Raw genomic sequence first — 72,089 nt, 5'->3', positions numbered from 1 at the left:
GCCCTGCCAGACAAGCAGGAAAAAACTCTGAGTTTGTTTTGGTTTTTCTTTTTTTGTGGTTGCTTAAAAATTAACATCCCTGTTTCAGCCTTTCAAGGTTGCTCCCTGTCTCTCTCACTCTTGCTCTCTCTCTCTGTCTCTCTCTCCCCTGCTCTGTCTCTGAATTAGGTGTCACTTCAATCATTTGTCATAATTTGGGCGGATTCATTTTATCAGCCATGATTTTTTCTTGGCGCGTTTGTTTTGAGGGGCCAGAAGATGGATGGCACAAGCAAATAAAGCGAAGAGCTGCGGATTTTCCCGCATGGGCATGGTGTCGGTGAGTAGCACAGGGCCTATCCCACAGGTCACCTGTGCAGTCTCATTCACCACAGCCCTGGAAACCCGACACGTATATGTATGTGTCTGTGTGTCTGCTTGCTTGTGTGTGTGTGTGCCGTGGGTTCATCAGCTCAGCAAGGCATTTGATGACACACACAAACAAGCTGACCTGCAGTCCACATGTCTGATGAGACCGATGACTGAGCTGTGAGGTAACAATGAACCCAGAGTTGTTCTCATGATCAGGCCCCTTCACTTAAAAAGTTCCTTCATTGCATAGCTTGTAAAGTGTCACACATCTACAGACAAATGCTTGGCACATTTTTATCTGATGGATGTACTATGTTTTCATACAGCAAAGTAATGTAGTATGTCTGCAGAGTTTTTTATTTAACTTTTTTGGAGGATGAATTGACAATGAAATACTGACACACAACATGCAGACATTCTTAGTTTCCCTTGTAGCTCATTTCTGGAGTTCAGCATATTCTAATGAAAGGAGAGACAGAAACTGCATTCCGTTCACTGCACTCTTACCAAAACTTTTAGTGCTCATGCTATACGAACACCAGTAGGTGTGTCTGTCATTGGGAGAAATACAATATGGGCCTGGCCAAAGGCCACTGTTATCATTTTACAAGCTCAGTGGGTCACTTATTACCACTGTAGGATTACAATCTGGTCAGGCCCCACCCATTGGCGCCAAACAGGTGTGCATCCGAAATGTGATTGGACAAAAGAATGCTCAACTGCACACTGACTGGCTCTAACCTGATCCCACCATTGATCTATGACATAAAGGCATACTATCAATGACATTTTCAATCATGTTTTTCAGCTATGGTCGCTGCCCTCCCAAAAGTAACTGGAGAGATTAACATTCACTTTGCAAAAGCTGAATAACAGTGTCGAGATTATATCATTCGATTTACCAAGACAACACCACACCCTGCTGTGTGTGCACTTACTTTCTGCACTGCTTAAAGTATGTTGAAACAACCTGAAGTTGAAACTTGTGCTGAGACATAAAAGAAAAATCTGCTGTTTTTTTTGCTGTTTTTGTTTTTTGTTTCTTCAGCATTTGTTTTTTTTTTTGTTTTGTTTTGTTTTTTTTTTCTTACAGCAGTTTTTGGAGCTTTGTGGGGTGACAGTTGTAAGACTCCTGAATTTAGGGGACACAGAAACACATAGAAGATAGAAGAAACAAACATAGAAGAACACCAGCACCTAAAAACAAGATGCAGACAAACACCTTTTAGAAAAGGGTTCCCCAGTTGATGATAGACTAGTGTACAGTTACTTTAAAAGTTCAGCTGTAATAACTGTCTTCATACAAACTAACAAACCTCTACTAAGAAAGTGCACAGAGTATGTTATTATATTGTAAACTGCTTTTCACACTAATCTGGTTCCATTCAATTTTTGTCATAGCAAATAAAAATGTTGACTAATTTGCCAATCATAGAATGTAAAAGATCATAACAAATAAAACTTATTTGCAATCAAAGCAGATAAAAATGTGTGACAGTGTGATCATGATATGCAACCACAGTATCAATAGCCAATATTACCCAGTAAATATAAAAATAGTGCACTCTGAAAAATGTATTGAAACAAGCAACACAAATGGTTCCCCAAGAAGCAACTACACAATTCCATTGTAAAGTAATGTGTTATGTGAATACAGTTTCAGTTTTCATTCATGTTTTTTCCACTGTGATATCAGTGTTTGACGGGGGGGGGGGGGGGGGCAGTGCCCAATGGTTGACATATATACAGTTTGTGTCACACCTATCCCTTTATATTTATATTTATATTTATATTTATATTTAGCACCATATTTCCTTTCCTTACCAAAGTAAACCACATCAATTGATCGCTACTTATCGAGAACAAGAGATTAACCTCTTAGATTCCGTTTTGGAGGTCATCGTGACTAGCTTTGCATTAGGTTATGTACGATAAATTCACAGTTGTTAAACTGAAAAGTCTGTGCATACATCAAAGCTTCACGTATGGAAATGCCCTTGCGTGAATATGTGCTTGATTGGTATTTGATTACCCGACAATAAGCCGTACCCTTTCGCACTGAGAGATGGAATCTCATCCCATCGGCTAAATTACATGAATAAATATTTTTTTTAAAGGGGGGGATCCTTTGTAAATTGCATGACCATCATCAGAATGCCGATCAAACGCAAGCGCATGCATTTTTCCTTTGCATGACAAGAAAGGGCAATACAAAAATAAACTTTCACGCATGCGATAATGGGGTTGCGGTTCTTTTCCACATTGGTTTTCTATTGACTCCGTGGGATATCGGGGGTTATATAAAGAAATAAGTAATTGCTTTCATTAATCACTTGTTAAAATTAGTTTGGGTTGGTCGACAGGGTTTATATACAGGTTGAACGCGAGCCGTCAGCCAATGAGGTTCAGCGCATGTTTGCATTTGAGTGCAGGCGCGTGGCTCACGCCTGCAAGAGAAACTTAAGACGTGTGTGGGGCACTCAGTAAAGGAGACGGACTCGATACACTTATCTGTAAACCAATAAAAACTACTTCGAGCTTCACAATGATGATTGAACGATATTGACTTTGTTTTATTTTTAACGTTTGATAAAAGGCTGTACTGTAATTTTTGGAAAATGTGTTGGAATCGGAGCATAAATGTGTAGTGTAATCGTGCGAATACTGCAAATGAATTATACAAGTAAAATATCATCTGTCAACAAGGCCACGGTCGTCATAAGAGTTGTTCTTTCAACGGGGGGATTAAACTGGAACCTGCAGCAAGAAAACAGCTTTAGCAGTTATTTGAGCAAAGTAATTTATTCTATTGTAATCCTTTAAATGGTGCTAGTCGTAAAGTAATCTACACCTCTTATGCATGGGTCATCAGTCGCTGAATGTGTCTCTTAAAAGTGAAATCGCAAAGTGCGTATTTTTCTGCCCGGACATCATGAATGTGAGGTCTTGGCTTTTTGTTTTCTATTCGCAAAGCTAAAGCTGCAGGTGAAATTCAATTCTTTTTTCTTTTCTGCATGCTTCGTTTAGCACCCATGTTTATTTACAATAAAGCGGAGCGAATAATACGTATAATGAGGCGCAAAGACGCTTACAATAGTCGTCACAATGGGGTGCTGTGGTCCCCATTTCGATGGAGGCAGCCCATTTGATTGGGGTACGTGTCTGAGCTGAAAAACGCAGTTGGGATGCAAGTTATCACGGGCTGTATTTTCGATTGATCTTAATCGAGCAACAGGAATCGTAACCTGCTGCATTGTCTATCTGATTCGTTCGAAATGCACTTTATAGCACCCTTGAATGCCCCCCGCCCATTTTTTAAATTATTGGGTAAAGAGGACAAAAAGAAACAATGCGTTGCCTGAAAAGTAATATTAATCTCCTTGTGCACAATGCAGCCGAAGTGGGAGCACGGCGCACGTCTTTTAATGGATGGCACAGCTGCCCCGTTTTAAATCTTCTCGTCTGTGTGAAAATGTCGATAAATGCATTACTTACTTTAGAAAGGACATCAGACATTACTGAATTACATTCAGCCTGTAACAGATATACCTGTGTGTTGAGCTTATGTCTCTTTCACAGTGTAGCCCTGTTATACTTTTGTGTGTCATTTTATTCCTGTTATTTTCACAGTAGCGCAAGGTATTTGAAAGTACTGAACAGAGAGTTGTGCCAATGCGCACAAAGTACTTATACCCTTGGGTTCACGCAAAATGCGTAAGTTTTCAAGGATCACAGACCGCACTGACAGAAGGGGCGTTTCGTGTTGTAGGTATTTATAACCGCTGGTAGCGCGTTAATTTGACTACCCGAACATTGAATGGGGAGGCACAAGCAGGTCTCTAACACGCCCACAGAATATTTTAGAGTCTCATGATTGATGTTGTGGGAAAACAACTGTTGTCAACCTGGAAATGAGATGCATCACAAATTATTGTATAAATAGAGTCGTCTTTATTTATAAAGCCTATTTTACATAAAATATTATATATCTGTTAAAAATTGCATATGTACATTTTAGTATGAAAACGGGAAACACAAGTGCATCCGTTGAAAAGTAATCTTCCACATAGAAAACACTCAAGCCATCTTTAGGAAGAGATGCCGTGATACCAACTGAGTACAAAACGACTGTAAAAAACACCCACAAATCGCCCCATCAACAGTGGTTACAGACTTAGCCTAAGAAGAACGGTTCTTATCAGCACTCTCTCTGTACCTCATGCGCACACTCGCGCTAAGGGTGGCAGTGTCAGTTCTTCAAAAAAAATCAACTTGTTTCATGTTTAATATTTCGTGTATACAAAAATATCTTCATATAATTCAATGCACTGTGTAATACAAAGAAAAATTGAACGCGTAACTACATCAATTGAAAAAAATAGAAAGAAAATAAGAGTATCGCGTTCCCGCCGAATTTCCAGCACACCCGATTTTAAGATTGAAAGCAGTGGCAGTCCCGTACGGGTGTCAGTCTTTCTCGGTTCACTGCAGATCTTCACTTGGCAACTAGTACCGAATACAAACCTCTTCTGGTACCACGTTCCTGTGGAGATACTGACGTGCCCGTCCTGCTTTCAAATATAATTAATTGCACTTAGTTTAACCATCATAGCATTCGCTCCACAGGATTTGGTGGCATCCCTTTGTCTGTCGACGACAGGACCGGACAAACTGGTTGCACCCCCCCTCCCCCAGAGGAACACGGGGACCCTAGAAATCCTCTTCTCCCGTAGCGTGGCAACGGTGACCAGAAGTATTCCGGCAGACTTCCTCTCCTGCTTCAACTTTGCACCTGCAAGACTTTGCAAGAAGAAGGTAATTACTACCAAAGAAGATTCTAAAGTTTCTCAACTAAATCCAATACGATCATAAATAAACGCAAAAGAACTGGTTAAAATGACAGCAGGGCTCCGGTATAAAAACAGTGGAGATGTCATTTACCTTGTCAGTATCTGTCGAACCAGGTAGTAAAATCCAATAGCTCTTGCTCCTCCGAGCTCAGATGCTCGTAGCCCCCTTCGTCCGAGGAATAGGTGGAGTGAGGCGACTCCGGGTCCGCGGAGTAGGTATTGGAGATAGTAGGGGATGGTACGCCGCACTGAAACGCCGCGGACACTGCATCATGCTCGTCTAGAAGCTGCTGCAGTGCACGAATGTACTCGACCGCCGACCTCAGCGTCTCCACCTTGCTCATCTTCTTGTTGGCTGCTCCGTTGGGCACGTGCTGGCGCAGCGTCTGGAAGCCCATGTTGACCTGTTTGACCCGGTTCCTCTCCCGCTCGTTGCGTCTGGCCACCGCAACTGGCTGTTGTTGTGGGATAGTGTAGCCTAGCCCATTGAAGCTCAGCCTTCTCTTGCACCTGAGGAGCTCCGGAGAGCTCGAGCGCTGTCTTTTCAGCACTTTGTTTTTGCTCTGGTGATTGGAAGCGTTGGAGATGCCACACTCCTGGACAGAAGATTGCAAGGTGATCGTGGCACGGCCCTCTGGAATTCCAAAAGAATATGGACCTTGAGTGATTTGCGTTGTTGTGATGGTGGTGCTTTCCATTTCTTTTCGGAAAAGAAGATGTTGACGTTCAAAGAGTGGATGCAAAAACACACCCTCACACACAAAGAAAAACAAATGAAAGAGCTGGCAATGGACCGCTCTCGTGTGCTTCGCGTGGGGCGTGTGGCTGGAGCGCACGGTGGATTTGGTTCCAAACCCTAACAGCACCTACTCCACTACCCGATCTGATGTAAACTTTGGCAGCACTCCTCTTTTTCAACACGCGCCCTACACCCCACCCCTTAAGAGTTGCACGCTTCTCTGGAAGGCCCCGCCCCGCTGTGTGATTCTTCTGCTCACCGGCTTCGCGAGCCAGGCGCGTGGCTCAGGGAGCTCAATAAACAATCTAGCGCTTTCACTGCACCGGGAGCACGCGCTGTGCTCATTTACATTCCAATATACCTAACTTGAAAGCCTATTGGCTGATTCAAACGGTTTGCAACCGAGTGAAAAAAAGAAAGAGTGAAAGAAAGAAAATGGGGGAGAAAAGTGAATGGTTTGGTTCTTTGAATTGTCTTTTGAATTTGACAATGTACCTCTGGCAAGATTTCAAATTATCAGTGTCTCTCCACCCCAGTCCCCCACCCCCAGCCGTCTCAACACGGCCGTTCAAATATAAAATGCCACGGACGTTCCCTCGAGTATCCAGGTTACTACTGGAGAAAAGGAAATAACTGGCAAAAGTGCCTCTCTATAGAATAAATGCTTCTTATAGACCTTGCTTTAATTTATGGTAAACATCCTTTTAATGACATTCGTCGCAATCCACATTGGGCTATCGCGTCTCAGCTGCACGCGCACATATAGGCTGCAAGCAGAACAGGTGCACAGTGTCTACAGGAAGGAGTTGGCTGTAGTGTGTACTTCCAACAATATAATTAGTTATTCAAAAGATATTAGGCACCGCCGCGAGACGGCACGGCAAAATATGCCAAAATGTTATGCCTCACATCAAACAAATTCTGAGACTCAAAGGAAACAGCTATTAGATTGCTTATTACAATGAACCAAATGCATAGTAACCTACGTTATTTACTTATAGAATGTTTTGCCTCTAAGGCGTGAAGGATTACACGAAAGCGTTTACTTGCCATTCTTTCTCTGCCCATCTCGCGTGCACGAAAATGAAAACACTGACTTTCTGTGTATGACTCATGGACACTACAATCAAACAATTTTGCCATGCGCTACATTGTATTGCTCTGCTCTGGCAAACTGACACCACAAATACGGTGCTAACGTGGTCGGTTTAACAACCTTAGTGTGATTGATTTCCAAACCATGACAGGGCCTTAGAATACGCTATTAGCATCAGAATGTGCACTGTACTGCCCATTCTTCTCAAGCGCTGGCAGAAGTTGTTGCATGAATTGATTGATACATAGATGGCCCCAAAGGCTCGAAAACTATTATTTCTCTTCATGAAGTCGAATAGTTTAATAAGAGTATTTCAACTCTCGAGCTGTGTTGAGAATACGAATACAAATCGAGACAGTTACGGACTATACAGTGTTGCAAAATGTCTCTTGAGAATCGGGGTTTGAATCGTGTTTTCCTTTTAAGACGTCCTTTTAAAGAATACCTATTAAAATTTTACTTGACCGGGTAAGTAATATCCATTACACAGTCGCTGAAAGTAATTCAAGGCTGAAATGGATTTCTGACCTCGTGCACAGTGTTTATTTCGTATTTGTCGGTTTATAAAAATACTTCCATGCACATAGTTGTTCAGATTTCAGATGGTTGTCCATGTGCAATTATTTACAATCTTCCTGAAAGGCTGTATAATCACTTACAGAGTGTGCGATAAGTTGACTTTGAAGCCATAAACACATACAGTAAGTTTTGTATTTATCATTGTTGAGATGATACATTTTAACTCAGTCATAAATGTTCATTCACGTCATAATTTACTTAAATTTTGAAGCATTTATAAATGTGTTCTACCTTAACACTGACACGCGCACCATATTTTCAGAGGACATTCTTTTCAAGGCTACCTGCGCAATGGAAGCAGTAGAAGATTGACTTACAGCGACCTCTAGCGATGATCCAGTTCAGTTTTTTATGCAACATGTTAATTGTCAAGAGTAACCGCCGTAGCAGCCTTTTGTTGGAAGTATTGATGGTGCTAATGATAAATATGAATCAATTCGTTTTTGTGTGACCATGCATGTGTCGAAGTATATACCGACAGCCTTCATTTTACTAAGAAGTTACGCTGAGATTAAAACCGATTTTACAAGTTTCAAGTTTATTGTCATATACTTGATAATAATGCAACACCATTACCAGTAATGAAATTCTTAGCCTCGGAGCCAACTCATCTTTACATAATAAATAAATAAAATAAAATAAGTAAAATAAAATTTAATAAGATTAAAAAAAATATTTAAAGAATAAAATAAGTAAGATAGTAAACAAAGTAACAATGTAGCAGTGTACACTACAGTGCAGTGCAATATTGATGATGAAGTTAAAGTGTCTAGTGGCAAACAATGTAAACAGTGTAAACATTAGTCTCCTTAAAGTGGCCAATTGTCTGAGGTAAGGTTCCATTCACCGTGGTCAGTGTATGCCATGTGTATGGTGTGTGTGCAAGTGTTAGTGTCAACAGCTCAGAAGCCTGATGGCTTGCGGGTAAAGACTGTCTCTGAACCTGCTGGCTCAGGTCCGGATGCTCCTGTACCACCTGCCAGACGGCAGGAGTGTGAAAAGTCTGTGGCTGGGATGGCTGGGGTCAGAGAGGATCTGCTGTGCTTTCCTCCTGCAGCGCTGGCTGTAGAGGTCCTGGATGGCTGGCAGCTCAGTCCTGGTGATGCGTTGTGCATGAGAACTAGCCAAGACAGGGAAAGGACTGTTTGGCACCAGACATAATTACAAAGGAGTAAAAACATACATACACATATATGAAAAGAAACACATAATAACAAAGAAAAAGACAAAACAGCATGTGAATGCATGTGCATTGTTCAGCAAGTGTATTTGTTAATGATTTAAATTTAGCTGCAGATATAAAGGAATGAAGTTTGAGTTTCGCCTGAAGATTGTTCCAAGATCAAGCGCCATAATAAGCTAGACTTTTCTTTTCAGTTTTTCTGCAACAACTGGGGACTTGGAATTTCAGGCAATCATGTGACCTTATGTTGTGACAGTCATGCACTACATTAAATTCTGAGCCAATGTAACCATTTGGCTTGTCTTGAATGGCTTTGTAAATGGAGGTATACTGATGATGCACCCTCCACTGCACAAGAGATGGCCAGCCAACCAAGCTTTATCATTTACAATGGTGTGCATTGTACTCTGAATATGTGATGAATTGTAAGGCTGCATTGTGCAATGTTCCAAAGCTGAAGGACAGGTAAATCTTTATACAGTGTATCCATCGATGAGATGAGGCAAAAATAAAACAGAAATGCTTTGTGTTCACAGAAAAGCAAAATTTCATTCTAAACATAAAACCAAAGGTGACGTTTACTTTCTTGGCAATATATTCTATATGATACTTGAAGCTCAGATGTCTGTCCACCCATATGCCTAAATATTTGTATGTATCCAAAAGGTCAACTCAAACACTATCCAGACAGTTGTTAGATTGACAGCAGAAGAGAAGCTCATGACTTTGGTCTTAGTACCATTTACGAGTGATATAAGATCAAACAATGCAAGATGAAGGTAATTAATCCTAGACTGTAATTTCTGAGAAGCTATTTTCAGAGAGGGGAATTTGTTTTTGGGATGATTTGATACAGAGTTTTCTGTTGACAAGAATAAGGGGTGTTTCAACAGAAGAGAACAAATCAAGAGCGTGTTCCCATTGGTTAGTTGTTCTGTCAGTGTTCCCAAAAGCCTGAGTATGAGCTGTTAATAAGAAATGAAGCTTTGACCAAACCATGAAACTGGAATTTATCAATTTCAGGAACAAAAAGGCAGCCCTCAATGATGGAGATGTTATCTCTGTGCTGTTTACTGCATTGGAGCAACAAGTACAAGAGATCGACTTAACAGTTTTGTCAAGTGTAAAAATATAAGTGATAAAATAAAGCATTTCAATTACCAAGAGACGTCATATCCACAAATGAGTCAGATCATTGTCACACTTGATGTCACGAGGGTGGAAACTATAGAGCTGGGGGTAGGTCCACCGCAATGGGGGTGCTTAGGGGTGCATTGCACCCCCAGACAAACCTCGGTGCACCCCCAGTTGTCTCCTTATATCCTGATGTCTACATAGTATTTATGACTTTTTGTGCACCCTTGTGTATTGCAAGTGCACCCTTCTATATTTTCTCCTGGCGCTGAGCCAGGAGAAAAAAAATACAGAACCACCTGCTTTCAATTGCATCATTCTCTTTGCATTCCCATAATGAGAACGACACCAAAACAACACAACGTGTTTGGTTATGAACACCATCTTTTTTGGTCAAGTGCAAGAGCAAAGCCCTTCACTTGCACGATTTATGAGACACTTAATGTCACGTTTCACTCTTACCAGTAGGTGGCAGTTGAGGTCAAGTTAGTGCAGAGCTATATTTTTCATGGAAGTTTAGCACCAAAGTGCAACTTTCATTGCGTGGAGCAAATGTTATTAATACATTCAAAATGCTCTTTGAACACAAATAAGTAAATAAATAAATCAGCATGCACTTCTGGTACCCTTGCTCTTAAAACTTTAACTAAAAAATAAATTATGCTTGATTTTACTGAGATAAAACTGAAATTGATCACATCCTGCCAAGGTAACAGTAACATGAAGAGCAAGGTGTATTTCTATTTAAAGATTTTCATTCAGCACACCTTCATGGAGTTTAAATTTCAGTTTATTATTAACTAAAAAAAAGTGAAAACAGGGCTACATTACATCTATTCACTTATTAGCCACCCTAATCTGGAATGATTTACTTCATTCACATATCAGGTACACAGATTTATTAGGCTAAGCACCTTTCTTGGGGGTACAATAGTAGTGCCCCCCTTTGAATCTATCCTATCATCTTTAGGTGAAAAAACCTAATCCTTACTACTACGCTGTTCTTAATAAAGTAAAATAAGACAATAAACGTTGCTTTATTTTAATTTAAAACCATAGCAGCCTATCACAAAAGCACCACGTATGGGACATAAGTTAGCAAGCAAGCTCCATTTGAGACAGAGGGAATGCCCCAGAGCACAATGTGACAAATTCCAGCCAATGATGAAACCGTCTTGAACAGTGACGCAAACCAGGGCTGCACAGATAAGGGTCGGTAAATAAAACTGCAGTACCTTCGCAGTAGCTGCAGAAGACAAAAGATTTTCTGTCGAGGGAGTGTAAATGCCTGAGTCCGTATTCCACTTCTGTTAAAACAACCAATAAAGTTCAACCACGTTCCTAAGTCAGAATGGTAAATGAATGGAATTGTGCCTTTTGAGTCCCAAGAGGGTGATACCTCAATGGTTATTCACTTAATTGGAGTGATGACATATTTTGAGTTTGGGAGGGACAGTTTTCACCATGTTGATCAAAATATCTGGGCTTCCCCTCCAAAAACCCCTTAATACTTGGTGATCATTTTCACTGTTTTCACTTTGTTGACAATTTATGTTCATGAATGTGAACCATTGAATCATTTATACCTCTGTGCTTTGGCAGTCTTCACACAGGTTCATCACTGTTAGAATGCTTTGACTATTTCCTTTGCAAATGTACATTTCATGACAGAACTGCACAGTGTGTTTACAGGGGCCTGAAAGGATAATAATAATTTAAAAATCATTTAGGAACACAATTCATCTAAAACTGCTTCATGACCCTTTAATTGTTCTGATTTATAATAATAATAAAAAAAAATTCATCATGATTGCCTCAATTATGCCATGTGTCTGAGATGCACACTCGCCTGCTGTACATGGAAGCAATCCATTGCCTACAGTTTAATTCTGTGCTTCCATCACACATTAATAGCATAATGCTACAAGGTGTTTGCCCAACCAGTTTGTTTTACTGACGTCTTTGTGAGACCAGGCAGGGAAGTGAAAACAGGTCAAAGAGGGTTGAATTATAGCACCACTTCCACCCAGATCACAGTTCACAAGGCTGTGCTTAAACACACAAGCTGCCACATGCACGTCCTGTGTGTGCATGTGTGTGGTGGGGGTCACTTCCAATGACCAAGAAGAGGGAAGTATTCAGCTGAAATTTGCAACTTCCTCATTTCGAGGGTTTTTCTGGGGATGAAAGAATTCTCTCCACTCACCTCACACTTTAAACAATTTCTGTCCTTGTAAAGTAGCCTCAAGTGGGATTTGTACTGACCAAGACTCTTTATTAGAGCACTAAATGTGTTTACACTTCTTTGAATGAGCTGCTTGGGTTATGCTAATTATGATACGCACATAATGTTCCCTAATTTTGAAGCTGCTGTGGGTAAAAATGTAGTTTCATTTTCATGATGCATTTACTTGCATTTTTATACCTATGTGTGAAAACATATATTGCATTGTCAGACACACCACACTTATATAATGTACGATGCAAGGGGTGGATGGAGGAATATTGCACTATTCTATATCATAGAATTCTATTGCATTGTACGTCAAAAGCCAATATGCTGTCACGATGAAGAGGTACCAAAGGAATGAACAGTTACAGCTAAACCCCTGTGTGACAGGCCTTTCAACTTGGTAAAGTGATTAGGAAACTGGGGTTGCTAGTTCAAATACTGGGTGGAGGCATTGCTGTTGTACTGTTAACCATAATTGCTTATCAGTAGAGAATGTAACTATGTAAGCTGCACAAGTCAGACATTTGTTCATCTCTTAAGCAAATGAGCAATGTAATATTATGTAAATAGCATATTTCGTAATGCAAGAGAATGAAGGGGGTTCCCCTTCAGATCACACACACCACACTTAAAATGAACACTGAGGAACTCAGAGGGATGGCATCTACCTAAGGTGGCTGGTGAATGACTTTCCCCTTAGTTGACACAGAGTTTATAGGGAGAAGTGGTCATAAGATAGCCACCGTCCATAACAAACACCCACTAGGACCCTAACTAATGAGATGCTGCAAAAGCCAGTGCTGTAGTAAGGAGCACTGTGGCAAGGTTGCCATTTCCCAGATGGGGAACAGGTTTTGTACTCTTAGGCAAGGCACTCAACCCAAATTCCTTTGCTAAATATCCAGCTGCATAAATGAATAACATGTAAAAAACTGCAGGCTATATAAAGTAAGTATGGATAAGAGTGTCTGCTTAGTGAATGTAATGCTGTAAAAATACAAACCAAATAGTCACATTAACGATGAGAGTCACTGGATCTGATTGTTTCTGATTCTCGCGTTAAAGGTCATGAACCATTTTGTTGTGCTCTACAGTTTTCAGAGTGTTATTTTATCACAGGTAAAGACATTTCTGATGAAATCATGTTTTGTTCAAACAGGATTTTTTTGTGGCAGCAGTAATATTGGTTATGACTGAAAATTTTTTACATTTACATTTATTTATTTGGCAAATGCTTGCTCGCGCAAGTGAGTGAATAAAATTTCTGAGTGTGCAGAAACATCTCTATCATTTATTGCTCTCTGTGACCAGTCTGGTCCAAATATCTGTTGTAGCCAAGGATGGATTGGATGTTTTGAAGGTTTTTTGAAAAGTATGTGAGATATGCCCTAGGGTTGGGCCAAACCGTGGTTGATCTTGCTGATGGAAAAGATACAAATCTGAAAGAGGATGTGTCATATTTTAAGCAACTACCAACTGACAGACATTATAACCACGTTTCCGGGGAATCCCTCAGTTAGTTAAGAATGCAAGGGCTTTTTTGTCCACTTCCTCGTTTGGGGTGTGAATGAAGAGCTGGCCATTGAGGAACTACTTTCACTCTGAGGCAGCGACATTAGGTGAGCTAGTGCATGACAATGTGTAGGTAGGGACAGCTGTGACTTTCCATATCTGAAAAGTCCTGACGCTTCTGACTGTTGGAACTTACGTTTTATATTTTGCCTTTTAGTAAGCATCTCTACAAAGACAGAGGACAAGACGTGCATCTAATAAATTTACAACAGAACTGTCTCATTGTTTTCAGAATGAGCACTCTAAGACACACTCTGGCTTGCTGGGCCGTTCACACAGCTATTGTTTTTGTTAATAACTGTGTCTCAGCTCTTCGGAGAGGTGTAAATAGCCTAAAAAAATAATTAAACCAGTCATTCAGGCATTATGTTATATTACTCTGAGCAGCAACCACCCTTGTTCTGTGTATTATGTTATATAGTTGAATATTTACTGAAACCATTTTGATCAGGGATACTACAGCTGTGGCCCATCAGAGATTGTATTATTTACTATGTTAATGAAAGTTCTATGAAATAATATGTGTTTTGAATTAAAGATGATGAATTGTATTGTACCAAATCCTGCCATCATAAGTAAAATAGGGTTGCTGTAACATAACAAAGTGTAAAACATCAACACCCAAATACCCTGTGGGATTCAATTTGGCAGCTTTCTGATTCCTATTTTGCCATGCCCCACTGCAGCAAAGCACTTTTTGTTGGTGTGATGTTTGATGAAATCAGAAATAACATCAGTGCTATGGGATCCTCTTAGAGGACGCTGACTGTGGACATTACCGAAACCTCCCTTTAGGTTCCAAAGAACACATTTGTTCCCCTTGCATGTCCTTAGTGGTTTCCCTGCATCTGGGCCAAAGCATCAAGGTGAACCACAGGCCTGCCTCTCAGTCAAAAGCACGTCACAGCTGCCCTGCGTTTTTCAGTGAGCTGAAACCAAAGGGCCTATCTGGCTCACTTCTGTCTTCACTATCACCTCACTATCTTCCAGGCTGGTGTTGCATGTTTCACATGGAAAGGGTCATGTTTCCTTGTTAGCCTTGTGAATTGATGAGTCATTGTTTATGTACACCTACTTATCTCCTGTGCTCAGCTCTACAATTTTGTAGCTTTCTGCTGGCAAATGATTGGAACCCATAGCAATAAGAAACTTCTTTTTTCTCCCCTTCTTGTACGTTTTTCCCCTTTTTCACCCCTAAACTTGGAATTGCCTTGAGACTAGTGTGAGGACTTTTTGATGTTAAGCAGCGTACACCAAGGGAATGCTGGCTACTGAAGCGTACTTTACCCTGAAGTATGTTCCACTTCTATGGAAATAACTGTTGCACAGATCAAAGGTCACTCTAGATAATGACAGCGCTGAATTTCAGAAAAGCAGCTGCTGCCTTGCTGCTTCTCTGAAGGTCCATCTGCAGATCCCATCCCAGCCAGAACTGGGTACGTTTTATGCTGACCTGAAGGCAGAGTGTCAAAACGCAGACCTGGAAAAAACGCACAGTCCACATCACAAAGTAACAGACCAGTAGCATCTTACAGGAAACAAATCCAACATCATCTTCTCAAAAATGAAAAGACCTCCAAATTGGATATGCAAAAATGCAAGAGAACCTACTTGCCACTGCCAAAAGTGCACTATATTAACTGTTTTTGTAAATGGGAAATTGGCCTTGGACACTCCTGACCTTGAGGAAAACATCCAATTGTACAGTAAGTCAATCACTGGAACTTAGAGAGCAAAACCAAACAAGCAGTAAGACAGTGATCACTGTATTACAGCTTTAAAGGAGACCTGTGTTAAAGAAAATATATATATCTATATCTATACCTTTGCAAGGAACATGCACACACACACACACACACACACAACATTATCTGAAAATAATCAATGTTGAGTTTTAAGGTATTAAATAGATCACACAGAACAAAATTTCAATGCATCATTTGTCATTCAGTGAAAGAGAATTGGTCAATACTTCTGCAAGGCACTGCAAGTCACTGTAAGTCACTGTGTATATAAATCTAGGTTCATGGAGCCAAAATAGAATTGTGACTGGTGGGAAAAAATATAGTTTGACATGTTGATTGAGTTAATAATATTGTTACAATGCACAAAATACATGCATTTATTCACTTACAAAAAAAAAATCTTCACAATTTGAGTCTGTAAGCAACCAGAGAGCTTTCCCCGGAAATAGCAGCTGTTTTTTGACAGCCTACTTCTGCTTTCACTCTAGTGATAAGGTCTGCCCGGTAGTAAGGCCAGCTTTTGCAGTCATATAGAGTAGGGGGGTTCCATTCCTAAAATTACAGACCACAGATTAGAATGCTTAGTTGTGCATGAGTACTTGATGGGCAATATGAAATGTATCAATTTTTAAATCTTGACCGGTGGTCTATTTATGCATGGTAACAACATTTTAATAAATTACCTGCATTGTGGTGTCACATCCACCACTAATCCAACTCTACTGCCAACACTGATCAGTGAAATACGGTGTGAACAGTATAGCTTTGAGCTATGCAATGCTATGGAGATTAAAATATAATGTTAAAAAAATTAAGCAAGGGAAAATATCTAAAATATTTATTGTTTTCAGTAATGTCATGTTTTTGTTCCTGTTGCATCAAGGGTTTGAACAGGATGGCATTGTTTATGGAAAATACACAGAGTGGCAATGTGGGACAGTGGTAAGCATTAGGATTTGTAACCCAAAGTTTACTGGTTACAAAGTTGGGAACAGCAGTTGTGAGCTTGGGTAATTCAGTAAAAATGCAGCTCTATAAATGCAGCTCTATGTACATTGTTAAGAAAGATAAGAGATGATGATAGTGTCTGCTAAGCTAATGTTATGGAGCTCTGTTTAACTGCAGGGGCAACCACTGCTTGGTGTCCTTACGAGACACAAAATGACCTGTTGGATACCAACCAATCTGGCTTCAAAACTGACCATGTCCACTGAGACAGCCCTCCTGTCCTTTGTCAATGCCCTGCGGGTGGCGAGAGCTGCCTCCAGGTCGTCAGCTTTCATCCTACTAGACCTGTCTGCCACCTTTGTGGGGTTGGAAATCTAAGTCCTATTGGCTAACCACTGGGGTACCTCAGGGATCTTCTGACTATACACAACCACAGTGAGCCTGATCATCCAGGTGCATGGATTCTCCTACTACTGCTATGCCGATGCCAGCTGGCTCTACCTCTCGTTCGAACCTGATGACCTCATGGTCTCAGCACAGATCTCTGCCTGTCTCTCAGACATCTCAGCCTGGATGAAGGAGCACCACCTTCAACTGAACATATCCACGACTGAGCTCCTAGCCCGTTGAACACCACATCACTGTACAGCTCAGCTCAATGACACTAACTCCATCCAGGTCTGCAAGGAACCTGGGGGTAGTGATGGATGACCACATAAAATTTACCGACACATCACAATGACTGCCAGATCATGCAGATTTGCACTGTATAGCATCATCAGGCCACTTAATTGCCTACCTGTCTGAGTATGCTGCACAGCTCCTTGTCCAGGCTTTTGTCATCTCAAGACTGAACTATTGCAATGCTCTCTTGGCTGGCCTACCTGCATGCACTGTTAAGCCTCTGCAGTTGATAATGACAATAGACAATGCAGCTACACATGTTTTTCAAACAACCAAAGAGGGCTCTTGGTCTCACTCCACTGGCTCCCTGTAGCTGCCCATATCGTGTTCAGGGTCTTGATGCTTGCTTACAGGGAGACCAACAAAACTGCACCTACCTACCTGAACTCATTATTACAAGCCTATGTTCTCTCCTGACCACTACTCTCTGCTAATGAGCAGTGTCTGGTGGTCCCGTCGCATCGCAGTGCAAAATCACTATCCAGAATTTTTTCCACCGTTGTCTCCCCATGGTGGAATGAACTTCCACATTTCTTCCATTCTGCCCAATCCCACTCTCTGTCTTCAAGAAACATCTGAAGACACAGCTCACCTGAGCACCTGAAACACTACCACCTAAAGGAATTTCTCATGTCTCAAAACTGTTTTGTATTGGTCATACCTGGTCATACAGCGCTTCTAATATTGTTGATTCCTTATGATTTTTTTGCTTGAGTTGTACTCTGCCCCAGTTCCTTTGGAGAAAAGCATCTGGCAAATGAATAAATGTAAACATAAATGGTTGAGGAAGGTGGCCAGTGTCAAGCTAGTGCAGTTAAGGGGTAGATATTCCACATGGAGCAAACACATGTTTCCTTCAGAAGCATTCCCAGACAAGTCAACTTGTAATTTGGATTTTATCACACAATAATAGGAGTGTCACCTCACACACACAATCATATACAAAACAAGCATAAGAGAGTTGTGTACAGGGGGTGGTGGAGTCATATCCTGGATGGCCAGAGTCAAGCAGGATGTCAGCTCTCTTTTCACAAAAAAGAGATATTTTCAAGCAGTGTTGTAGTTTGCTTAATCAAATGGTTAAATTTTTTTTTGGAAACAAATTCTTCTGGACTCATTTTATTGGACCAGGACTGGACTCCCCTAGTCTTGTACAATGAAAATCCTGACAGTCTCATGTGATTTTAGAAAGGAAAGAGCAGCATTAGCAGCACTGATGATGCTGCTGATGGTGATGTGAATTTGATTTCACAAGGACAAGAAATCCAAGAAAGCCTGAAATGAATTGCAGGGTATTTATTAATGGAAGGGTACAGCATTAAATGAATGGGAAGCAAGTCTGCTGGAATCTGTGGCTTGACTTGGAGTCCAGTCCTCCAGGGAGGCAAGCACATCAGCACAACCAAGGACCCTGAGAGGCCCCTCCCTTTGGAGTATCAGCAGGGGCCGATCTTTGCCATCAGACAAGGACAGCAGAACCTTGTTCCCAGCCAGGGAAAGTGTCAAAGCCTGGCAGAAGACCCTGTAATGACCACCATGTAGTAGCAAAGGAGCAAGACACGGAGAGAGAGAAGAAGGCAGGATATGAGTATGTGCAACAGTTAGGGGAGGTTAGTGGGTGGTTTATATACATATTTATATATGGTTTGAATTGGTTTGGGGAGAGTAGGTGTGGAAGAAAGAATTTCCTGTCCTCCCAAAACTTTCACTTAGTGTTTTACCAAAAAACGGTTACACTCCTCTCTTTAAATGTCTTTCATGTGAAAAGAGACACAGTGAACTGTGCTTTCACACCTTGTGGTTTCTGGTAAAAAGTTCTGAAAATGTCATGCTCACTTTAGCCACCTGCCTCTGTTCTCCAAGACTAGAGTGTACCAGTCAGACACAGGCACGCCACATGCTCAACATCCAGATTGATACAGAATAACCAATGGTAACAGGCTTCAGCTGGGTTCAGGCCATAAAGGGGCTGTATCTTTACCAGCTGATCAACATATGTCAAACAGGGATAAAATACAAATTTCACACATGCTATAATGTATGTATCCCCTAGTGAAAAAGGTTTTGTTTCCCTACAGCCTTAGACTTATTGTTAAAAGTGTGATCACAATCATATGAAATGAATAAATATGGCAAAATAACTTCCCAGTGTTGCGCTTTGCACAGCACTCTGTATAAATCCCAATGTTAGTCACTCTACAAATCACAGTCAGCCTGAATGTATGATTCCACAATTGACTGACTGATGATGTGTCAGGTTTGCTGGATAGTAATTTGATGGCCATGTTGGACATGAGAATGCACTTAATTGCAGCTCAGCCGTAACTAAGCCAGGGAGGACACTGCATTGCCCACCCCATGATCTTTCCTAATCATATTTTAAGGTGGTCCTGGAAATGATGGCATAAGGGGACAGAAGGGTATAAATCACTGCTCCTGCTCTCCAGAAAAGGAAGTTGCTGGTCCTGTACAACTGTCATGATATCCTGTTACAAAGGCACACAAGAAGGCCTGCCACAGCACTGCAATGCTGACATTACAATGACTGTCCTGATACCCAAACTCCAAACACTGCAACAAAAAAAATGTCTTGCCATGATTTACAGTTGTATCAATTTAAAACTCATTATTAGCATTCAACAGATACTAATTTTAATACAATAAGAGGCATTGCTGTTAATGGGGGTATAGGAGTTTAGACCTTTGGCTTGGAGTCAAGGAAGGTTGAGGAAGGTATAATACCTTGCTGTGGGCCTAGGTTTTTGACCCCCCTGTTAGGATATCATATAAAGAAATCAAAAAAGGAGATGGGGTAGTGGAGGGATGCTCTGAACAGCTGACATGTAAAAAAGTGACAAGTGGGTTTTTTACATTTGACAGTGGGATGGTTTTGTTGATTGCATAGAGATTGAAAATTCTCCCTCTAAATCTTTGTTTGGAACTTCACTTATTTGTTCTGTGGAAGGCCTTGTCCCTTGTGACATAAAGCTTTTTAGTGCGTACTCTTCAGTTCATAAAGCTGTATATCTGGCAAAGCAGTTCAGTTCAGTTGCTAGCTGCTTTGCCCATTGGTGCAAGTGCCCCACCCAGAAACACAACCTTCTAGTGTTTTTGTCTGTCCAATTCTCTAGTCCTAAATATAGAACAAATGCTAATCTTCACAGGTTATTTGATGAAGAATCAAATTACATTGTAATACATTGGCATGCTACCTTGCCTATTTAGCAGAGGAAGGAAAGAGTCTCAAATAACACAGAATTTGAATTTTTAACTGGGCAGGAGAGCAGACAGTTTGTTCATTCTTTAACAAACACTATTTCAGTGCATTGTATGGCAGACAGTCAAATAATTCATGATTGTTCTTATTGGTAATGTTTATGGGTCATATTGTTTTATTTATTCCCTTGTAAAAAATCCTGGTGAATCCTGGTAAATGTTTGCTTATCCCTGCCACTGAGCCTCAACACATGACCAATGTTCCACTTTACTGGTGCAGTTTTACCTTGTTCATCATATGTCATTATGATTTTCTACCTATTCCCCCTGACACATTAAATATGACTGATAACACTACAGTTCTCTCTCTCTCTCTCTCTCTCTCTCTCTCTCTCTCTCTCTCTCTCTCTCTCTCAATATCTGTCGGATTTCTCATTTTGCCTTACAAACACAAATACTTATTGGTATAGTATTGGTGATTAGTATTGACATTAATATGAAACACACGTGTAGACTCTTTTATAATTTGGAAGGAGTCCTTTTTCATTTGGTGTTTCCATAATTTTGTTGGCTACCCCTTCCAGTCACTTATCGACTGGGGTCATATAGACGTGTATGTTAGTGCTTTTCTTCGAATCATCCTGTCGTAAAGCGCACAGCGGGGTTTAACAAAGGCAGAAATAACTAAAAGTTGTTGTGGTATATAAATTAAAAACTGCCAATATTTGACTGTAACATGCATATTATTACGTGGCCGCCTTTCCTACAAATACTGGTCATTTTTCGTTACGACAGCGTTCTCATTTTACTGATAGGACTGAAGTAATGTATATCTGTAAATTTAAAAAGCCAGGATTCTTGGCGATGTGTACATTCGTTGTCAATTATAATAAAGTTAATGGTACAGCAGCTTAAACGGTTTGCATTTCATCACGCACTCTCACAAAGACGACGCAACTTCTAGAATCTGACAGACATCTATAGACCGAGGTATATTACCAGTCACAGCATAACTTTCGGTTTCGGCACATGGTTTCTCAGGAAAAGGTGTTGGTGTAAACAAATACTTTCAGTAAAACCCACACACACCAAAAAGAGGTGGAAAGCTCGTCCACGTTTGGGGGAGGTTCTATGTGTGACAACACTATCAGTATAAAACAGTCCACGTACGAGAAAACTGCTGAAAAATTAATTAGAGCCTCGAGTGGAAGCAGCCAAGGACACGTATACCTTAAAAGCGACCAACGATGCAAAGGTAACATAAAGGAAGGTTTGGATAAATTTGGATATTTTTATTTTGTGTGCAGAGCTAAACGTGTCTTGCTCTGAGTGGTGAGATTTGAGTTAAACACATTTATGAACTATATTCTTATGAAGAATATGATATTCAATAGCATTAAAGCGTATTCGAATTACTGGTTGAATTTAGCAACACTAAATTTGCTGCTATGACGTTAAATGTGACGTTTAAATGTTTGAGTATTTAATGGTAGCATTATATTGCGCTTGTGTATTCCCTATGTACAGGAATTTGCGTGGGCTGTAGCCCACACAAAGAACGTATTAACTGGAATCTGTTTGTAAAGGCACTGCGTGGACTTCATGGGTTTGACATTATTTTATTTTGACCCATATTTATGACTGCTCCACCGCGTCCAAATGGCTTAAGAGTTGGTTATTATGCGGATGCGTCTTGAGCGGTGTCAGCATTTGAACTACTCACATTGTTTTTCTACGGTGGAATTTCACGTCAAGGAGTAGGCAATGCGAACTTCAGCGCCTTCGCTGTGTGATCTGAGTATGACACAGTCCCACACACATGGGAAAAAACTGTGATCGCATACTACCGTGTTCCACGGTATTGTTTACCTTTGCTTGGGTTCAACGTTGTAATGTTTAAATAGCATAAAAGATATTTCATATATATGTTATGCATTATCTTATTATACAGCAGGCAATATTTTGGAATCAATTTGAAAGAAGTACTTTTCTCAAGTGTACAGCAACAATAGCACACCCATATTACCGCACCAGTGACCTTTCTACAACAGGACTATCTCTGACACCCCCACCTTGCTCATTGGTCTTTCCATGGTCTTTTTCCCTTTCTCTGTATACCCCTTCTCTTGCATCAGCCCCAACAGCAAGCCACAGTTTGGCCCCTGGCTGATAGAGCAGGTAGAGAGTGGGCAGTATGAGGGTCTGAGATGGGTGGGCCTCAACAAGTTCAGAGTCCCCTGGAAGCACAACTCCAGGAAGGACTGCTGCGATGAAGACAGCAAGATATTCAAGGTGGGAGGAGGGTCTCGGCCGGTTAGTGATAGGGGCAGTAGTAATGATCATTGTATTTGTGATAGCAGCAGCACCAGTACAACAGTTAAAGTGGTCTTGAAGTAGTTTTAGTAGTACACTCTTTGTAATAGTACATATAGAAGGCTTGTAGCAGCCTCTTTGTAGTAGTATGCATAGGAGGCTAATAGTGGTAGTGGATTTGTTGTGGTAGTATGTATATAGAGAACGCCTCTAGTTGTAGTAAAACACTTTGTTGCAGTATACATGGAAGGCTTGTAGTAGTGGTAGTAGTAGACCTATTGTGGTAGCTCAAAGTAGTGGTTGTAGCAGTAGTGGTGGTGCCAGTGCCACTGAATCACATGTTAAATTCCTCTTCCATCTCTTGTAGGCTTGGGCAGAGGCCAGTGGGAAAATCAGCGAAAATCGACATGACAAGGCAAAGTGGAAGACCAACTTCCGCTGCGCTCTCCACAGCCTCAAGCAATTCCGGATGCTGGATGACCGCTCCAAGGAGTCAGCTGACCCCCACAAAGTCTACCAGATCATTGACTTTGAATGTAAGCCCAGGAGAGAAGCCACATGTTTCTGAAAGACTCACAGTAGTTCTATACATGATTGGTTCCATGGTAATGAAAACCAAATTATCCCACCCAAAAACTGAATTATATTTGTCTTATGTGTGTGTTTGTGTTTGTGTATGTGTATGCATATAAATAATGTACAGCTGATTTGTTTATGCCAAGCCTGTGCCATAGCTTGCACATTGTAGCATTTGATTACTTTTTTCTTGTTCTCCCACAGATAATTATGAGAACCAGCACACAGAGAAAACCCCTGGGCCCCCTGACTATCCACTGATTAAGAACATGTACAATACAGAGCAACCCATACAGTTCATTCCTGAAGACATGCAGGTATGAAATACCTTCATTTGAGGCTTCAGAGGGTGATCCAGATATTTATTTCAATAGGAGTCACACACACCACAGCTGAAGTGGGTGCCAGCTGAAGGATAGGTGCCCATCTGTTGAGTCAGTGTGCCCTATGAGCAGTGAGACAAGATACACTCCTTTATTAAAAACATTTGAACATTACAAAAGACAACAGTGGCATGTAGCCTTAAAGTATTTAAAACAAACAATACTGTGCTTAATTACAAACAATCAACTTTTTATGATGGTACAGCATTTCAATTGCAGTACCCGGCCAAGACATGAAAAAATATGGAAATAATAAATAGGCCTATATATGATAATAAAAAGAAACAACTATTAACATTACAAAAAAGAACAGTGGCATGGTATTTTCTGTGCCTCTGAAAAGCTTCTGATATGGTTGGCTGTGTATGTGTTTGCTAACTTGCTCCTGCCTCTCCTGGTCAACACCCTCCTCCGGCTGATACTGTGAAAGGAAAATTATGAGATTTCAGTTATCAGGTATAGCTCAATGACTGTAAGAAAACAGCAGAGGCTGCACACAAAATGTACTAACACACATACACACACACACTATATATACTCAGAGTGCAAGCAGTAGTTTAAAATTACTGACATGGTGACAGACCATTAGTTTGGAAATATTTATTTAAAACGCTAACGTTATATTTTGATGACAGATGACACAGACTGAACGGCAGTGGTGGACGAAGTACACAAACCATGTACTTGAGTTAAAGTAGAGATACCCAAGGTAAAATATTACTCCAGTAAAAGTAAAAGTGCTCCCTTTAAACTTTCACTTGAGTAAAAGTACAAAAGTATTTGCCTTCAAATGTACTTAAGTATCAAAAGTAAAAGTACTATGGTTTATTGTGGCCATAATGTCCTAGTATCATTTTTGCAACAAGACTATTGCTTAATCAATTCAGTTTACATGAAGACTCTAATGTCCTTGGCACACCAATCTGTTCATAGAATAACATTAATTAGTCAGACACTGATGTCTACAAAAATTATCATAAGCACAAGAAACATTGACACCAAATAATTTCCTTTATAACCAAATGAAATAAGAGAATTTGAGAGCAGGTAGTTTCGGTTTAAGATTTATTTGTAACAGCAACAAGTTTAAATTTAATAGAAACTTGCCTTAAGCACAGGTTCACATGAGTTTTCCATCACTTTATTGCATCTGTATGTCTCTGTGCATAAACTGGCAAAATCAGATTTACGGAACTTTAGCTACAAAAAGAAAACATTCAAAACATAAACTTCATATCCAGAGATCAATCTCCCTCTCCTTGACAAATAAAACAAACATTTTATGTGCTTTAAGTGTGTCAAAGATGTAGGCTATTTTCAGCATAGGCTTAGATCAGTCTTTGAGAGCTGAACTTTTTAAAATAGCGATCTCAGTTCATAAAGAGCAGCCAACTGTTTTAGCCCTGCAAGTAAAACTAGTCAAAATAGATTTTATTTTCCAACGTTAAGTGTTACTATCAAGTGATTATCATTTCACAATATCAGAGCACTCAGCAGAAAACCTTCAATTACTACGAACTTCGGTGAAACAGTTCACTTAGCTGACGAATGGAAAACTAGCTCCAGCCTGCGTTGCTACTGCCGCTTTGGGTTGCAGTGTGTTACCAATCAGCTTTGCCCACTTAGCTAACTGGCTATGCATACCATCTTTATGGTAAACATGTCGGATATATTTCAATTCAATTCAATTCAATTCAATTCATTTTTATTTGTATAGCGCTTTTTACAACACAAGTTGTCACAAAGCAGCTTTACATTGTTCCCAGGCCTGAGACCCCCTGAGAGCAAGCCTAAGGCAACAGTGGCAAGGAAAAACTCCCTATCAGGAAGAAACCTTGAGCAGAACCGTGCTCAGAGGGGGGTCCCATCTGCTTCTGGCTGGCACTGGGCAGATAGAGTTAAAGACAAGTTATGCAATGTACTTTAAGACATTTACAATTGATAGACAATAGTAGTTAACAGCAGAGTGATTATAAGAATGTCTCCTAGGATGTCTGGTTCTTGGAACGCAGTTGGCTTTGATGGGCAGGGCAGCGAGGTAGCAGGACTGGAAAACGGGATGAGACGCTTGGGCTACAGCTCCGGACAGGAGCCCGGAGCATGGATAGGAAGCAAACAGAAAACAGTGGTTAGTGGATGATAAGAATGGCAGGGATGTAGAACAAAGAGGCAGGAGAGGAGGGGCAGCGAAAAAGGTGTGCAACAAGGAAAAACCCCGGCAGGCTAACATTATGGCAGCATACCTAGGGGACGGGAGGCAAGGGACCGGCATAGTCATGAGGGCGACCCTAAGACAGTCAACATCAGATCACGGCACAGGGTCCATGGAAGCAATAACCACTTAGTCCACCAGAGAGTCTATGATCCACGCCAGCACCAGGCCATGTCCCTCAGCTGAAGGATTTACTATATAGATATGTTTTGAGCCTAGACTTAAAGGTGGAGAGAGTCTGTTCCCCAAATCTCGGAGGGTAAGCTGTTCCACAGGAGAGGGGCTTGATAGGAAAAGGCTCTGACAAGAGGGCATTACAGTAGTCTAATCTGGATGTTACAAAGGCGTGGATTAGTTTTTCAGCATTGTTAATTGATACGATTTTCCTGATTTTAGCAATATTTCTCAGATGGAAGAAGGCAGCCCTAGAGTTGTTAGTTATGTGAGTTTCAAAAGAGAGCTCGGGATCAATAACAACACCAAGGTCTTTGATGGCTGCACTCGGGGCAAGGGAGACACCATCATGGTCCAGTGAAAAATGAGTGAGTTTGGTCCTGATTGAATTTTGGCCTATGACCAATATTTCGGTTTTGTCCGGGTTAAGGAGGAGAAAGTTTCGGGCCATCCAAATCTTTACATCTGTTAGGCAGGCCCCCATGTTTGAAATATTCAGAGGGACATCGAGTTTTACTGATATGTATAACTGAGTGTCATCCGCGTAACAGTGGAAATTAATGTCATGTTTACGGATGATATCGCCAAGAGGCAACATGTATAATGAGAAGAGCAGAGGCCCAAGCACAGATCCTTGAGGTAGACCATATCTTACTCTGGAACGAGCGGAGGATTCGGTGTTAATGGAGACAAACTGATATCGTTCTGATAGATAAGACCTAAACCAAGATAGGGTCTGTCCACTTATGCCAACCAGGTTTTCGAGGCGGTCGAGGAGGATACGATGATCGATAGTATCAAAGGCTGCACTTAGGTCTAGCACAAGAAGGGAGATACAGCCATTGTCACAGGAGAGTAGAAGGTCGTTGAGCACTTTCAGGAGAACGGTTTCCGTACTGTGGTGAGGCCTAAATCTGGACTGAAAAACTTCCAAAATGTTGTTAGAGTGTAAAACGGCACAGAGTTGCTTTGATACTGCTTTTTCCAGAATTTTTTTAGAGGAATGGAAGGTTCGAGATGGGCCTATAGTTTGACAGGTCATTGAGATCAAGATTGGGCTTTTTCAGAATAGGTTTGATAACTGCTACTTTGAAGCGCTGAGGTATGTGTCCAGATGTAAGGGAGGCGTTGATAAGATTTAATAGCGTTGTGCCAATTGCAGGCAGTAGCTGTTTTAGGAAGCCAGTTGGTATGGGGTCAAGTTGGCTGGTAGAGTTATTAGATGAATTGATAAAAGAAGAAAAGTCGCTAACTTCAATGGGTATAATAGAGTCAAAGTGTGAGGCGGGCCTAATAGACATACCTACATAATCTGGAACGGGACTGGCCAGGCAGGAGGCAGAAGTCGATGAGAATTTTTGTATTGTGTCTCTTATCTTTAAGATTTTACTATCAAAAAAGTTCATGAAATCATTGCTACTATAAATTGCTGGTATGGTAGAGTTAACTGATGCAGGACTCTTGGTTAATCTGGCAATAGTGCTAAACAGGTACCTAAGATTGTCCTTGTTTCTCTCAATAAGGGTAGAGGAATATTTGGATCTGGTAGCTGTGAGGGCATGGGTGTTCTCTTGCGTTGTGTTTTAATGTGATGTTACGTGGGTCGGCGAGCGAGCGAGTTTCGAACCGAGGTTCTTACTGCTCGCTGCCAACCCCTTAAAGCCAGCGTCGTTGCCAGTTGAGCTAAAGGCAAATTGCCGTTAGCCTGTCGGCAACAACGCTACTTAACCAGGTCTCAGGGGGAGTGACGTAGCCACTGCAACCACTCGGCTACCTGCTACCCGCTACCTAAGGCTTTACGCAGGACTCACACGAGCTAATCACTTCAGCTCCGCTACACTTGTAGGTTAGGAGACTTTCCTTCCACGCCAGGAGAAAAACCTGTAATTTGGTAGAGCACCATTTTCTTTCGAGTTTTCACGTAGCTTGTTTGAGAGCACGAGTATGGTCGTTATACCAAGGTGCTAGCTTCTTGTCTGTGATTTTCTTCCTTTTGAGGGGAGCAACGGCATCCAGAGTTTTACGCAAAGTAGAGTCAATACTGTCCGTGAGTAGATTAATTTCAGTTGAGCTAGGGTTTGAACATAAACTAGAGGAGATTTCGTTGCGCAGGTAGTATGATGTAGGGAGCTCATCGATAAAGGCATTTGTTGTAAGAGAGCAAAACATGCACCTGGAAGAAAATCTAGGCTCCAAGTATGTGAAGCACATTAGTGGTAAATTAAAAGACATGAGATAGTAGTCGGATAACACAGGATTGTGTGGCATAATTTCCACCTGGTTAATGTCTGCTCCATGTGTGAGGACCAAATCTAGTTGCGGTTGCGGTAATGTGTGGGTTTGTCCACAGCTTGATAGAGTCCAATGGGTTCGATGATGGACAAAAATGCTAATCTGAAAGGGTTGTGTTCATTATCCATATGCACATTAAAGTCGCATACTATTACAGCTTTTTCTGTATTGACAACCAGGTCAGATAAAAAGTTGGCAAATTCCGATAAGAAAACACTATAAGGGCCAGGTGGCCTGTAAACTATTGCAAGGGTAAATAGCTGAAATGCAGTCTTGTAAGGATGTGCAAAGCGAAGTACTAACAGTTCAGATGAATGGAAGTTATAGCCAGGTTTAAGAGTTTGGAGCTGTGTACAGCAGCAACGCCGCCACCTCTAACAGTAGGTTGAGGGACCTGGTGATTACAGTAACTGGGAGGAGTTGATTCATTGAGAGCAACAAAGTCATTAGGTTTAAGCCACGTTTCAGTCAGGCATAAGATATCAAATTGGTGATCAGTAATCAATTTGTTTATTAATAAAGCTTTAGGTTGTAGAGATCTGATATTTATTAACCCAATCTTAAGGACCATTTGTCTACAGGTAGTACTTTCAGGTTTGTCAAACTTAATTTTTATCAAATTATCAGCAGAAATGTCCCTACTGGATGTTTTTAAGAAGTTTGGGATGGAGGGTCGTGGAACAGACACTGTCTCTATGGGAGTTTTAAGTGGTGGTTCTAGGGGAAAAGCAGACATCTGTGTAGGACAGAAAGTCTGCTGCCTGGCCTTGGCCCTGATAAGTCAAGGTTTAGAGGAATTCAGACTCCATGTTTCTAGAGATGATAGCTGCACCCTCCCTCGAGGGGTGGATGCCATCTCGTTTTAAAAGACCAGGCCTCCCCCAAAACTTTTGCCAATTATCTATAAAACCAACGTTGTTAGAGGGGCACCATTCAGACAACCAACGATTAAGTGACGTTAATCTGCTATAGATCTCGTCACCGCGCTGCATGGGGATGGGGCCAGAGAAAATTACTGAATCCGACATTTGTTTAGCAATCCTGCACACCAATTTAATAGTTAACTTTGTTACTTCCGATTGTCTCATGCGGACATCGTTAGCGCCGACGTGAATAACAATCTTAGAGTATTTAGCTTTACTTTTACCTTTAGCTTTAGCCAGCACGTTCAAATTGGCTTCTATGTCGGAAGCTCTGGCTCCAGGAATGCAATTGACTATGGTCGTTGGTGTCTCTACGTTCACGTTTCTAAGAATAGAATCGCAGGTGTGTTACTGAGGGGAGAGAACCTGTTGGAAACATGTACCGAGGGTTGGTGGTGCACTGGGGGCACTTTGCGCTTGCATCTATTTTCCCGAACCGTAACCCACTCGCCTTGCTGCGAAGGCTCTGCCGGGGTTGAACTAGGGGAAAGGCTAATTGACGCATCCGGTACTGAAAAGTAAAACTGTTTTTCTTTTTGACGAGTCGAGGCGGAGCTTTCGCTGCAGCTGCACTTGTCGCCATCTTCCAAGTGTTCTTCTTCCTTTGGCATTTTAACGGCAACACTTCAGAATTTAGTTTATTGCCAAGTAGGTTGCCCAAACAAGGAATCTTTTTGTATGATAGTGCTCCATACAAATACATCACTAAGAAAGAATAGCAATAAAAGCAACAGGTACTGAGAAACAAATAGGCGTATATGCTGCCCCCGTCAGGTCCGGAAGAATAACATCCCCGATACCTACGGTACTGTAGAAATACGAGTAGCGTCATGTTTTTAGAAAAACGAGTACAGTCACATTTTCAAAATTTTGGCATAGACTTGGTACAGAAGTATCTGTTCTCGTGACATCCCTAACTGACACACAAAACTGATTCATATTTTTTTTCCAATAGCAGCAGAACTTGTTAAATCACATGGTCAACAACCTGACGCTCAACAACCAACAGCAAGGTATTTTTCACATAATCATTTCCCTACGATGATTCCTAGCTTTAAAAGCCCATTATAAGAGGTTTATACTACAGCTATGATAGTATAGTCTATGAACACCCAAGTACGGTTTACCTGCAATTCATTTAACTTTTGTTGACTTTACAGTTACAGTGTTACAGTTCTTTGTGCATTGTTTTTTTATTATTTGGGGTATTAGATAACATAAATTGATGTAACTTGCTTAAGTATTCATAGTGCAAAGTTATGGACAAGCTGTCTTCCAGTCAGACTGAAGCTGGCTCTTAGCTATCAAGATGTCTTAAAAACATTGGTTTGATTAAAGGCAAAAATGACAGTATTCAGATGATTTAATAATCATAATCACATCAGTGAATACAGATTGTATGACACATTTCACTGTTAAATGCAAATGCACAACAATCCCTCTCTTACCTTCAGAGGGAAATATGTGGGAGGATACTACAGCATACAATATCTCAGCTGCACAGAATATCTACCCCACTCAGCCTCTCCCTGTGGACCCCCAGTTAATGACCCAGAACCACATGCCGGTCCCTGTGCCACCATATTATTGTAAGTATTGATTCATGTTTGATTCATGGTTGCATGACATAGGGGTTAGGGTAATAGACTGTACTACTGCTGTACCCTTCAGCAAAGTCATCCAGCCCAAGCTGCTTAAGTAATTGCCCAGCTGTATGAATGGGTAATGGTTAAAGTGGAAGGCTAGAAAATCTAGTGAAACCAGAACTGAACAAACCTACCACAACAACAGCAACAACTGCAGCTACTATTCTGGCCTTTTTTTGTTTGCCCGCCAGTAGCAAAATGTCATTACTGCACAAGCCACTCACCCAGTCAGCAAGCCTTGCCAGTCAGTGAGTGTGGGATGCTACCAATTTTAGGGTCCATCCTCCAGTCATTGCCAAAAAATTAATGTTGTACCCTTGCAGTGAACCAAGGTGCAGCACTAAACCAGCTGAACCTGCCCACCATCTGTGACCTGGAGATCACTGTCCACTACCGGAGCAAGGAGATGCTTACTATGATGGTACAGAGCCAGCGGGTACAGCTCCACTACCTGTGTGAGGACCCTATGCTGGAGGCCCACCCAATCTGTCTTCCTAGCACCGAGTCTCTTGTGGACCACAAACAGATCAAATTCACTCAGGAGATCCTCAAGAGTGTCCAGCGAGGCCTCTTACTAGAAGTGCGGCACACAGGCATCTACGGCATTAGGCAGGGCAAGTGCCATGTCTTCGCTAGCGACACTGATGGGACCCAGGCACGTCAGCCGCACCCCAACAAGCTGCCCCAGAACCAAGAAGTGCTGCTGCTCAGCTTTGAAAAGTTTAAGAGGGGTAAGGACTGCCCCATGCCTCTGTCAATAAGGAGTCTCTTTTAAGTTTGTATTATATCACATAGAACTGGATCACACTGGCCAGATCATGTCTTTTAAATACTGATGTTTTGTCTGATCAAATATGCTGTTTCAGGATTTAGTACATCTGAAATATATACAGTATATGGCAGTATATATTTCTGAATGTCTTAAAACTAAAGCTTGCTATGCAAGTAAAGCTTAGTAGCAAACTACATTGGAGTCTTTTGCAAGAGCAGGCCAGATAGGCTCAGAGAAAAAGTAAAAAAGTTCTCTAAAAATTGGGGCAACAACACAGAACAAAATGGCTATAAGAAGGTGAGCAATATTATTTGAAGTGTAGTGAAATGTATGACAGAAATGGCAGTTCAGCAGTTTTCAGTTGGTTCATAGCTGACATCTCCTGAAGTTGCTACACCGGTATGACTCAGTTTTTGTTTTTTTCTTTCACCTTGAATTCTTCCATCACCTTCAGATGTGTGTGAGTTCCAAATGCAACGACAGGGATCTCCAGACTACACCATCTACCTGTGTTTTGGAGAGAAGTTCCCCGATGGGAGACCCCGTGAGAAGAAGCTGATCACCGTAAAGGTAATCCATGATCTTTACCGCCACAAACCTGTGACAGGTTCGCAGTTCTACCTACATGTATTGCTTCCATAGGAAAGAAGTGGTGGAAAGAAGAACTTCTCTTTCTTTGAGATGTAAATATGTTGACAGATGTTTCATTTGGCAGTATTATTTCTGATTGTTTTTTTATTTCTGATCTTTAAGATATTTAACAGAGTTTTCTTTTTATATATTTTACTTTATTTTTAAATGTACTCTTTATGTATTATTTTTTAACTGAAGGAGGATTAAGAGAAGTATGTTACACTTGTAGGAATCCTTTTTCATTGTCATCTTTTATAAAGGAGACCTAAAAGTCATGTCTCTCTCTCTACTCCCCTTGTTCTTGCTGTTGCTCTCTCTCACTCCCACTTCCTCCCTCCATCTCTCTCTGCTTCCTCCCATTTTTTTCAGGTTGTGCCCATAATCTGTCGTTATGTCCATGAGAAGGCTCAGATGGAAGGGGCTTCCTCTCTGCAGAGCGACAACATCAGTCTACAGATCTCCCACAACAGCCTGTACGACCTTATTCACTCCACCTTCGACCCCCCAACTGCCTTCCACTGAGGAGTGTACTCACTGCTGGTATTGCCACTCCCAGAGACACCTAAAACTACACTCTATAACCAGTGTGTCCCCTTAACACTCAAATGCACAGAGCATGTCTCTTTCTTTCTTTTCTTTCTCTTTCTGTCTCATTATCCCTGCCTGAAGACAAGATCAAAATAGGTGTGTCCCACCAAACTGTAGCTTACACTAGAAAACACAGCAGGTGAGTTAAGCACTTAAGTGTAGTTTTTAATGTATTGCGATGCAGTGTCTCACTTCTACAGCTGGTAGGCAATTAGGTTAACATAACTACTTACTTAACCTTCATTTAATTGGATAATTATCTCTTTTAAGACATAATGAGCTGCCCCATTTACAAAAAACATGCACCCCCTGTTGAAAAACCATACACAGTAAATTGCATATATTTAAAAAGTTGATAAATATATTTGAAAACTTAGGTAGAGTTACATGTGACCAGTTTACCTGACCAAACATGAACTGTCTTTGACATGTCCAGAGATGGCAGAAATAAGCTAGGAGATGATTTTTCCTTACGGCTGTTTTTAATGATATGAGTTGGGATTTTGATTTATTTTATCAATAGCTTCAAATAGGTCATTATATTCCATTTTGAACTGGAGCACAGTTTGCTGTACATCTGTACTATTAAATGACTTTGTGAGTTTCCTCTTCTTGTGAAGATTGTCACCTTCTGCCCTATGGGTTAAATTTGGAAAATGAGCACCTACTCATTTCTTATTTTGCTGTTATGGTTACTGTCTGTTCTAACCAAGTATATTGAAAATGTTTAGTAGAATACTGGAAATAGAACAAATGATATTTTACCATTCCAACATTGTACCATAATACTGGCATTTGTGAATGATTGTGACAAACCGTTATTCATATAAAGTGCAATTTGTCTGAAAAGAAAATATCTGCAGTCTTTTCCTTGTTTTTGCACCTGATTCACACAGTAATTGTCATCTTTTTCACATAGTACATTTAGTAGAATCTTACTGACACAAAAGATGGATAAAAGTATGGCTCTTTCACAGAAGGAAAATATTTAACTGGTAACTTTTTTACCCTTGTCTTTACAAATCACAACTACCCACAGGGGGAGGGAGGCTGGAGCCTCTCCGTGTGCCAGCACTCACTCCTTGCAAAATCTTCTATTTCTAAGTATAGATGAGCTATTTGCTATTAACTCTCGGCTGAAAGCCACAATATGCCAGATCTGTAGGGTCTGTCTAGGTGAAAAGGGATAATCTGATTGTTTTCAATACATTTCTAATCAGTGGGTTCAGTTCTCAGATATTTCATGAATACAGTTTCTGTAATGTGGGGATTGCGTTCGGAAAGGACAACTGGAGGAGTGATTGTTCGATAGACAGGTGGGCTCACACTGGAGCCACCTGGCTGCTGTATTGACAAGCCTGCCTGTGAAACATGAAGCAAATCACTCCCTGCCTTTTGTTTAAAGAAAAGTGGTCACTGTACCATTCACGTGCAACTTTAATCAGTGAGAAGATGGTGCACCATATGAGCAAAAACAGGTTTCCCAGGGAAACTCCGGGATAGAGTCCCAGAAGCTCCACTTCAGTCTGTGATTCATTCCTCCACTATTACGCAAGTGTTTGAAATGGGAAATGTGACAATACATTTGTTAAGACTGTTTGTGGGTGTGTTTGTTTGCTTGTATTTGTGAAGAATATAAATATAAATCACATAAAAGATACAAATTTAAAACACACAGTGGATAATGGTGATGAGCTTTAGACAATTAAGGAAATTGGATACATTTCATTTATGTTTCATTGCTTCATTTGATTTTCATTTTTGTATTGCTTGATGCATGCTATGCTAAATCAGATTCAATTGCCTGATTTAATTAATGGTCAAAAGCTCCCTCAAACAGATTCCTTATTCAGTTACTGTATATGAAGGACATTGAGCCATGAAACAGGCTTGAATACGGCTAAGAAAACAAGTTTGATGTCCCAATTCACAAATATGAGCTGGGCCTGTTGTTTTTCCACAAGTGGCAAATTATTTTTTTAAATGGAACAACATACCAGACACAATGTTCATGAACAGTTATTTTCTGAAATGACATCAACATCTAGGGTAGAAATAATAAATAGCATTTGCAAAGAAGATATCCGTACTTGTGTGTTTGGTGATGTTCTCTACCTTATATTGTGAAAGACAAAGAGCTCATTCTTTGGTACCTACAGTGCTTTTTTGCTTTAGTATTCATTTCCACTCCGCTCACTGCACCAGGAATATTTCCTTTTCATATTAAACATACTTGTTTCAGACAACCATTAATGTCATGAAATACAATATGCGAGAGTCTGTAAAGTTACAGAAGCAAAAGATATAATCCTCTCTGTAATTAATGCTGATAATGACTGCTTTTCTGTTCTCAGCTTGCACAGTCGTACAGGAAGGAAGGTTAACATAGGGGTAACAGTTCCATACAGAGTGACAGTGGTATGGTGTGGTGTGGCGTATGGAAAAGGGAAATTGATTTCCACTTTAACTGTGACCTTTGGGCAATAACAGGATGTTGCCAGAGGAGGTGAAGTGATCTTTCTCTACCCGGTGAGTGGAGGAAGAACAGACTTAAAGGAGGTCCTGCGAGAATGGAAAAAACCCCAACGGTATTGGATTGGATATTTCTTGGATTGGACTGCTTGGATATTTCCTATATTCAGCTTAGTCAATTGGAGCTAGATCGGTGCATTTTTACATTTGAGTTCACTGTTTAGGTAGTATCGTTTAGTATTCAAACATACTTCAGCTGCAATATGCACATGCAGTCAACAATATTTCTGAAGTTGCAAAACTATGCTGTGCACTCTGTCCACTTTCATCATATCTGACCTCATTCTCTTTATTATTTATTATCATTTTTATGGCATTGCAACATAATCTGAGAGGAAATGACTGAGGGCTGATGCAGGCTTCCTCCCATGTCTGGTCTGTCTGCTCCCCACTGTTCACCACTAACAGCTCCAGAGCTCACCACATCTACAGTGCAAAAACATGTACTGTGGTAAAGCACTGGGTATGTGATATAACTGCACAAGATTAACCACTGCCCAATCATACCCACAATCAGGCTATACAGGTCATTCAACACCCACCAGCTGACTGACATTCATCCAAACAGTAAAAACAATAAACAGTAATAATGACATAATATTAGCATTTGACCTTGGCAGGTGTGTTTTACTGAAAGTAGAAAACATTTTAAAACACTCTTGTAGATCAAGATTAATATTGTATCTCTTCAAAATGGTTATAATAGCCATAGGAAAGGCTAAACCTTCATATTTAAAAGGATGTGAAATGAATAAATAGAGAACAGTGACAAAGTGCAGGGTAGAATGAAAATAGCTTTTATAAGCGTGAGGTGAATGAATGGCTTTCCTCCATGCTTGTGTTAATAGTACCATTTTCTGTTTGCATCTGCAACATATTGAAATATCTTTATCTTCTAGTAGCTTCAAGGTTGGAATGTCTGCAAAACAAATGAATTGTCATAGTTACTGTCTGTGGCATAGTATAATTATTCACTTTTCATCAGCTACAAAATACAGTTTTTATCCATAACTACATCCATTTGATTACAAATGCACAGAACTGATACTGTACTCACCCCAACGTGACCCGTAATGTTCTCTACTGTGTTGATGTTCACTGTATTTCCAGTGTCTGAGCTGGGAGGTCTTGGGACTGTGAACAAAAACATTACTTACACAAACTGTGAAAGAGGACACATCTTAAATGACAAAGCTACCATTACAAGACCATCAAGAATACACCAACCAACCAATAGTAACAAAAATACCTTTTGGGAACAGCAGCTCAGCTTGGCACGTGTGTCCATTACCACAAATAATTTTTTTCTTCCTTCACCCTATAAATAAGGCACAATATATTACTGTTATATAAAACCAAATTCTGTGTACCTGTGGTTTGCTATTCATGTGTTGCCATCCATTTCCCATTTGAGCAACTGTTGACAGTTGATGACAGTACAAACCAGCCTTTGGAACCATCAAGAAAAGTGAGGCTCTAATAAGTACAGATGGTGGGATTTCAAAGAAAATAACATTGACCTCTTTGTTTTTTATCTATGTTATTCTAATATTTTGCTTTTAATTGCGTTATTGGAAGACTATTGATTTTTTTCTATTCTTCCATGTGAACAAAGGGCAATGTAGTTCATTTATGCTTTGATGGCACAGCTGAGGATCCCCTTACTCCATATTAACCTTTATTATTGTTAACCACAGGAATGTCAGGCACACTGTGAGGGATATTTGCAAATTGAGGTTGCTGACTTCAAACAAAACATTGTTTAAATGCTAATCAAGTAATCAAAAGGAAATGCAAAGTAATACCGTAAAGCCCTTAAAAACAATCCCTTCTGACCCCTCCCCATGCGACATACAGGTCAAAGACGTCACATCCTTTGAGATCGTGCCAGTCTCTCCTTTCAAAGTCGTATGAGCATCCTTCCTCCCTGCAGAGGCTGCAGATACACTGCCACAGTCCCGGGCACTGCTCCATCACCTGACACAGTCAGTCTGTCCACCACCAGGATTATGTCCCAAGAGTGCTTGATAGCGTCAGAAGGATTATCAGTCAGTGCTGTCGTAAATTGCTGTGCTTTTTAAATTGTGCTTTAAATTCTCTCTTGTTGCCGCCTTTACCCTGACGCTCATTGTGTCGTTTGAAGTTGTTGAAGTTTGCCGTTCGAAAGTATATCGTACTAGTTGCCCTTTAGGCTGTAATTGTAAAAATCTGATAGTACTGCGTCCTCAAACAGACCTTGCTCTCAGCTGAGAACTGTCTCATTGTGGAGCTGTACACATCCTGTCCCCGTACCGTCGCTGTACCTACTGTATGCACTTTTGTAAGTCGCTTTGGATAAAATCGTCTGCTAAATAAATAAATGTAAATGTAAATGTAAATTCATTGAGAGCTTAGTATTTGTGGGTCTTTGTTTTTACATATTAAGATTTATAATGTTCATACATCACATTTTGTGGCTCTTTTGCTCTTTTGCATATGTAATCATAAGTGAGTGTTATGGGGGGGGAAGTACAGACTGGACACTAATTCCAAGTGAAGGATATCAGAATAATGGTCACTAGATGCATCTGACACTGAAGACCTATGCTATTAGCACCACATCTGAAACCAGTATGCTGCTGCTTGACAGTTCTGGGGAAAATCTTGCTATTTAAACTGAAGATGAAAAATCTATAAAATTGAACCTTTTACACTGTTGTCAGTTGGAAGTAATGGATCACTGTACCTGAAAAAGACACCTTGGGAAATCTCTGGCCCAAAATAGACAGGAAAATGATGTCCTCCATATTGTTCTCCCCCCACTTATCTACCACAGCATAATTGTCTTTCAGGTAACCAGGGAACAGGTAGGCACTGTCCGACTGATGGAGGGCGGGGACAGAGCAGTGGTCAGGGCTCCATTTTTTGCTCGGGATTGGTGAGTAGGCAGATTTCAAAATGCTTCAACAAGCATATGAGTGTTCCCTCCCTGTTCTTTGCACCAGAAATATCCCTCACAAACCGCTCCTCTTTGGCCAGGTCCATTTGCATCAGTGACCTCCGGACCAGGGCACATATGGCAGTGTTGTGCAAAGTGGCTTTGCCCTTTAGTTTGTGGACCCATGAATTCCGGTGTCTCATCAGACATCCCACTTTCTGTAAAGTCTCCCTGGGGATTTCTTCCAAATACTTCACCAGGTTGTGTCTGACTACAGTTTGGCAGGAGTGCAAGAAGAATGACAGATGAATGAGCCATTTTCATGTAAAATTCTGCTGTAAATCATTCTGCACCAAGAATTTTCAACACTTACATATAAACCTATTTAAAATATTTGTAGGACATGTTCTTTTTCGCAGGACAAGGTGGTAGTTATGTGAACACTTACAGTCTGTGATAAATACCGTAGAAGAAAGTGGGGCAGTCTAGGGAGCATACAGGTTTGAATCTATTCTATTCCAAAATACTTGTCATCAGAATAAGTAGTTACACAAGTGCTACTCATTCTGTTGATTCAATGCAATTCTGTGTTTTGGGGGCCTATTTGGCTCTTGAAATGAGATGACATTCAAGCAAAAGTAAAGAATCTGTCACTTGCACATTGATGGTTATAGTATTTTTCAGGGACAAAAGTTACAAGTGTCTATGAAATGTGAAGAAATACTGACAAAAATGAATTCTTGTGTCTTTTTTATCCTGTGATCAGTTGTGAGACTCCCCATTGACTTGGGAATTAGATTTACAGAAACCTGACCATTACATATTCATAACTGTGTCTTAAAGCCAGCACTGACCTTGAAAAGCGTGATAAGGAAGAATGGATTGGTGAAGACCACACCCCTCAGGTCTGCCATTTCGTCATACCACATGACGACCCCGACCCAATGGAAATATTGCAGTACACACCACTGGTCCTCCTGGTTCAGTTTTCCAAGGACAGGACTACATTTCTGAAGCTCCTCAAGAACCACGCCAACTTCCCAGCCATGATGGAGCCCAGGCGCATGGTCGTGACCTTGCGTGCACTCCCTACCTGAGGGTTGGTCCCCATCCAGCTGAAGTAGCTCCGGATGTCCTTAAGCCCACCTACGCACACTTCCTCATGGGGCTTCCTCAGCAGGTTGCCTGCAGCCTTGAATGTAGTCAAGTCCAGGCTCTGTAAGAGTTCAGCAGGAAGCTCCTAAACGAGATTGCTGTCCACTCAAAGCTCCCTCAGCCTGGCCAAGCCAACCATGGCCCGCAGGCTCCTGAGGCAGTTGCTGGACAGGTTGATGTGCGTGAGGGCTGTGCAAAGGGCCAGGTTGGAAGGGAGCTCCACCAGGAGGTTGGTACTCAGGCTGAGGTGCTTCAGCCTGCCTAGCTGGGGGAAGATCACATTTGGTATTTCCTTGATTTGGTTCTGGTTCAGATATAGCGTCTCCAACCAGCTCAGCTTACCGATGCCCAGAGGAAACTGGGAAAGCTTGTTCCAGGACAGATAAAGGTCTTGTGTGCCTTGAGGTTGACCAGTTTGGAGATGAGACAGACTTTCTCCAGTTGGTTGACCTGGAGGTTAAGGCTCTCAATATGCTCTGCCTTATAAAAATGCTCTTGAAAGAGTTTTGAGCTTCCTTTTGGAGAAATCCATTTTTTTTCCCTCGAGTCCCTATAATAAAATGATTCATATGGAAGAAATGCACAAACACTGTTGTAACTTACATAAAGTAGGGCCATGATGTAGATTACTGATTATGAAATTAGCTTTGAAACCAAAGCATTGAAGGGTCAGTCCCTGAGTAAAAAACCTGTATTTGAAACTTGAGCAGTCCTGTGCATGAATTGCTTTAGCAGATCAAAAGTAACACACACACACACACACACATTTCCCTGAACAAGGGAATCTAACTGGCACAAATTTAGCAATTTGCATCAGACCTGGATTAACCTAGATAAAGCAGTTATCAAAAGGATATACTTATAGGAAATCACTTCATTGCATGAAGTGGATATTTGACTCGAAATTGGATGAAATGTGTTGCTTGTACCTGAGTGCTGGTACAATGCAAGTCACCATGGTTCACCATATATTTATCACTTCCAGAACAATTGTTATTTTAGCGCAACCCAGAAAACAAAATTGTTTTTTCTGCTTTAAAATCCATTTGTAAATGGATTGGTAAATTAGCTCTATACAATGCTATTTTAAAAATGTACTTAGAAATATAACAGAAAAATATACATTTACATCTTTTCATATCCTTCATATATTTTAATCAGACAACAGCCCCAAGCACCCATGAAGAGTGGAAAATGTGAATTTTGCAAAAATGGAAGGCAGAGTGTCAAAGCAAAACAGAATGCAGGTGGAATTAAAATAATTTTGATGTTCTTATAAAAGAATTTCAACTGGCAAATCAAACTAAAAGCATTATTGTATTTCAACAACTGGTCAGGTCACACTGAGGAGAGAGAAATGGCTGCCTTCAAAATCAAAACATTTTCCATGGGGATTTAAAAGTTTTAACATAACTTCATTTGGAATAGCCCCCCTTTCCCCTGGACCAGTGTTTCCCAATCTTACTCCTGGAGCCCCCCTGTCCTGCATATCTTCTATCTATCCTTGCTCCAAACACACCTGATTGAAATAATTAATATGCTCTTTATTAAATCAGGTGTGTTCGGCTAATCAAAAGTGCCACTGATGAGTTCGGTCGGTAGGTAGAGCAGGGAAAGATGGAAAACTTGCAGAGCAGGGGGGCCCCAGGAGCAGGATTGAGAGTCAGTGCCCTGGACCAATCTGACTGCAGACCAGAGGAAACTTTAGCTATCATGCTTCCCAGTTCTGGATTTCATTCTGACACGGAGTAAAAGCTGAGATCATCTTATATTAAATGATTCATAACATACCAGACAGAATTCCTTAGCAACAGTCAACCATGTTTGCAATTGCATGTACCTACAAAATGAATATCAATACCAGTGCTTTACATTACTATTTCCTTCCATTCCCATTCATCCAAGTATACATTTTAATTTCAGATCTTTATCATCCTAAGCAAAAACCAAACATGAGAAGCTTGAAACAAAACATGTGATCTTGCTGTTATTGTTCATGTTATTGACAAGAATGGTACAAGAACATGCTATTACACCAGTAAACCAAGAAAACCAAACCAAGTTATAAAGCCATACTTAGTGTGACAGCTATAGTCAGGAGGACATGACCAAAGTGCATTTTTCCAAAGCAAGGATTAAGCTGTGGTTTGTGTGTTCTGCAGTTGCTTATTCTGCTATATGCCTTGTCCACCATTTCCTTGTACTTGCCATTCCACTGAGCCATCTCGTTGCGCCCAGAAGGCATCCTTCTGCTTGCTTTTGTTTCGTTTCCTGCTATTTTGTGGGATTTCTAGTAAGTGGGTGGCACCTTAGCCTAACTCAGTATGCCTAAAACATAGGATAATGGATAGCACTACAGCACGCTCCAATAAAAGTGGACAGGAAAAATGGAAAATAAGACAATCTAAGCTTTTGAAAGCTTTTTCAAAGAAAGGGAAAACATGACTCTGCTCAGTCTTTTATTAAAGACATCCTAAAAGAAATATATTCACTTACAGTTTGAGTGGGAGCCTTCAGTTTGAGACAGTGGGAGCTACACAGAGCTTCCTGAGTGCCTCTCTCTCCCTCTCATACAAACATCCAGTTAGGAGTCACAAGGACACAATGCCCTCTCACTCCACTATACAGCATTCACTTAACAGCATTCATTTCAACATAATTATCTCCATCAGTTTGAAAAACACTACTTAAACTTAATTACAAATCATACACTTCATGCACTTCCATTTCTTTTAAGCACCAATGTAATTAGAATTTAGAAAATCAACTTCAGAAATTTCCTCTATTTTCTTTTTTTATGTTTACATAATTCCTGTTTGTTCCCACTTCATGCCAAACCACCTTGATTCCTTTGTGGAAATAAAAAGACGATGAAACGGAAGGAAATAAACAAGATACATTCAAATAAAGGTGCAGCACTTGTTTAATGCGTTTGCCTGTATTATGAGAACTCAGGAAAGTCATTCACAAGGGACACTTGTGTGCATTACTAACCCCGGCCCCCTCAATCACTCCCATCAAGGCCAACAGCTGTTGAGGAAATCATACATGTTGGTCAGCTACAGGCAATGGAGTGCAGGTATATCTGGCACAAACAAAATGCATAAAAAAATAGCGGCGCAGCTAGGCAATGCTATGGTCCTGGGTTAGGACAATGTTCCTGAAGGCCCTGTAATAACCAATCAACCCACATTACACTAGTTCAGAGAACACTGGGTGAAATGTACCACTCATAATTGGCCCCTTCATTTGTTTTTACATCCAAAGTGAGTAGCAACAATTTATCATATCTGATATACAGATACATAAGCCATCACCTCCTCACCACCTTCAAAAGAGGAAAATTCAGTCTCAGAGGATACAAGTTTATGGATAAAGTGAGAGAGACTGAGTTCAGGAGTGAACGATACTGATTGAGAGAGGGAGAGACCATCAGTGAGAGGGAGGAGGTATTACTGTCTCTGAAGGTTCACAACGTTTTGCTGTTCCTCTATATGTGAAGTACAACGAGCACCTGTGGGAAAAATTAAATACTCAGAGAGACAACATAATCATTTACAATATAAAAATAAAATAAACACGGGCTGTATTCTTTAAAAAAACAAAACACGGAGTCAATTCTCAAAGCTCTTGAGTCTCCTGTAGGTTTCTATTAGTTTACAGAAATAAAGTGATAGAGTGTAATGTACAGCACAGCAGGGAGAGGAAGCACTTCTCCCTTCACTGACAGCTAAGGACCGGCCTTCAGGGTGTTGGTGGTTCCACTGTCCTGGCTCTTCCCACCCATCTTCCCTTTCCCGTGCTTCCGGTTATACTTGTACATGTCCACATAGGCCTTCACCATGTTGGCCACCTTCACTGGGTTGATTTCCCCACTTTTACTGTGGCACACCTGCAATGGAAAATATCAGAACTAAAAACAGGCATCAGATAAACAAAATGCCCGTTTTAACTCATGTGACTGTTGACTTCAAACATGATGGGTACAATTTAACTGCCAGAGAATTCCGGAACACAAATCCAACACCAAACACCAAGCCAGTATTAGCCTCCAGTATTCTAAATGTTAAAATTCAGCTTGTGAATACAAAAACATAAAAAAACAGTACATTTAGCTTTTAGCACAAAGTTATTTGATAAACACATGAAAAATACCTGTAAAAGGCATATGCATGCAGCTATAACCACAATATGACAGTCTTAAACAATATGAAACTGTTGATACAAATGTATGCATAGCATTTCCCTTCTTATCAATAAAACAAAAGTGTCAAATTATACCTGTTACAAAAATTATTTTCAGCACTTTCAGTTACATTAAACAAGAATATGGTTATATTTGTGAAATCTGATATTGAAAAGTTTTTATCCCCTATTATAATGATCTTTTGTGGTAATGGAATTGCACACCTGGATGACACTGGCTGTGACAGACAAACATTGACAAAAATAATGGAGAACTGAGCAGATGGTGAAAATAAAATTGCACAATTGTATCAAATAAGGAATGTGCACTGTTATGTCATTTACTAAACAAAACCAACAGCACATTCATCCACATGAAAGAATTTATAATTCTAATTTATAGTTTATAAATGTACACTACCACATTACGTGGCTAATCATGTGCTGTCATAGATTGATAAAGCCTATAAATTAATAAAGAAAAAGGCATAACAATGTAAACTTTTACATAATTACAATCTAAATTTCAGAATTATACTGTGATATACTGCCCAGCCCTACTCCAGATGTATGCATTACCAAAGCAAACACTGAACACTTTTACCAGATATCTTCCTCTATCATGACAGTGAAAATGGTAAGTTGTCAAATATGAATGAATGTCATTCAACATATATAAACAATACAAATAAAATATTTAGATTTTATATATAATTTAAGGCCCATTTCAGTCTGAGTACAGACAGTCCCTGACTTACAATGGTTCGACTTACGATTTTTTGACTTTACGATGGTGCGAAAGCGATACGCATTCAGTACAAACCGTGCTTCAAATTTTGATTTTTGATCTTTTCCCGGGCTAGCGATATGTGGTACGATAATCTCTCACGATGCTGGGCAGCGGCAGCAAGCTGCAGCTCCCAGTCAGCCATGCGATCACGAGGGTAAACAACCAATACTGTACTGTGTTACCAGCATTTTTTGGATATTGTGCTTTGTGTTCACTTTCAGTACAGTATTCGATAAATTGCATGAGATATTCAACACTTTATTATAAAACAGGCTTTGCCCAACTGTAGGCTAATGTAAGTGTTCTGAGCCATTTAAAGTAGGCTAGGCTAAGCTATGATGTTCAGTAGGTTAGATGTATTAAATACATTTTCGACTTACAATATTCTCAATTTACGATGGGTTTATCGGGAAGTAACCCCATCGTAAGTCGAGTAGTTGTACAGTAGAAACTGTAGCTTCATCAGGGTACAGTAATTTTTACAATAAATATAACACTGGTCGGTTGTATAGATTATAAAATTGGAAGAATAAATATATCCACTATTTACTGGAGCTCCAACTGAATGTTTGACTGGCGTCTTCATGAGCACCAGGGTGATCCTAACTGCCAGAAATACTTGCATCTCCTTGAAGTCCATCACTTTCCACTGGCTAATACATGTGTCACAGACCTCTTACATCCTCAACGTAGTGATTAGTTGTGGTGACCATCGGGTCAATGATATCTGGTGTGAACATGGATAACAAGTAATCAAAAGCATCTCCACTATACCAGATATGCTAAGGCCCAGTTTGAGGGCTGTTAGGAGAGTCCCGAAATCCCCTCCCAAGCCCTCTCCAGCTAACCACTCATCACAACTTTGCCTGTCTGCTGGTCCCCTCCTCCCCTATACCGTTTTCACCTTTTTTCTCACTCTTCCTCTTCACTACTCACCACTTTCCCTGTCTCTAGTCAAAAAACACTTGCAGGCTTGTAATATTTTAAAATTGTTTGCATATGTGCAAACTATGCAAGTCACAGCCATACAGATTATATTTACACATTTTTGTATTTCTTGACCAAATGATAGAACATTTTTACTTTATTTGTCGGCCTACTTAAGTTGCTTGTGGCACTGAGTGGGTTAAAACATGAGACTCACTTACCTTTTGCACAGATTTGCGCAGAATTTCTTTGTACTCTTCTTTAGTGATGTCCCTATTCTGATAGAAGGGCTTGATGGCCAGTTTCACTTCCTCAACAGCCCTCTCCTGCATGTGGAGTTTCTTCATGTACTGCTAAAGGGAACAGTGCAGCCAGACCATTAGTGAATTGACTTTGATTCTCTCCTAACCCCACTTACAAACCTTCATACAGAACATTACCACATAGAGTTTCTAACATTTTAGAACCTTGAACTAGAGTCAAATAAATTCATATGACCCTGAAGTATATGGCAATCTCCCAAGCCAACCGAGTCAAAATCAGCTGTGTCTGGATCGTTTCGCCATTCTCTTTTCTTGGTATCTCACCTTGTCTTTACTGGATGAGCCTTCCTCTCTCTTGGCCACGGACCAGGAGGGGGCACCAGGGGGTACTAGACTTGAGGTCCCCTTCTTGAGGCCATGAACTGCATTGACGGAAGACGGGGGCACGGCAGGGTGGGCAAAGTGCTGATGGGGGCAGTGGGGGATCAAGATAGTATAAAGTGAACTCAGTCGTGTACATTATGATTAGTACTATGAAGTGGTTAGAGACCTGGACTTCTGAATGAGTAGTTTGCAAGTAGGTTGAATCTCTATGGGAGAGCTGCTGTTGTACCTTCTAGCAAGATATCTAATCCAATAGTAACATGTAAGCTGTGCTAGGCAAACAAATCATAATAACGTGTTTAAGGAATATGTAATATAACATGAGATATGCCAAATTAAGTTTACAGTTTCAATGTTAAGTTAACAGTAATGGGTAACCCACACACCAATCTCACTTGCTCTTTTTTATAAAGGGCAGACTATTTGGTTAATTTTTCTTTTCAACAGGTCTGGTGTACAAAGCTTGAAATTCCCTGTTTACTTTTGTTGCTCTGTGCTCTTCTGAGTTATGAGATCCAATAAATCTAGTTAGTTTCCCCAATATAATGAATTATGTGCATCTGTGGGTTGAAAAAGGAAAAATGAATCCACAAGGACATGAATAATTAATTAGGCCCCCCAGTGATCCAGGAAGTATACTCCCCTGGTAGTTTTGATTTCTCGAGCACTGAATTTCACTTTCATTTACTCTGAAATGTTTTTCTGATTCTGTTTCAGTCATGTGATCTCTCAACCACTCCAACTCACCTCCCACAACTTCCACTCTGTCGCCACAATTGAGCCTCTTCAGCTCAGCAAAAACTGCTGCCACCTCATGGTGAATTAAGTAAACCACAACACAATAAATGTAACCAGCCTTCTGACCCAATGGATTCTCAACCAGAAGGTGCATGGCAATAAATCCAATTAATCTTTGAAAAAAAATTATCATATCTCTGAAAATGTAAAGGTCTCAGTTAAAGACGATACATAGGGGTACACTAGTCAAACACTAGGCCACACTAATGAAAGCGGACTTGGACTGTTACTTAAGGTGTGCATACCACATTGGGTCTACATGTAGAAACACACACTAGAGCATCATGGGAAAGGTAGAGTCCCATACCTGGTTGTTCTCTGTGCTCAGGCTGGAGTTTGCTGGTTTTCGGCACCCCTCCTTAACACCCTGCTTCATATTATAGTAGGATATCTCTGTAAGAAAGGTAAGGACCTGCATTAAAGTGAAGTCAGTCTGATGTGCACATGCCGTTTACACCGCTGGCCTTTCCAGATCAAACCATTTCACTGTCCATGTCAAGACAATCAAAATCCTACTCATGCAGAAAGAGGTAATACTCAAGTTTTTCCCATACATTTGTTTACCAGTGCTTTCTGACTTTCTGATTTCTCCTAGGAGACCAATGTAGTTTTTTCAGTCAACCAAAAATAACCCCTCCATACTGTTGCCAAATGTTGATAGGAGCAAATAAATTAAAATAAAAACAAGCAGGGACTTTTCTAGTCTGGGTCAATTTTCACTTTTACATGCCATGGAAATTTTAATAAATCACTGAACTCAGAATGTCCAAATCCCCCCTGGATTTTTTTTTTTTTAAACTAAACTTTGTATGCTTGCCATGGAATGACCCAGTTGTAAAAGGCCAAAGTACCCCTTCAAAGTGATTTATGAACTCGTACTTAGGCCCCGTGACAGCCATTTGAAACTGCAGCAAGCCATGCAAGCAATTACAACTGAAAAACACCCACAGTTAATGACCCTTATATCATCTCACAAATTGGGACAAATGCTTGTTCATCTGAGAACCTACTCTGTCACCTCGATTTCAGGGAATGAAATTCAAATTCACAGACTACTTCTTCCCTAACAATCACCAGCAGTGAAAAACAGTTTTAGTTCCACTGAAGTTTATCAGTCATCTCAGAGTCTCAGAAAATGAGTAGCACTTACTTGCTGTTTTCTCTGCAGGCAGTTCCATCTCCTGCAGGTTCCACGTGACCCTCTTCACCAGAGATTTGGACTTGCCACTGGCCGTGACTAAGGAAAGTCTAGTCTCAGGCATGACTGCTGGCAGACGTTCCTGTGTGACCAGAGACACGTCCGGAACCACAGCCGTTGTGGCCATGTCCTCATCCCATGTTGGTTCCATCTTTATACTCCTTGTGAGGCCCAGGCTGTCCAGGAAGTGGACCATGTTGTCTTCATTCTTACAGCACTCATTTCTATCCCGTTTAGTCTCATCTGTTGTTTGTAGCAATGTCATCTCTGCCATCTCTTCATTGCATGTGGTCAAAGGATGACTCAGGGGTGCAATGCAACTTGTCACCCTCTCGTGGCACTTTTTCACACGCATGAGCAGAGAAGATGGCAACCTGACATCACAGGAGGTATATGGGAGCAGCTCTGGGAAGACAGGCTCTGTTTTGATCCCCCTCTCCACATCATCCTTTTTTGTTTCTGGAGACATCTTGTCCTTGTTTTCTTCTCTTTTCTCATCTTTGCAAGCCACCACCTCTTTCATGCCACTGCTGAGGGAGCAAGGACTACCACGACCATCCTTGACTAAAATTAGAGAGATTGGGTTTACCTTTTTAATTTCAAGTTCTTTTTCTTCCTCTCCAAGTTCCCTCTTTTCTTTGCCTATACTCATAAAGATTAGCCGTTCTGTCTTAATGTCTTCAGGTTCACTTTCTTTAACCATGCTGAGAGAATCGGCTCTTTCAGTTTTAGTGTCTTTAGCTTCACTTTCTGTGACCATGCTAAGAGAAACAGGGTTTTTAGTTATGTCCTCATGTCCACTCTCTTTGATTGCACTAAGAATGACAGGTTTTTCTGTTTCAATTTCTTCAGGCATCCTCCCCTCTTTGTCCTCACTGCCAATGACCATCTTTTCTTTGTCAATGTCTGTGTGTTCCATCAGAGCTTTGGGACCTGCCGTGGTGGGTCTTGACATTTTCACACAATTTTTCTCTGAGGAGTGAGAGCGCTGTGACAGACGCACTTCATTTCTCTCTCTTGACTGTGACCTGGATCTCACTCTTCTTCTCTCTCTTGACTGTGACCTGGGCCTCGCTCCTCTTCTCTCGCACGACAATGACCTTGACCTAGCCCTTCTCTCACGCGACAGTGACCCTGACCTCGCTCTCCTCCTCTCTGCCAACTGGGACCCACTTCTATCCTTTGACTTGGAAGTGGACATTGAACACTTCCTATTTTTTCTTTCTTCTCTCGACCTTGTTCTGGACCTAGACCTTGATCGAGATCTGGACTTGGACCTTGGCTGACACCGAACTCTACCTTGTCTTTCGTCTTCTGATCTCTTTCGTCTCTCATTCCCTTTGTGGCTATAGTGCTCGTGCCTGTCTTTGTTTCTTCTCCATGTTATGGACAACTCATCACTACTGGAGCTGGACCTCCACCTGTCTCTTGACCACGACCTAGATTGTGACTGGTTCTTCTTTCTCCTGCACCGTTCAGAGGTGCTGGACAGCTCACTGTCAGATGGGGACCAGCTCTTCTTTCTCTCCCTTTGGGGGGAACGCTGACGTCTCTTTTCTCTTCTCTTCTCTTCTGCCTCTGGACTGCTGGAGACTGACCACCCATCTTTAGACTTCTTCCTTGCCTTGGGCTCCTGTTTCCTGTCTATGACAGAAGATGAGTTTGACTTGGACCTGGCTTGTGACATTGAGCACTGCTCTTTGGGCTGCTGTTCCTTCTCAAAATTTATCCTCTTCCCACTGTGAGAGCTGGAAGTGGAGCTAGACCTGGAGTGAGAGCACTGGTGCTTCTCACCACCTTTGGTCGGACTCGTCCAGTTGCTGCTCGTGGTGGCCTGCTCCTCTAGGGTCAGAGGCTTTGTGCTAGGCTCCTCAGACACACACACATTTGGTAAACCAGAAACGGCATCCTGGGAGATCTCTTCTGGCTCACTCTTGATCTTCATCCAGGCCCAGGAACTTTTGTAAAACTTCACTGCATAGTCATCCAGTTTCTCCCTTTTAATCTGGAGATTAATGCCTTCCATGTCATCCTGGCAGCCTAATCCAGATGTAGAGGAACATTCTTCCAGGGACCTGCTGGCCAGGGTGCCATTGTCAGCAGCACCTGCCTCTGGGTTGCTAGAGACTGACCGCCCGTCTTTCAACTTCTTCCTCGCCTTGGGCTCCTGTTTCCTGTCTGTGACAGACGATGAGTGTGACTTGGACCTGGTTTGTAACGTTGAGCACTGCTCTTTGGGCTGGAGTTCCTTCTCAGAATTTATCCTCTTCCCACTCTGGGAGCTGGATGTAGTGCTAGACCTGGAGTGAGAGCACTGGTGCTTCTCACCACCTTCTTCGGTCGGACTCGTCCAGTTGCTGCTCGTGGTGGCCTGTTCCTCTAGGGTCAGGGGCTTGGTGCTAGGCTCCTCAGACACACACACATTTAGTAAACCAGAAACTGGATCCTGGGAGATCTCCTCCTCTTCTGGCTCACTCTTGATCTTCATCCAGGCCCAGGAACTGGGGTAATCCTTCAATGTACTCTCGTCCAGTTTCTCCTTTTTAATCTGGAGGTTAGCGCCTTCTATGTCATCCTGGCAGCCTAATCCAGATGAAGAGGAATGTTCTTCCAGAGACCCAATGGCCAGGTTATCAGCAGCATCTGCCTCTGAGGCACCTTCTGAGCCATTGGAATCCGAGGCCGTGGGATCAAAAGGGTCATAAATTTCGCTCTTTCGCTCCTTTTTGTCTTCACTCCGTGAACGCGATGACAGCAGCAACTCCTTACTCTTCAGCTGCTTCTTCAAGGTCTCTTCCTCCTGCTCTGAATCCAAGGGGTTGCCAAGTGCTGTGGTTCTGGCAAGCTGTCGGGTGTGCCACAAGTTCCTGCTGGCATTGATGCAGAACCTCACGGTGGAGATGGAGGAAGAACCAGAATCAGAGGATGAGCTGAAGGAGAGGGAGGATGAGTGGGAGGTTGAAGACGAGGTGCCAGCTCCAACCTGCCTTAGCCTGTCACCACCCTGGGCTGTCCCCTGCTCATCTCTGGACACCTTCTCATCTCCCATCTGCTGCCGGCCCGACAGGCTGTTCATGCAAGACTCCGGGAGCCCACCAGTGCTGCTGGTGCCATCATCTGACCGGACCCTACTTTTGACCTTTGGCATCCGCGGGAGGCTTGACACCCCCATCCACACTGGTTTAAGAGGGGCCTTTTTTACTGGCCCTAAACCCACCTCCCTTCCTCTGGTGGTAGCCTTTGCTAGGGGACAGCTGCCGTGGGCTGGACCTGGGGGATTTAAAGAGGGACCAGGTCGCTGAGAGGCAGGGGTGTGCAGATGGGGGTGAGCATTTCCCACAGTGGGAGGGTGTTGGGGTGAGGCCTGGTGGGAAGATGTGGGAGTGACTGGAGGTAAGATGGGCAACGACATGGGACTTCTCAGGACACTGTAGGGCAACTCAGCGTCTCCACTGGCCTGGACGGCACTTGACTGAGGCCTTGGCAATGCCCCTTCATGGATCTCCGTTGGCAACTCCAAAACACTGCTGGTCATCCTGGAAATAGTAGGCTTTGGCAAGGGTACTAAAATACAAAAATGCAGAGATTGCACTATTGAACATTACAGTTCAAGGAAATCACTGAAGAATGATCACATACATTTGAAGATAAACAAGCAATAGAGCACCTTTTATACTATAATGTTTCCATGTTTAAAAGGCCATGATGTGTGTTGAATGTTTTATTAGAAACAGGGAGGGTTCTCAGCTTCTCACATACATTTTTCTTTTTTGTGACCAAATTTTTATTGGTTTTCAAGGGCAACAGGCAGGCAAGCCTTTGTGTATATATGGTGTATGGACATACATCTGTATATTTACATGCATGAATGTCAGTACATAAAGAGAAAATTTAAATAAAGAAAATATATAGATAGATAAGATAGATAAGAGGGCCATATGTATGCAAGAGACAGATTACTGAAAAAATAAAGAAAAATAAATATGGCACTTCGCTGAAAAATTTTATCAAAAATGTTAAATGAGCAAGAGAGAAAAACTTGCCCATATACACACACAGTTATGCAAAAACACTTGTGTTAGCATATCAGCCAATGCCATAGTCTCATTCATGCAGCCTTAGTTTATATAATGTACCAGGTGCTAACTCATATTCCAACAGATACTTATATTATTCACAAATAACCTACCCGATCACTTCATTCCTAAATTCTTCCATGATAGATGATGTTTTACTGGAACTTTGTATAGCTAAGAAAACCATGAACTACTGGCCGATGTGTGTTGAGGCTTCTACCTCATAACTAGCATTTTTGTTAGCTGCTGTCCTAATTGCTAGAAAGACTCTTTTTTGTAACCTAATAAGATGTAGCCACCAACAGCATATTGGGGATGTAAGGTATATGGACTCCCACCATTTCTGACACAGAGGCAGAAATGTTAGACTGAAATAAAACCACATTAGGGCATTCCCACATCATATGCATATAGGTTCTGAGCTGAGAATGCCATCTAAGAATGAGATAAATCTATGAATGAGTTAGTCATATATAAGCAGATTCAGGTTCCACAGGGGCTGAGGAATATTGTCCCAAACTTCTCCAGTCACTGTTATGCTGGCAGTCTTTCAGATCTATATTCCATACTGTTAAGCTTGGGCTGTTTTCTGAATAATTCTGTATAACATACACAAACAACCTTTATTATTTTGTTCTGCAATCTTAACCAGTGGATGAATGATTAATGCTTGACGCCCTCCATATGTTCACATGTTGATTATATAGATTATAAATTATGAATTCCTCCAATCTCAAAAAGACCTTAGACCATCTTTATTCATAACATCTGAAAATTTGTTAATGCCTTGTTTAGACCACTGAGGAAAAACAGGATTTACCCCTATTCAAAGACAGTTATTCATCATACAGTTACGGTGTTTCTGAATAACAAAGTAAATTTCAAATATGTCTTCTCAATTTGTTTCCAAGACTGAATCAAATGTGCAATAACTGGTCCAAAACAGAAGCAGTTCTGAAGAAAATGGAGAATAAAATGTTCTCGAGTTTAAATGGGAACACAATGTTCTCCTGCACCCCTACCCATGGAGTAGAGCAGTCACCTCTAGTTTTCGTTTTATGAACAACCACTTCCACATCCACCTTTTTTAACATGCACCTGTGTGTTTAAACACTTTTGCTCTTGGTAACAGACTTAAACGCAGACACTCACCAGGTTTGACGGCCTTCAATGTACCATCTCGGTTTATGACTACATCACAGCTGCTCATCATCAGCATGTTCTGGCCAGACATAATGCTACCCAGCAGATCTGGGATTGGAGCCACCTCTGGTAGCGCCTCTGGCTCAGGCACACCAAGAGTCCTCCTGCAACAACCAGTTAATCAGCACAACTGCTTTCCTACACCACTTTTCATTTAATTCATTCAATGCATGTCATTACCATCATGTCTGCCATTCAAACAAGTGCATATAACTACCCAGCTAAGTGTAAAACTAAAGAACTACTGCAGTGCTGGTTTATCAGGCAGGTACATGTGGAGGGCAGGAGGGGGGGCTCACCTGGGGAGGGCAATGGGGACTGGCCGGGCCACAGGTTGGTGGGAACGCAGTGCGGAGCGAGAGAGGCCCTGCCCCTGCCGTCCTGCCGAAGACAGTTCCACCTGCTCGTTCCTTTAAAACATTAAAATGGTGATCATTACTCCAGGAGACTTTATAAAGATAAAGCAAAAGTGCCTAGGATGTGACATGAATCTACCCTTGTTTGCAAAACATGTTATGTTGAAAAGCAGACTGTTGACTTATGTTGAGAACCACAACCTACATCCAAAGTGTCATACTTAATTTCTGGAGGTTTCTGCATGCATTTTGGGATTATACACAAACCTCTGCTCCTAAAGTTTTAACTAGCCACAGTCATTTACTACTTCTGGCACTTTTCCATTTAAAGATAACACATGTGCACTATGCTAACTGTCCATTCTACTCCTGGGAGGCTCGTAAGAACCTAAGCGAAAGCACACACTGGCCCTTCACCCCCCTTTAACAGCCCCAATCTTCTGTGAAACATGACACACTCATCATTGAAAGGGTCCAAGTAGAAGGGGTCTCCAAAGACAGACAGGGCAGCAGCCCCAATGTCAGCCCGCATGCTGTTCAGGCTCTGCTCAGGACGGCAGGTCAGCGAGGGGATGGAGGAGGTCCTGGATGGTTTTCCCAACCCCAGGTACTTGGCGATGCGCAAGCGCGGAGTGGTCTCCTCCTTCAACACCTGGGCGAAGCAGAGTGGTCAGTTTGGTGCCTTGCCCCCATACCTACACTGCGCACTCTTCTTAAAGCATTTGCTGATATAACAATCAACTACATACAGTGATCAGGGAGAGTGAGATAAGATACTTATTTTACTAAAGCCGTTCAAATTCTCCATGTCCCCGCTCAATAAGAATCATTCTGGGCTCACACTGAACATGTACATTACTAGGTCACTGTAGCCTACACAGAGCCAAATATTACGCAGGCAGAGAAATAATTAAAGATAATAGTTTGAAACCATGTTATGTTTTAAATTTAAAGGACATTCATTGTGCTGTGGCATTTTAGCCCAAATAGCACTACCAAATTGTAAGGTGACAACCGGAGTTATACTTTAAAAATTTTGTTCCACGTTCGAAGAATTTAGCTCAGGGCACTTCTCATTTATGAAAAGTACAAACATCATAAACAATTGTAAATGTCCATTTTTTCCGGTCTTATGTGAAGAGTGCACTGTATCCCTAATTCATGGTGAGACACAGCCACCCTCTCCATTCCAGGCTTGGTCTGTAGTCATGTCTCTGCATTCCTCACCAGTTTCCTACGGGATTTTGTCCTCCTCTTACGCCGTCTGCGTCTCTTCACCCCTGTTCCCTTGGTCCTCCCTTTGCTCCCAGCAGTTGATGATGACCTGCTCTTGGACTTCCGTCGCTTAACTACAGGGTCCCGGTTAAGTGAGCGTCAGACCAAGACAGAGAAACACAAATATTTGATCTATTAAGGACATTAATATTGTATATTTGCTTATCAAATTAGGTTGAATAAATCCTGTCATGACATTTTGACTGCGTCACTGGTCTTTGTTGGTTTGTGTAGTACATTACCAGTCTTTCGTTTCCTGCTGGTCCTGGCACGTGGCGTCAGATTGCGCACATATACAGCAGTGTTCAGGCCAGCCACCACTGCATCGATGGTCTCGTCTAGCCAGGTGGATTCTAGCAGGCTCCTGGGCATGTGCTGAGGCATGAACGAACAGTCACTGTCAACACTAAACAGCCAGACAGACAGAAACCAGCAACTTGAGAAAGGTAGGTGGTGCAAAAAAAAAAAAAAAAAAAAAAAACCCAAACAATGCAAGCAAACCAACCTGCCAAATAGAGTACCGAGGTGGGTACATTGTCATTGGTTCCTCGCTGGTGTCGGAAGTAAATTCCCAATGGAAAATTACAATGGGCTTCGCACACTATCCATCTTCACTCAAGTTTGGATTCATTTCAGGAGCTAGGAATTCCCTGAACCTGTTCTGTGTGAGGATATATGTCAAATGTTTTGATATTTTCCGAAAATGTTAAGATTTAAGACTTGTAGTTCGTTTTGTAGTCCAATTTTCGATTGACATATCCAATAAAGCAATGCGGGGAGAACATCCTGACAAATCAGATACCACCATGTCATCCGGGCATTCTGGGATCTTTGGTTTAGAAAACCGTTGGCTCTGAACCCAGCTAGGTTTGCTAGTGGAAGACACAGTAGCAAAGACGACGACAGTTGGTAGTTAGCTAGCTAAGAAACCATCGTAATCGTTATAAAATGCTTCAGTGCTTTGTCCTGGACTGCAGCCACCATACATATGTGAACTGAAAATTTTTCAGGTTTCCAAAATGCCCCACGGCAGTTTTATACATCATGGAAACCGCGAAGGTTATCTCTGTAAGCACACCATCAGAGAGACGTCTATCAAATGTAGCTTCAAAGGCTTTGGGCATTTATCATTCAAAATTGTGGGCTAACAATCAGTCCACTTAGCAAGCTCGATGGGTGATGTGGTAACCTGACTTTGCTTGCAAGGTAGCTAGCTGGTTAGCTATGCTACCTAACATTACACTGGCCTACACTCACCGACACCCTGTAGGTCTTCTCCCTCATGCTCGCCGTGACCAAACCGGCGATATGGCCTTCAAAACAACTGAATTCCTCCACATGCCATAATTTATAATGGTTTTCACCCCGCTGAAAACTTCAGGTCTCATCCTTAAATAAGAGGAGAATATGACGAAGTGACACCATTGCTGCTAACGATGAGCTTGCTATTGCTGATAGCGATGACTGCTAAAGACGAGCTTGCAAGTTAGCTGCTATAGCGATAGCTGATAACGATGATTAGCCACACTCTAGCTAGCAAGGCCGGAGAGCAGGAATGAGAAAGCTCCGTGGTTTTATGGGACATGTAGTTTTTAGCCCTTGGTTGTACTAGCGTATAAGCTAAAAAATTAAATTACGTAATATATTCAAATGTTTTGAGCTAAATTTAAGTCACAAGTTGGGATCACAACATATAATCCGGAAATCGATGGTAAGCCATAAATCACTAGAAGAACTTTAAAAGTGCTTTTTAGAAAAAGTAAATGACAAAAATGAATGGGGAATTTCACTTCCAACACCAGTGTGACGTAGCCACCTCGGTACTCTATGCCTTTTGTAATGGTCATTTACTTTGTTCAATGGGAGGTACCAATAATTCACTATCTATTTAAGTTAATTTTATTTTTTCTTTGCTGCTTCTTCCCTTCATCTACCCCCTTTTTTTGGAATGGACAATTGATCAGTCATGTCTCACAACAAAGTCCACTACATTGGAACAGGAATGCAGGGCGTAGTGAATACAACCCTCCAATACAATCACACACTAATACAAAACTTCTCATGCTCACAACTCACAAGTCAGCCAGCACTCTCCAGTGCACCATGTGCCAACTGATAGGCGCAGCTTTGCTGACATCATCTGAACAATCTGCAAGTGCCTGATGAGTAAGTTTCTGAGCGCAGCAAGAGGAGCAACCCCTGCCAACACACCTACACCCATCCCTGGTGAAACAGAGCCGATTTGTTGGCTGCTGTGGACTCCCAATTGCCTTAGGCTGATGGCACAGCTGGGACAGAACTCTGGTCACAGAGCTCAGCTTGTACTTAAGTGTAACTATTTAGTTTGTCCCTTTTTTAAAATGGACAACTGTAACATAACATTGAGAAGCAAGAGGAGGGAATGACTGCCTGAGCATGTGTGCAAAGGAAAGAGCCAACATGGGGGCATCTTGCTGCTAGAACGCTACTTATCACTTGTAAATATCACATGAATAATTAATGGGGTATAAACAAGGTAAGGTACAATCACTCCATGGTAGAATAAGATGGTCACAGAACCCAGACAGTATCTGTTCAGAGTGTAATCGCATAGCAGCACGGTGCACCCACTTGACAAAAATAGCACCAACAGCAGATTAAACAAGTTTTAGTGTTCTGAGGCACTAGTGCTGTTCCAGTCAACCAATCAAATTACTTTTGGGCAATTTAAACGATTGGGGACAGATTGCATGGGTGACCGACTAACCTAAAGGAGTCAGATGGCCTTCAGGACTAATCATGAACAGGCACACTGGTGATGCCATCTCTCAAGTCATCACCATCCCCAAATTATGATCCCTAGCTCTGTCACCTGAAATTTAAAAAAAGGATAACACAACTGAATATTTAGTAATACATTATATTTACTACTCTGCAATTCGCCTTGAAAAAACCACTACTTCTTAAACACCTTGAGAACTTTAACAATGAACAGTACAACAAGCTCTGCACTATGGACAGCTCCAAAACCAGTACTAAACAGCATGAGAGAAGGAAGTGGTACCAAAACTTCTACTGACACTGAGGAAGAGCAAAAACAAAATCACAAGTCAATACACAGTTTGCACTAGGCCTGCACGATATGAGGAAAATCTGCGATGTGCGATAACATTGTTCAATATTGCAATGATGATATGACTTGCGATAAACAAATATTGAAGTGTGCATATTAGCTATACAGTTCCTATGTCTTTCTGCTTTAACAGGTACACTGCTAACATAGACCCCTAACATTGAATAACCTATGCCCACTGAAGAAATGAAATACATTATTTTGAACATGCTTTTATTGAACAAATTGCACATGAATACCCAACCAATTAAACAGAACATTAATTTAAATAAGACATTATAGCTATAAGAAATGAAAGTTTAATTTCCCCTGCTCCCTTTAAAATATTTTCTTCTAAACCGGAGGTGCCCAAAATCCTTTCCTATGAAGGGCCAAAAATTAATCTGGATGGAGGGCTGCGGGCCAAAAATAAATGATGTTATGTGAAATTACATTCCATTTACAATGTATTATATTTTATTGAAAATTAACATTCCAAATCTAAAATAAAATAAAAACACTATAAATAATAAATATTAAAATAATAAAAACACTACTCTTCAATCTGCTTAACAGTAACTTTATTAATTTGCAGAGATGATTGTCAAACATAAAACATCCATATGCTTCTTTTTGGGAGCATAAACATATTTAAAAGGAAAGACACCTTTCTGACAGAAAGTGCATGCAACTCAAGGTTCTTTAGAAAATTAAGTTGAAAACAGCTGTATTGTCCACCTTTGTTATCGAGTGGAAATTTGACTTCAGCTTGAAAAATTGACAAAAATATAAACATCATAGTGACAACACTGAATAACAAATCAATATTGGATATTATGTTAACATTGAGCAATGTTTAAGTTACACATCATCACTAAATGCCCCCATATGGTAGCTAATGAGCCACAATGTCAAAACGTATTAACAAAAATTAGCTCCTCATTCACAGGGTCACTCGGAAAATTTTGGTAATTTTGTTTTATAGTAACATTGGCTAACTAATAACACCAACAGCAGCTTATTGGACGGAAATACAACAGAATCCACTAACCCAGGCTGCCAGGTTTGGCATAATTTTGCCTGTTTGGTAGTGATTTGACACTGACTTGTGTGACTGAAATGGCAATAGTCTGGTTTCCTTACTGAGATCGTGTCAACTTAAAATAAAACATGCCTTTTAGCCATCAATTTCAACACTCCTTCCTGTTCAGAAATAGCTACGGTTTGTTTCCAAGGTTAGTTTACTGTAAGTAAACACTTGGCAGAGTGGTGTTTTAGTGCTTTTTCCAAAGCGAACCTTGTCGGGAATCGGTTTTGATAGTGTGTAACACGACTTCAGCTTTTTGTATGACGTCACTTTAAATCAGACTGGCAACCCTGTCAAAAAGAGCGACTGTAGTTTATCACAAATGTGCGCTTCTTTAGTGCATTTTATTTCCTATTCAACCAGCGCTCACTACACTCCTGCCCCTTTCCGCTCATTGGTGGAACATCAGTTTTAAGCATCATCTTACCTGGAAGAACGTGGAGGCGGGAGCGCATAGGTCAAATGTTCACATGCTGAGTGTGAATTCATGGCATATTAACAGAATGCCCCTGCCTCACATGAAGACAACCCACAATTCTTACATAACTTTAACAGAACTTGGCAAATCCCCAAACAGCTCAGTTATAGGAGGTGATTTCAACACAGACACATATCCAGACAAAATCAACATTCCAAAAAAATTAACACCACAAGCATCCCAGGTAATTAAGAATTTACATTCATCCACAGTACACAAACTCATCTCGCATTGATTTCCTGTAACTGTTTAAACTGCTCAGATCAACCATAAAATCCCACCAACAATTTTTGACTATGCCCAAATCAGCCTGCAGTTATCAGTTGAGTGTAAACCTGACTGTTAACCACAATGGTGCCCTGATGCCTCTTAAGAAATGAAATATTCACTGACTATACATAAGGCATGGGGGGAGTTCTTAGAATTTAATGGTATTCTACACTGCACCCCATTGGTGCTTTGTGGGGCTGCACAGTTTCATCCATGGCATAAGTTAAAAAAAAGCAATACAGTAAACCTGAGGACCATGAATTATTTAAAAGCAACAGAAAAAAACCACAAATATCCAAGCCAAATAATTAAATAAGTACATATAAGAACAAACCCAAATCCAAACAAAAACATTTTGAATTAAGGAAAAAACAGGCCCAGCATTAGCTAAACAATTAAACAGGAAAAACTTTAATTGCCCCACTTACTCTTCAAGAACTCAAACATGCAGCCAATTTGAAGACAAATGTGAAATCACCAGGATCAGATGGTCTACCAATAGGATTTCAGATGTTATCAATGTTAAAGAAAATTCTAAGCTCACCCATCACATGAATACTGCACTTATAACCTTCAATTTAAAAAAAACACGGACAAATCCCTCAGCTCCAGCTACAGACCTCTCTCCCTTTCAAATGCTGACTTTAATATTTGTAAAGCATCAGCTCTTAAACTAGAAGCACCTATTTCCAATATAATCCACTCCGATCAGCCTGGTTTCATTAAAGGCAGGTACTTGACGGGGGGGGGGGGGGGGGCACTGGATAACTATTCATCATAATTCACAAGTCTCAATGATCTAAAACACCCTTTATCGTTACTTCTGATGTAGAGAAGGCGTCGGACAGTTAAGTAAAAATTTCTCTGAAATATTTTGGGTTTTGGCAGAACTAGATAGAAACTCTGTATCCATCTCTAACTAGCCATCAGCTTCTGTGATTAAAAATAGGATAATATCCATACCATTCACCCTTGCTTGCAGCACTAGACAAGAATGCCCTCCATTACCTCTACTAATTTCACTACTATCAAACCCTTAGCATGCCCTATTCGGCATAATGACAACATCCACAGAACACCAAGAGGATCAATAATCCATAAAATGCCTGTATGCAGACAATATCTTACTTTATATCCAACATCAAAGCAAAATCCTCCCAGCGTTCTATCAAGCGCTTGGCAACATATCTGGCTACAAAGTGAACTAGTCCAAATTAGAAATCCTACCATTAAACAAATTCAACTGGGATACTGCTGCCTAGGGACCTCCCCGTCAAATGGAACTCCAAAATCAAGCTTCATACTCGGCAGATGGAAAACACTTCAACTATCATTTATGGGGCAGATCTAAGCCATCAGAATGTCCCTGCTGAGAATTAATTATTTCTTATCCATTATTCTTCTGATCCCAAATTTAACTGGCTTACCTCCCTAGACCAAGTTATAAAAGAATTCTACTGGAAACAAAACATCTCAGATCCAACTTCACATAAACAAAGAATATATGATGGTCTGTCTTCCCCAAACTTCCTCAATTACTGCATTTCATATTAACTTCAGTTTTGGCTAAGTGGATAAATGGACATTGACTGACATTCTCCCTTATGGATGGTGGATGAACAGGCATCATGTTCTCCAATACAGTTTTGCAATCTACAATTTCTAGCTTCAAAAACTGAAATTAGTACCTCCGTATAATAACCCTTGCCTATCAGCTGCCACTGATGCCTGGTAACAGCCAACCAAATACATAAACATCCAAACTCACTCTCTGGCCTAACTCCAATCATGTATAACCCTGAACTCTCAATTGATAGTAAGCCATTCATATTTCCAACCTGGAAGATGACACAAATAACTAAAGTACAAAAATGGCAGGCTAATACCATTTCAGGACTTTAAAGAAACCTTTTCACTTACCCCAAGCCAACATAATCAAAACCTTAAACTGAGAATCAATACCTTAAGCTGAGAAACTCAAAAAAGCACAGCGCACAGCCCTACCCACATCTCTATACAACTTCCGCCATAAAACCTCCAATCAGAAACATAAGACAGTGGTGTGTGTGTGTGTGTGTGTGTACACACACATACATATATATACATATTTATATATATATAGCGCTAAAAGCATTCTTAGAACCTTCTTAGCCCCAGGCTAAGGGAGCTGTTAGCCCCAGGCTAAGAAAGCTTTCACACTGGCACAATCCTGGCACATTCCAAAGTGGGCTAACCCCGACTTTAGCCTAGGGCTTACTTAATGTCGACATTTTAACGTTGCTGCTAAAGAATAGTCATGCGTCATTCTAGAATGTAAACATTAGTCACGTGCTCCAACAGACATTTAACCCAGGGCTAGTAGAAGTGCAGTGTGAATAGTATAGCCCTGGGCTTAGGTTATCCCTGGGTTTACAATGTGCGTGTGAAAAGGGGCTAAATTATCCCAGGGTCAACTTTTAGCCCAGGGCTAAGGATAGCCCTGGGCTAAGAATATGCAGTGTGAAAATCCTTATATTGATATATCTTATGGCGGGTATACACTGTGCGATTTTTGTCCCAGACGAAAGATGACCAACGCTAAAGAAACGTGGTGATATCCATGGTCGTGGCTCCGAAACAGTGGTCCTACGTAGCACTGTGAGAGGTTCAAAGATGGCCGTTGTCACGGTCTTGCGACCAAAGATAGCCTGGGACAAAATGCTGACTGTCAGAAATTTAGGATGACCATCTCACAATGTGACTGCTGCTATACGACCTACGTCTACTAACCAACCAATAGGAATGCAGCATGAAATGAAGCACTGATCAATGTGACACTGGTGCCAAACCCAAATGTAATGGAGCTAAAACGTGCAAAATGAAATGTTTTGTATCACTGATGATGTTTTATTCTTGTATATTGACTTGCGTCGTAGCCTACGATTCAGTAGGTGTTATCATTGTACAGTCTACATACATCAAACTTGATGTCGTACCCAAGTTTATTAGATCCATGTCGCACAGTGTGGCTTGCAATAAACTTAAGATTTCAACAATCTCAGTCTGTAGGCGCTATTGGAGATAGATACTATCTGCTAATGACACCAAAATATTCATCCCCACTAACTGTATCAGTAACTGTCAGTTTGTCTGTATGTCTCCATGCATCTGTCATAACTATATTGCACGTAGACCTGGCTTAGAGGGTGAGGGCTGGGGTGATGACTGAAGACACCGGAAAGAGGGTGAGGAGAATGGAGAAGTGAATGGGGGGAGGAAGAGCTTCAGGAGAGGGTTGGTTCACTGGGGGACAGAAAGGAAGAAATTGTTTCTTTCTCTCTTGAATATTTGTACTATTAAGTTATTACAGCATGAGAATAAAGACATCCTCTAGTGAGGGGGTGGTAGTAGGCCAAACAAAAAGCGCTGTTTAAGAGCCGTTTGGATATACAAGTTCCAGTTGTATAGGGAGGTGCAAATATTTATGCATTTTGAAAGAAGGATTCTTCAGTGTTTTTGACCATGAGTCCTGAGCTGTGACCCAATTCTTTCTCTGCTTAAGAATGATCATGTCATAGATACCAATATTAATCTCACTGCAACTAGAAATCTTAGACATGACACACTTCACACAAACGTTTGGACACTGCAACATTATCTGTCTAAATCTGAGAATTAAGGGTGATTGGTGTCTACACTGACACTGAGGTTTTATATTCCTCAAACAGCAAGCATAATTGGGGTGAGGGGGCAGCAATAGAGGCATGCAAACCTGAGCGGTGTGCGCCTGCATGATGCGGTGCCGGTTAACATTGGAGCGGACCCTCTCACTCTGCTGTGTGCGCGCGATGACGCGGGTTGGCCTAGCTGCAGGAGTCCTGCCATGACTGGTAGTAGGGGTGGCTATCTGGGAGGTTCCCGCCTCCCCATAGCCCCCTGAAAAACAAAGACACCATGTAGTTCCAGAAAAGTGCCATTGTACAGCAGGTGTGCTGTACCAATGATAGTCAATTTACTTTACACATATTCAGCTCTGTTTGCTTAGTGCTGCAAACACTGTTAAACGTTCTCACTGACTGTATTATTGTGAATATTCACAGGGGCCTGGTGAAAGGCAAGACCAACCACAGTCAGCACACCAGTGCAATCAACGTCAGAATCTTATTACCAACGGGCCCTCCAAGTGATGGACGTAGAGAATCAAAGGAACACAGAGCCAAGTCTCCTGTTTAATGGTGTCAGGCATCATCACCTGAACGGGGGTGGTTGGGTGCACACTGTGGACAGAACCATTCCTCCACAGGTACTGCATCACGTGGGGGGGTCAGGCACTCCATGTGGTATCTGCCATGATGCAAGAATGGAGAAGGGGATAAGATTAAGGGCTCATGAGTTAAAACCAGTGTATCCCTACAGCTCTATCAAATGTAATGTGGGCCCCAGATCATTCTAGATTCACTTGACAGGAGGGGCATTCTTAAGCTTACCATAAATTCCTACAGTTCATATCCATCTACACAGAAAGTAATTCATTAAAAGGTAAGTGGTAATAATAATGGTGCCAGCAGAGTCACTTTGAGAAGGACAGTCAGCTAACCCGGCGTCACATTCATCACACAGCAGCATCCGGTCCTCGCGGTCACACTGACCGCACACCTCGCAATTGGTTTGGTCCAAGACCGGATCCAACGCCTCCCGCAGCATCTGCACGGTGATCTGCACACAGACAAGTCAACAGCATCAGGGCAGCAGCCTCCAGACAACAAGTCAAAGGCAGCAGGGAGAAAATGGGGAGATTTCCTACTGAACCAGTCATATTTCACCTCATCTGCTGACACACAATATCCATTATCTAAAGCACACAAGGGATTCCCAACCTGGGTGTAGGAGAGCTGGTCAAACAATTCAATTTGTGGTCAAAGAGGCCAAATGTTTGACCTACCATTTTCTGAACTTTCCCACCATAACACTTCCTCAGACTGATGGCGTTAAAGACAATCCGGTCGACAGGGCAGGAGTTTGCATTCTAAGGAAAGGACGAAAAACACCACATACCCAATTCATTTTCAATGCCACCCACCACCTGTCTGTGTGCTGTTAAAAGTGCAAAACAGTAAAGCTTACAACACAAGTTATCCCTTATTCTCCTTTGAATCCACTAGGCAGCAGGCAACAGTACTCTTCATGTTGTTTACTGAGACAGTTATACCTGGTGCTGTGCCCACCTTAGACCATTCCAAGATGCAGTCCAGGCAGAAGTAGTGTTCACAATTCTCTGGAGTGGCCACTGGCTGCTTACGGAAATGGTTGAGGCAAATGGGACAACTCTCTACATCTTCATCTGGGCTCAGATAGACCGAACCAGCATAGGCTGGCCCCACTGCCCCTTCCAGCCCAGCCATCGATGTGTCATCATCCTCCTCTTCTGGACAGCACAAACATGCACACATCATTCACAGAAGTAACACACACTGATGGAGGTTTAGGAATGTCAGCTTTTAGAATATACTGTTGGTACTCTCAATGCCATGGTCTATTTGACTCTTAAAGAGTCCAGGATTAGTGTCACCAAATGGCACAGGTTTAAAGGTTCCTCACCATCACTGTCACTATCACTGTCATCCTCATTTTCCTCATCTTCCCCTCCATCCACCTTCTCTCCATCCTCATCTTCCTTGTCCTCTTCACTCTCTGTCTGGCGTTCATCTTCCTCAATGTACTCGTCTGAGCAGTGAGACACAAGTGATGGCAAGGGGGTTACAATGTGTTAGGGGTATCTCGTGACATAATTACCCAGATATGACGAGTGACAATGTGTGGCTCAATCAGTAAGGCTGAATACTATAGCCAGGGTTCAATTCCAGCCGTGTTATCAGCTGATAACCGGGAGTGCATAGCAGAAAAATAAACTGGCTCATTCTGCTAGTGATACAGGTGAGGGTAGGTCAGCCTGGAGCTGGCCTCATAGCTAAACAGTGACCCCTGCTGGTTGATCCAGAGTGGACAGCATGTTACTCTCACCTTACTGATTAACAGCAGTGTTGTACCTGCAGGGCAATTACACTATAGAACTGAGCATTCCAAAAATTGGGAAAAAATTGGGGGAAAAGCATTGGGAATTCCAAAAAAAGAAAGCCACATCATATCAGCCTCAACTCTACAAAGTGTACTTTGGTTCAATTTGCTTTGAGGATTATGCACAATAGCAGGTTTTTTGAAAAGTCACATGATCCAAGTATTATAGCCAGTTAGGGTCTGTGAAGCCCCTGTCTAACCAACTCACCCCCCATGTCTGCTCATGCTTCCCCACCTCTCCCCGCTGCTTTATATCAGAACTGAGGAACAGAAGTTAAGACCCTGAACTCATCAGGAGGGTTCAAATCTGAAATGGGGTAATGCTTCTTCCCTCCAGCAAGATATTTATTTATTTCTTTTGGAAAACAGAAGTAAGGCAACCCAGCACCAATCCTCACCTTCGTCTGAGATTATGGACGAGACCTCTCTCCTGGTGATCAACTCATATTGGCTGTCCTCATCCATGTCCAACCATGAGATGGCCACAGTATCTGGAAAAAAGAAAGCGGGTCCATTCACAAATTGAGCCAGTCCTAAAGATACTCATCCCACATCAAAGTACAAGCTGACAGTACATTACAGCCGATGATTCTTTCATGTGAGGAAAAACATCAAATTATGAAATAGTTTCCCTTTTTTGTAAAGTAACCCTCATACTGCTGAAGTGCCAAAGTATAGTGAACACAAGAAAATCAGCCTTCCTGCTCATCAGTTGAACACAAGCGACAGAATTCTCACTACCACACATCGTCTGTAATCTGTTCTCCAGTTGTTCTTCCAAAACAGTACCATTGCAAACAGGGTGCAGTGCAGCCTCACTACCCCAACTCAGTGAGAATATATAGACACAAATGAAAAATAAATGTTTACCCCTCCCATGACATAGCACAGGGCAAAATCATTTTAATTCATTAAAAGGAAAACAGCATATGCCATTTCAGGTTTCTGTGCATATGTGCACATGATTCACAGCTTCATAGAACATCACCGGATTCTGTAACTGACAAATGCATTACATGACTCCAGTTTAGTTCGCAAAGCTAATCTGTTTTTTCGTTCGTTTACTGTTAAACAAAACGCCTACAAGATGCCCTATCACTAACTACTGAAATTACCTGTATCTACGGTGAACTTCACCAAAGCCCTCTACCGCTTTACAGTGACAGCAATGTTTCATGCTTACAAAATGTGACGTCAGTGCGTGTCGCTGTATTGTAGTTAGCTGGGCTGGCTAGGCAACTTTAATCATAACTGAATGCACATCATTAACCATAACAGTGGCTAACGCTAGTCAACATCAAATGAGTCAGGACATATCAAATGAACTAAGATCAAAGCAAAACAATTGTAAAACCCAACAGCTCCGAGAAACAACCTAACTGACCTCGTCAGTTACCCACAACAGCAGCCTAACGCCAAAACAATGAGCTGCGTCCCGAGGTAGCTAGCTGTAAGATCTTCCACCAAACCAACAAGCTATCAATCCTTCCAAAAATATAATCACTCTTTCAGATAAATACAATATAGCTAGTGCACTAGTCTACTGTGTCGACTTAGTGCAGCTAGCCGGCTATCTTAAGCAGGCCATTTATGAAGTAGATCGAAAGCTAGTTAGATAGCTCTCGTGTTATACATAGCTAGCTAACTAGCTTTGTATCTTCGGTCAATATGTAATAAAAAATGAGTAATACAATGCATGCACCCTTGGACTCCCACGTCATCTATTATATACACGCATAAGACATTTTAGGTAGCAGAATGTGCTTAACACTTACCCTAACGACTTATGAGACGCTTAATTGAGTAATTATTTCGAAGTCCACGGTTTGCGCGTTGACTGACACAACTGGCTAAGGACAACAACGGATATTGCCGAACGTGTTGGAATAGCTGTAACACTCTTAAAGGTACAGCGCGTAGGAAGTATGGTTATGTGTATACTTACATGCATTCACGTTTTTATAGTTCGCCGAAGTACGTGAACTTACAATTCCTGCTTCCTGTGTTAAGCTATCTGGTAATAATGACGGTGGCAAGGGTAGGATCTATATATATATATGTTCGGACAGGTTTAATTGATTTGGCAGTACGACATGTCATTAACTATCCTGTTTTCTGAAGTCATGGAAGTTCACCTGTGAAGGAGGGCCTTCACCTGCCCCCCACAACTGTTTGTTGTAACTGTTAATTGATTAAATGTTTAAATTTGCAAGGGTCTTAGTCTTTCAAATTCAACTTGTGAATCTAAACTGGTTATGAATTGTAATTCTCTGTAATTATTTTCCACCTTCTGTTTGATGGTAATTGACATTATTGGTAACGAGCCTCAACTGCCTAATTCTGGGCACGTTAGATACAGGTGTGTGGCTGTAGTGTCGGGGAAAGGAATCTTGTCGACACAATGAACCATTTGCTGCTCGAACCTTCCACGCCACAGTGGCATCTACTGGTGTATAGCAGTCACGACAACTTGCCCTCTAGTTCTGGACAGACACGCTCAACGTCTCCAATTACCGTTGATGTAGAGAGCACGTGTTCTTCAATAAATGCGATCTTTACCATTGTAGTGTTACCTAATTATGACGGATAGCATCATTTGCTGTTCAGATGTTTAATCTTGTCGAAAACATTGGATAACATTGTAATCAAGGTACTATATCGATACTCTACACTTAGGATACTACACATCCAACAAATGTAATAGCACGACAGGCTGTGTCTTGTGCTGCACAACTACGTAAGGAGAATCCTACCCGTTTAAACGAACAAATATTGATGCTACAGCAGTGCGTATCTCTTGATAACAGTACAGAGACTGTACAGAATTGTAGCAGGAAATAAAAAATGCAAAATATTTACAAAGAAAATGTTGCACAGTAGTAACGGTGGTCTTTTCATTTATTTGTTGTACCTTGTCACAAATGGGATATGGCAGCTGACTACATAACCGAGTTCGATTTCTGTCAGCAAAAAACAAGAGGCTGCAGTTGCAGTGGACTCATGAACTCAAAGACTAGACAATATAGAATAGTAAAAACATCACCTGCTGTCATTAATCTCAGTTCCTGCTGTTTCAGTTCAATTCAATTCAAATGCTTTTTTGGCATGACGTATTTTAAAATACATATTGCCAAAGGGTAATAATAACATCAGTTATAACAATAACAAATGACGGTACAAAAATAACAGTACTAATAACAGTACAGTGGAACATATTCTGAACTATGTCTAGTGAACTATATTCTGTTTAAAATTAGAATGAAGAGTCACTGTTGTCTCTCATCCTGTGGCAGGTAGTCATGTATTTTGCGGCCAAATTTACACAACACTCCTTCTCTCCAAGAAGGATTTGTAATATCTGTATTTTGGGCAGGGTTGGGAAGTTTGGGTATTGTAATTGGAATTTTGGAAAATAGGTTTCTCGAATTAGTTTGTATTTCTCACAGTCTGTGAGAAAATGCAGCTCTGTCTCGACCTGCTGTTGGTTGCAGTGTCAGCATAGCCTCTCCTCTTTGGCCAGCCAAGTCTGCCTGTGTTGACCGGTTTCGGTGGCAAGGCTGTACTCGCTGAGTCTGTACTTCGTCAATGTTTTTCTGCTTTTGTAATTTTTCACTGGGGTCAGATAGTCCGCCACAGTCGATTCACATTTTAGGGCCAGATAGCATGCTAATCTGCTTTGATTTTTTGTTTGAATTTTCCAGTGGGAAATATAATTTTGTTTTTGTTGTGTTATAATTTGGTTGACTCTGATTGGTTCTGTTGGAGTGGGGCTGTCCTGAGGCTGCAAGGTATTAGTTGGGGTTAGTGTTGAACCCAGCCTCAGGACCAGCTGGCTGAGGAGGCTCTTTTCTTTGCTCAGCTCTTGGCATTGCAGGGTTTTGTAATGGTATGAGTAGGGGTCGCTGTTTTTTAGGTGTTGCCAAAATTTAATGGCTCTTTTGTGAATGTTAATGAGTAATAGATATTGTCCTAATTCTGCCCTGCATGCATTGTTCGGTGTTTTCCTACATGGACGATATTTTTACAGAACTCTGCATGCAGGGTTTCAGTTGGGTGTTTGTCCCACTGAACAAAATCTTGTTTTGTAAGTGGACCTCACACTTCACTGCCATATAGTGCAATTGGTTCAATTACAGCTTTGAATATTTTGATAGAGGTGTGAATCTTCCCTGGTCTCACGATTCAATTACGATTCAAAGGGTAGCGATTCGATTACAAAAAGATTCTCGATGCATCACGACGCATCTTGTCCTCCATGTTTTTTTTATTATTATTAATACAAGCCCTCAGATTTGAACTGTTTTTAGTTTTCAACTTTTTGTTCAACAGCTGTTTTCAAAAATCATATCAAGTCATACAACATAAAAATATTTTTCAAGTAAAATTACCACAAGGTAGGTAAACACTAGCACAAAACATTTCTGGTTTTAGTGCATTGTAAAATAAGCGGTTAAGGTTATTTGTTTTTCAGTTGAATTATATTTAAAGTTCAAGAAAATCCACTGGTTAAAAGTTTTTTTTTCCAACCTTTTCGCGCGTATGTTCACATCGGTGTGGTTTGCCATTTAGCGCGTATGCTAAAACCGGTGCAATTAGAACACTACATTTCTAGCTAATTTTAGCTTTAAGGAAACAGCGATTTAACATTAAAATATAGCAAATGCTAACTTAAAACTATGAGAAGCTTAATGACGCTAAAAATCAGCAAGAGTTTCCTCTAGTCATTATAATATTAATTCATTGATTATATTTTTCCCAAACATGAAATATAGTTAAATGTGCAGGGCGAGACATGGTGAAAAAGGTTTATAACGATATAACGATTAGGAATTATTTGTTTAAGACAGGTATAGCAGAGAACGGGAGAGTTCACTCTGTAGGCAAGTTTTAATCCTCAGTTTTGCAATAGAAATAAAGACTCGCCCCCTGATTTACTGAGGTAGGTGCAAACCAGGTAGATTTAAAAATATTTTTTATGTGTGCGTCTAAATTAAAACATGCTTTCACTGGGCGGTATAGTGTGATTAAATAAGCTGTTTTTCCTTTAAATCGGGAGTAAGGAGCTAATATAATAATGAGAATAAACCCATCCTTCATTTTTGCGCTCTCTGGCTGACAATGAAATACACATTCATCAGTTCTATGGCTCAAGTTGATCCCTGGGGAAATACCCGCAAATAAGTAATAAATATATATTTTTTACGTTATAGCAGAGACACTGGAATTATAGTGTGTGTGGCAGGATGCGCCCAGCTGTCTGTGTTGGGGGGTGCCGTTTAAATCACGATGCCGGCTCAACATCGTGATGTCTGTCGGCCATCGCCCAACCCTCGTTTTTACGCTAAACGGCTAATCACACCGGTGTGACCGTAGGCGCGAAAGGGTTAATAACAGTTTTTAAGAATCGATTATTTTCTTTTTTTGTATTGATGCAGAATCTTTCACTTTCACATCGTAAAAACGATTATTTTCCCCAGCTCTATACTCTGAGCCATATCCCTGTGGGTGACAACAGAACCAGATTGTCTGCATAGAGCAAACATTTAATCCCCTTATCAAGTAGAGTGAGTCCAGGGACTGATGATTTTTCCATCATTGTTGCCAATTCGTTAATGTAAACGTTGAACAGCGTTGGGCTCAAGCTGCAGCCCTGTCTCACCCCACGCCCCTGAGTGAAGAATTTTGTTTGTTTGTTTCCAATTTTAATTGCAAATTTATTTTCTTTGTACATTGAATTGATTACATCATAGGTTTTACCCCCTACACCACTTTCTAAAACTTTATACATTAAACCATTGTGCCAGATTGAATCAAAAGCTTTTTGGAAATCAATAAAGCAAGCAAATAATTTGCTCGTTTTTTTGACGTGTTTGTCTATTAGGGTGTGTAGGGTGTAAATATGGTCACCTGTTCGGTGATTTGCTAAAAAGCCAATCTGTCACGACTGCGGCTTCTTAGCCTGGTTTGTTTTTGTTTGCCCCGTCCATGTGCTTGTGTTTTTCCCTGTGTTCCAGCCCTGCCCTGCTCTCCGCCCTGTCTCCGCCGACCCGATTACCTGACCGGCTCCACCTGCCTGCCGGCACACCTGCATCCCATCTCCTTATTAGCCTTGCCCTATTTATTCCCCATTTGTTTCTTGTCTCGTTGCGAGTTTGTCTCAGTTACGCTACGAGCCTGCCTCCGTTTTTGGTTTTGTTTGCTGTGCTCT

At 41.2% G+C, this 72,089-nt stretch overlaps 3 protein-coding genes across 4 annotated transcripts; 1 reads left to right on the top strand and 2 right to left on the bottom strand.

Moving 5' to 3' along the window:
* Positions 1-5,296: 5,296 nt before the first annotated feature.
* LOC118781558 (achaete-scute homolog 1b-like) lies at positions 5,297-5,899 on the bottom strand. The gene has a single exon (XM_036534513.1). The coding sequence runs from the start codon at positions 5,897-5,899 to the stop codon at positions 5,297-5,299; it is 603 nt and encodes a 200-aa protein (XP_036390406.1).
* Positions 5,900-21,531: 15,632 nt separating this feature from the next.
* irf7 (interferon regulatory factor 7) lies at positions 21,532-33,146 on the top strand. Its single transcript, XM_036535104.1, has 9 exons — positions 21,532-21,585; positions 22,466-22,622; positions 23,011-23,179; positions 23,424-23,536; positions 30,159-30,216; positions 30,658-30,792; positions 31,173-31,580; positions 32,076-32,191; positions 32,624-33,146. Exons 1-9 carry the CDS (start codon positions 21,578-21,580, stop codon positions 32,774-32,776), a joined length of 1,317 nt encoding a protein of 438 aa, XP_036390997.1. The 5' UTR covers positions 21,532-21,577; the 3' UTR covers positions 32,777-33,146.
* A 9,218-nt stretch (positions 33,147-42,364) lies between these two features.
* Positions 42,365-67,737, bottom strand: LOC118781892 (PHD and RING finger domain-containing protein 1-like). Of its 2 annotated transcripts, none has more exons than XM_036535029.1 (18): positions 67,657-67,737; positions 66,280-66,372; positions 65,405-65,530; positions 65,032-65,231; positions 64,749-64,832; positions 64,404-64,522; positions 64,059-64,150; positions 63,579-63,742; positions 55,144-55,276; positions 54,854-54,975; positions 54,085-54,278; positions 53,570-53,680; positions 53,220-53,374; positions 47,944-51,555; positions 47,101-47,186; positions 45,936-46,076; positions 45,570-45,701; positions 42,365-43,338 (listed from the first exon to the last, which is right to left on the bottom strand). In XM_036535029.1, the coding sequence occupies exons 2-18, from the start codon at positions 66,344-66,346 to the stop codon at positions 43,177-43,179; spliced, it is 5,700 nt and encodes a 1,899-aa protein (XP_036390922.1). In that variant the 5' UTR covers positions 66,347-66,372; positions 67,657-67,737; the 3' UTR covers positions 42,365-43,176. The 2 variants fall into 2 exon arrangements, with proteins under 2 accessions (XP_036390922.1, XP_036390923.1); XM_036535030.1 differs by having other exon boundaries at positions 45,570-45,698.
* Positions 67,738-72,089: the final 4,352 nt, after the last annotated feature.

This window comes from Megalops cyprinoides, chromosome 8 (genome assembly GCF_013368585.1).
Source record: "Megalops cyprinoides isolate fMegCyp1 chromosome 8, fMegCyp1.pri, whole genome shotgun sequence".
Taxonomy (NCBI): Eukaryota; Metazoa; Chordata; class Actinopteri; order Elopiformes; family Megalopidae; genus Megalops; species Megalops cyprinoides.
The sequence above is the reverse complement of the archived record's forward strand: the minus strand, read 5'-3'. Positions and strand labels throughout refer to the sequence as shown.

What these genes read in the sequence shown, in the direction of transcription:
- LOC118781558 (XM_036534513.1), bottom strand. Translation starts at nt 5,899, where the DNA reads ATGGAAAGCACCACCATCACAACAACGCAAATCACTCAAGGTCCATAT.
- irf7 (XM_036535104.1), top strand. An exon ending in AAGACAGCAAGATATTCAAG is followed by an intron (nt 22,623 to 23,010) that starts GTGGGAGGAGGG and finishes CATCTCTTGTAG; the next exon opens with GCTTGGGCAGAGGCCAGTGG. An exon ending in CTTTGAAAAGTTTAAGAGGG is followed by an intron (nt 31,581 to 32,075) that starts GTAAGGACTGCC and finishes CATCACCTTCAG; the next exon opens with ATGTGTGTGAGTTCCAAATG.
- LOC118781892 (XM_036535029.1), bottom strand. Translation starts at nt 66,346, where the DNA reads ATGGATGAGGACAGCCAATATGAGTTGATCACCAGGAGAGAGGTCTCG. An exon ending in TGCAGGCGCACACCGCTCAG is followed by an intron (nt 55,277 to 63,578) that starts GTTTGCATGCCT and finishes TTCATGCCTCAG; the next exon opens with CACATGCCCAGGAGCCTGCT. An exon ending in TGCGCAAATCTGTGCAAAAG is followed by an intron (nt 43,339 to 45,569) that starts GTAAGTGAGTCT and finishes TTTCCATTGCAG; the next exon opens with GTGTGCCACAGTAAAAGTGG.